At 37.2% G+C, this 70,721-nt stretch overlaps 8 protein-coding genes and 1 long non-coding RNA gene across 12 annotated transcripts; 6 read left to right on the top strand and 3 right to left on the bottom strand.

Annotated features, from left to right (window-relative positions):
- Window positions 1–6,519: 6,519 nt before the first annotated feature.
- LOC110854969 lies at window positions 6,520–11,025 on the bottom strand. Of its 3 annotated transcripts, XR_002548394.2 has the most exons (8): window positions 10,666–11,025; window positions 10,196–10,273; window positions 9,942–10,041; window positions 9,745–9,817; window positions 9,512–9,593; window positions 7,423–7,522; window positions 7,082–7,259; window positions 6,520–6,834 (listed from the first exon to the last, which is right to left on the bottom strand). It is a non-coding gene; the product is annotated as an uncharacterized LOC110854969 (long non-coding RNA). The 3 variants fall into 3 exon arrangements; XR_002548393.2 differs by having other exon boundaries at window positions 6,522–7,259; XR_004835779.1 differs by lacking the exon at window positions 10,196–10,273 and having other exon boundaries at window positions 6,522–7,259.
- Window positions 11,026–11,828: 803 nt separating this feature from the next.
- On the bottom strand, window positions 11,829–14,300 carry LOC118437001. The gene is made up of 5 exons (XM_035855739.1): window positions 13,963–14,300; window positions 13,193–13,389; window positions 13,000–13,100; window positions 12,790–12,925; window positions 11,829–12,420 (listed from the first exon to the last, which is right to left on the bottom strand). Exons 1-5 carry the CDS (start codon window positions 14,084–14,086, stop codon window positions 12,070–12,072), a joined length of 909 nt encoding a protein of 302 aa, XP_035711632.1. The 5' UTR covers window positions 14,087–14,300; the 3' UTR covers window positions 11,829–12,069.
- Window positions 14,301–26,503: 12,203 nt separating this feature from the next.
- LOC110855111 (CD2-associated protein) lies at window positions 26,504–29,852 on the top strand. Of its 2 annotated transcripts, none has more exons than XM_035855869.1 (6): window positions 26,504–26,580; window positions 27,474–27,625; window positions 28,279–28,467; window positions 28,599–28,787; window positions 28,845–29,105; window positions 29,175–29,852. In XM_035855869.1, the coding sequence occupies exons 2-6, from the start codon at window positions 27,621–27,623 to the stop codon at window positions 29,212–29,214; spliced, it is 684 nt and encodes a 227-aa protein (XP_035711762.1). In that variant the 5' UTR covers window positions 26,504–26,580; window positions 27,474–27,620; the 3' UTR covers window positions 29,215–29,852. The 2 variants fall into 2 exon arrangements, with proteins under 2 accessions (XP_035711762.1, XP_035711761.1); XM_035855868.1 differs by having other exon boundaries at window positions 29,165–29,852.
- A 6,700-nt stretch (window positions 29,853–36,552) lies between these two features.
- On the top strand, window positions 36,553–39,565 carry LOC118437029. The gene is made up of 2 exons (XM_035855792.1): window positions 36,553–39,026; window positions 39,148–39,565. Exons 1-2 carry the CDS (start codon window positions 36,645–36,647, stop codon window positions 39,505–39,507), a joined length of 2,742 nt encoding a protein of 913 aa, XP_035711685.1. The 5' UTR covers window positions 36,553–36,644; the 3' UTR covers window positions 39,508–39,565.
- Window positions 39,566–39,698: 133 nt separating this feature from the next.
- Window positions 39,699–41,598, top strand: LOC110855110 (eukaryotic translation initiation factor 2-alpha kinase 1). Its single transcript, XM_022103530.2, has 2 exons — window positions 39,699–40,275; window positions 40,414–41,598. The coding sequence occupies exons 1-2, from the start codon at window positions 40,209–40,211 to the stop codon at window positions 41,424–41,426; spliced, it is 1,080 nt and encodes a 359-aa protein (XP_021959222.1). The 5' UTR covers window positions 39,699–40,208; the 3' UTR covers window positions 41,427–41,598.
- Window positions 41,599–46,864: 5,266 nt separating this feature from the next.
- Window positions 46,865–48,108, top strand: LOC110854979. Its single transcript, XM_022103406.2, has 2 exons — window positions 46,865–47,229; window positions 47,674–48,108. The coding sequence occupies exons 1-2, from the start codon at window positions 46,930–46,932 to the stop codon at window positions 48,040–48,042; spliced, it is 669 nt and encodes a 222-aa protein (XP_021959098.1). The 5' UTR covers window positions 46,865–46,929; the 3' UTR covers window positions 48,043–48,108.
- Window positions 48,109–52,318: 4,210 nt separating this feature from the next.
- On the top strand, window positions 52,319–53,611 carry LOC118437036 (malonyl-[acyl-carrier protein] O-methyltransferase 2-like). Its single transcript, XM_035855804.1, has 3 exons — window positions 52,319–52,419; window positions 52,473–52,612; window positions 52,738–53,611. The coding sequence occupies exons 1-3, from the start codon at window positions 52,319–52,321 to the stop codon at window positions 53,349–53,351; spliced, it is 855 nt and encodes a 284-aa protein (XP_035711697.1). The 3' UTR covers window positions 53,352–53,611.
- An 890-nt stretch (window positions 53,612–54,501) lies between these two features.
- On the top strand, window positions 54,502–56,134 carry LOC110855109 (astacin-like metalloprotease toxin 5). The gene is made up of 4 exons (XM_022103529.2): window positions 54,502–54,648; window positions 54,730–54,879; window positions 55,032–55,328; window positions 55,785–56,134. Exons 1-4 carry the CDS (start codon window positions 54,534–54,536, stop codon window positions 56,003–56,005), a joined length of 783 nt encoding a protein of 260 aa, XP_021959221.1. The 5' UTR covers window positions 54,502–54,533; the 3' UTR covers window positions 56,006–56,134.
- A 2,879-nt stretch (window positions 56,135–59,013) lies between these two features.
- Window positions 59,014–69,023, bottom strand: LOC118437035 (heparan sulfate 2-O-sulfotransferase pipe-like). The gene is made up of 4 exons (XM_035855803.1): window positions 68,556–69,023; window positions 60,351–60,929; window positions 60,130–60,239; window positions 59,014–59,485 (listed from the first exon to the last, which is right to left on the bottom strand). The coding sequence occupies exons 1-4, from the start codon at window positions 69,021–69,023 to the stop codon at window positions 59,161–59,163; spliced, it is 1,482 nt and encodes a 493-aa protein (XP_035711696.1). The 3' UTR covers window positions 59,014–59,160.
- Window positions 69,024–70,721: the final 1,698 nt, after the last annotated feature.

Here is a 70,721-nt window from a genome sequence, read left to right as displayed (position 1 = left end):
GTAGTTGAGTCTGTATTGTGTAGAAAAGCCGAATTAATGGGTTTTGCAAATTTGTAACTATGTACATACACTGTTCAGGAACATGCCCCTTTTCCAACATTGATCGACATTGATTGATCCAACTTAGGATGCATACACGAAATTCTCCTCATTGCAGAAATAGTGTCGGCATGGAGCCAACTCTACTGCGTAAAAAGAAGTAAATCGACACCAGAACAGAGGGTATACGGAGGCCAGCCACCCACCATAAGCCACCCACCAAAAGCCACTCAACAAAAGCGACACTAGGAAATAAGCCACCCCGGGAAAAAGCCACGCACCAAAAGCCACCTTCCATGAGCCACCGTAGGAAATAAGCCACTTCTAGAAAAAGCTACTCGATAATCATCATCTTTATTAATAAACCGGGGGTTGGACTACGTTTAGTCCTTGTGTTTTTAATTTCTCGGTATTAAAATTACTACCTCTTGGTTGGTATTAAAATTATCCCCGTCCGTAAAAATTTGATACCAATATATTAAAACTTTAATACCGACCTATTATTACTGCACGGTATTATCTACTTACCAATACCATTTTTAGTTGAGTTATATATGAACACCGCTTGGTATAATTTGCATACTAGATTTCTAAGAGTGGTGAAGGGTATACATATGTAAGTTGAAGATATTCAATGAGAATGGCCTCAGCAGAATTCAATATCAATTTAAAATTTAAAAAAACACCTTAAAATTTTTAAGGGATCGGAACGCTTATAACCCATTGCCCTAACCATTTTCACGTTCCTAAAATTTGTAATGTTAAATAGCTGATTAACAATCTTAATACAGTCTCTCGATTGTTTTTTTAAATCCTTTCGTTTTCTGTGACTGTTTGTACCAAAAATATATCACGAAATTATATACGGGTGTAACTTTCAGTGAATAATGGGATCTTAATAGGCCCCGCAAAGTTGTTCGAACTAGGTTTTATTTATCAATGAAGATGATAAGAGTAGCTTTTTCTAGAAGTGGCTTATTTCCTACGGTGGCTCATGGAAGGTGGCTTTTGGTGCGTGGCTTTTTCCCGGGGTGGCTTATTTCCTAGTGTCGCTTATGGGGAGTGGCTTTTGTTGAGTGGCTTATGGCGGGTGGCTTACGACCGCAAATCGAACAGAGATATTAACTTTATATATTAACCCGAATTATTAATCTGAACCGTCCCCTAATGCTAATTACTTTTAGGAATGTTGCCTATGAAATAGTCAATTAAGTAAATCTTCGTCCTTGGTCGTCATTTCAAAAATGACCAGGATCGACGATGAGAGATGATTCTCACTCCTGCGACGGGAGCCAGCTCATTGGGGCGCGTGAGCCCTGATGAGATGGTGAAGGGACCCATGGGGTCAGCCCTTCCCGAGGACTCTCACGCGAGTGTAAAGGCTGGACGGACACCATGGAGGGGCAGTGACCCACCTTGGTACTTTATTATTTCTAGAAACGTTGCTATAGTATAACCCCGACATTTTGTCTGTATTTCAATATTTGAAAAAAAACTCCGTCATATACCCAGCTGAAATGTTATAGCTCAAATGGTTGCAAAAGGCCTTGTTGGACGGGCATCGTGGAGGGGCAGTGACCCATCTCGGTAATTTATTATTTCTGGACACGTCCGTTATATGTAATTCCCGACATTCTGTCTGTGTTCAAACATTCGAAAAATTACAATTCCGCCATTTACCCAGCTGAAGTTCTCACTAACAACCTGGGTATATTTGTGAATGGATTTAGTGGGTAGAATTAATTCCGCAAAATTTACAAATTTGCAAAATTTTTAAATATTTCTTGCTAATGGACACAAATTATGATAAATCTATTATCTATCGCCCATAAGTTACTTCTCGAAATTTTGAACCATACTTCTCCAGCTTCAATTAAATGTGGACTCCGTTCCTCCGAAGATGCATAAATACCAAAGCCGGCTAACAACCAAAATTTATTTACCAAAATGAAAATGGGTTATACCATCGTACACAATAAAATGTTTCGAGAAGTGGATAGTTTTATTTTTTGAAAATTTCCTAATTTTCTTGGTGCCAAATTGGAGCAGTGTTTCCAGCGGGGTTGAGGGGGTGGAAAAATCCTTATACCACCCCTACGACCAGCTTTTAATTCGGTCAAATCAAATTGCAACAATTAAATCAAAATAAAATTGCTCTCTTTCAACTTCAAAATTCTTACATGCAACTTAAACGGTGTTAACTACACAATATTACCAACAATTGAAAACAATTTTGCCTTGCTATAAATCTGAACCTGATACGTAATTTAGGGCTCATTAGTTTTATCCAGATGAGAATGACTCGAAACTAAATCTTACGCAAATTGTGCAAAAAATTTTTCCCCATCTACAGCAGTATACACACAAACTGACAATGGAACCTTTTTTCAAGCTACACCAGGATTGACTAACGAGTTATGTCAAAAAATCAAGCCAAAAATCAGCACTCATATGGCGCCGATCGTTCAGTTGAATGACTCCTTTGAAGAAAAATATTGGGGGTCAAAGTACCCACGAGCGCCGTGGGTTTCGCCTCGTGGTGAAAAAGGAGAAAACTTAAAAAATTGAACTTTGCCGCCAATATTTTTCTTTACAGGGCCATTCAACGGAATGATAAGCGCCATATGATTCCTAATTTTTGGCTTGATTTTTTGATATAACTCGTTAAATAATCCTGGTGTAGCTTGAAAAAAGGTTCCATTGTGAGTGCACCTATCGTGCTGAGAATCAGAAATATTTTGTTCAACTTGATAGTGTTCTATATTACAATTAGAACTTCTTCTTTTCGTGCCTTGGAGAATGCACTTTTGCAAAATTTCAACACAAGGGGGCGGATTAACTAGCCCGGTCCAAATTAATTGTATTTCGAATAAAATTCCACAGTGGTAACGATTCTGGCACACATCAATTCAAAATACCAGATCATCAAGTAAGAACAAAGTTTTTCCAGTCTATAACCCCAAGGCAGTAGGGATGGTGCACATATCGAGTTTTGAAGGGAACATATAAAACTTATAGTTATAGAGGTCTATGATTTTAAAGTCCAACTATTTCCGTATTTTGTTCAGTCGACCACTAGACTTCAGTTTAGCTAGAAATCTGACAGAGAGCAACACTCCAGGAAAAAGTTCAAATCCGATCGTCCCGTTAATCTTCCTGAATTACGAACTCAAACCAAAGCCAAGCATTTAGTTCATTCAGTGTACCAACCTGTTCTGATCAACTCAGACATGGTAGTCTACTAATTTACGTGTTTCGTACCCTTAAGGGTTTTTCCAACCCAAGCCGGGTGCTCTAAGTAAGCCAAATTCCAGTTTACAATCAGGTCAGTCAAACGAATTACCAGTTTTATTAAATACTACCCCTTATTCTACATTTGATCCTTTTCTTGTGTCATTTTCTGCTCAGTGTTTCCCCTCTTTACACCAGCAGTGATACTCATCCTCACGAACGAGATCCTCATCATCTAGTCTGTTATTGTCTTCAAAGTCCGAAAAAACGGAATGCGTACATGCCCACAAAACAGATTTATGTACAAGGTAATATAAGAGCAAGAAAGAGTGAAAAAAAATATCGATTTATTGTCGTGGATAGAGATTTCTCTCTCCCCAAAATAACTCTCTTGGCTTGGAAGCCAAGGATCATCCAAATAAAACCCGACGACGACGAAAAAGTAGGGGCTCTCTCACCATCCGGGAACCAAGGAAGAAAGAAGATAAGTTAAGTTAGGTTAGGATTAGTTTGTAACCTAGTATGTAAATTAGGATAAGTTTTAGTGAGAGAGAACAAGAGGAAGCAAGTAGAGCGTCGGAGTAACCAGTCGGATAGTTAAGGCTTAGTTTGTAACCTACACTCTAAGAAATTTTGTCACCAGCGCGGTGGTCATATGTGACTCTACCGACAGGTGGCAGAAGACCACCGGAGGGTGGATGCCCATCACCAGCTTAGTGATGATCAATCACCGTGCGGTGGTGCAGTTGTCACCTTTCGGTGGTTGCAGCTGTCACCTTTCCGGTAGAGTCACATATGACCACCGCGCGGTGATAGTTATCACCAGGTTTCTTAGAGTGTAGCTTTTAGATAAGTTAGATAAAAAGTAGCCCATTCCGTGAACAAAGTGAATAAATATAAGTTATTCAAGCAAAATTGGACAATCCATTGTTACAAAGTGAACATTATTAACCACTCTCCCTCTAAAAGGGAGATTTACTGTAACATTATCAAGCAAATTTTATCTCGCTCCAATGCATCACCGCACACTGAAATTTCAACAGTATACTTACCATTACAATTGTAAGCGTACAATTTTACTTTATACTAGCTAAAATTTTCTAATTCTCGAAATACAGTAGCCAATCTTAAGATTTAGCCAACGACCACGGAAACGATTGTATGCATTGACGTTATAAAAATAGCATTTAGTTCTGTTTTGCCGCAATCTACCAGTTGCTCAAATTTGTTGTCACTGGTAGTGATAAGTCCTGCACCAGTCAGAATGTTGCAAAATTTCTTCTATTTTCGCATTTGGATCACCCTCAGTTAGTTGATGGGATAATCATACGACTCACAAAGCTAAACTAATTTCCGAACCATGTACGCAGTTACATATTGTCCCAATTTTTTTTTAGTTCCTACAGCAGTACCGGCGTTAGGAGTATCGAAAATATTTTGGCACGTTACACCCTAGCCCATACGTAAAACATGCTCATTAAAAGAATGAATGGGAATAAACGTGCATTAGTATAACTAATAACTTCCTGTATTCGTGAATGGGGCTGGCCCAGCCGAAACACCGGTATGAGGAAGTATTATTTGGTTATTAGGGATACTCATGTTGTCAAATTATTTGTTTCATTAAGTGATGCGTTTGAAATTTGTACCATAAATTTACAAACGATATTCCTCTTCAACTTTTTTTCCGAGTGTTTTCGATAGAAAGTTCGCAGATGCGGAATGGCTTTGCCAAACCTGAACTTAGAAATGTACACTCTAAGAAGCCTGGTGATAACTATCACCGCGAGGTGGTCATATGTAACTCTACCGGAATGGTGATAGCTGCACCAACGCACGGTGACAACTGCACCACCGCACGGTGATTGATTATCACTAAGCTGGTGATTGGCATCCACCCTCCGGTGGTCTTCTGCGACCTGCCGGTAGAGTCAAATATGACCACCGCGCTGGTGGTAAAATTTCTTAGAGTGTACAACACGGTAAAAACAAATCAAGAGTCTGACGGAAATAAGAATGGGAGAGGGAACAAACTGAGATATGTAAATGTGAAGAGTGAGAATGTGCCAGGTTTTAGGCCACAAATTAGGCTAAGGTAGAATAAGAAATGTGTCAATGTTGTAGTTAATAAAGATAAAATAAAGAGTTGCAATCCAGAAGAGTATTTCAGATCAAGTTTACTACGAAACCCATAATTCGAGAGGTTATCGGAAACTTTGGAAGTAACGCTAGAAAATGGAATTTTCCCTTCCGAAAACATAGCCAGATCATAATTTTCGATTCGCGGCTAGATTCGTGGATAAAGATTTAATTGTGCCAAGTTTGGCAAGGTTGCAAAATTTAGTTTTACTTTTTACTTAAAACAAGTCATGATATACATACTTATAGATCTGCTCTTATTATCTATACAAGTACATATGTTGATGAGATGAACGGTTAAACGAGAACCAGACCTTGGTAACCCAGCTCGTCAGTACTTTACCATTTCAGTGGTAAGCAAAGATTCGGAGCTTCGGAGCATTTAAACCAGTTTTTAGGACTGTATGAGAATCTCACGGTGCTTTAGCCCCTGTCAGGTGTCAATATTTTACAGGCCCTGCCATTCATATAACAGGATACAGGTTAGAAAGGGGAGGAGAAATCACACCTAATCCTGAAAAGACTGAATGCACAAACCTAGATCACCAGATTGAAAGATTTGCATTGAAAGATTTGATTAAATTCCTTAGTTGCGTCGGAATGTTAGCTAATTTTATCGGCGTTTTCTCAAAAATGTAAGTCGAAAAATTTAATGAACAATTAATTTAACCCGTAACGTAGTTTAGATACCTTGATGCCAACAGGGTTTTGAGGAATTAAAATTGGTTCTCATATCGCTGCCTATTTGGTCAGGATTTCGTCATTTAAGACTGTATCGAAACAAGCGATCATGCAATCTCGGGAGTATTACATCAAAAAATTGAGACACCTAAAATTCGATATATTAGTGGAATTTTGAATAAATCGTGAACCAAATTATTCATTTTGAGTGAAAGAATCTCTAGCACTCAGCTATGTATGTTTTTGGAAATTAGGGCCATATTTACATAACAAAGATTTCACCGTAGCGACTGATAATTCAGTGGTTTGTCCACTCATGCAAAAAAGTTCTAAATCCTTAAATGGAAACTGTTTTCCCTCATATTTACTATTAGGTTACCATAATACATAACGGTGGGAAGGCACATTTCCTTCAGTATTGTACGAGCATATTGGTTAACTGCAGCTCAAAAGTTCATCTGCATTTATTACTTAGAATTCAACGATTCTAAATTGACATTTGACTCGAATATTGTAACATTTCCCATTGAATAAAGAAGTATTTCTCTTAGCGTAAAAGCAAGATATCTTCTTTAAACTAAGCATCACTGATTTATCTATATACAGAATTATAACTTTAATGGCTTAGGCTCGTCCGGGATGTTACGGGATGTTACACGGGATGTTTCGTACACGGGATGTTAGGAAATTCTCCATATCCTCCCATGTCGAGAATGATGACGTAAATAATACATGGACAGTCCCCTAGCCAAATTGTACTTTAATGAATACAAGCCATTTAGCACATAATGCAACGTCAACGACTATGTAAGTATATGCATACAAATAGTTTCAACCTATGTATCCATAAGTGTGATATGTATATAAATTGTGTGTACATAGTTTCACATCCTGATATACATATCCACATATCTTAAAGTTTAAAAGGATAGCGACTCTCAGGAAGTGACATTATTTCTAGGTAAGCCAATGATAATAGAGCAGGAGTTACTTGGTGCGGCGGGAGGATTTGTATAATTTGGCGGTGGTGGCGTGAGTCCCGTCGTGATGAAATCTTGTTGTGCAGTTCGGATGGGAGACAAATTAGGAGTTGAATATACAGGTGGGGGGAGACGTTTTATTCCATGGTTGTAAGTAAGTTCCTGATGAGGACGAGCAGTTCAATCCACCTGTATCAAAAAAGGGAAGTAATGATTCGTTTCCAATTTTCTAAAAGTGTATGCTATCTAAATTAAGGTTGCAGGGGGTAAAAATTGTGTAAGAAATTTCTTCTAAGTATGAACATGTTGTTAAATTTTAAAAAAAACTGTGCAAGAACTATTTCATATTTACCAAAAAAATGATATGTAGTCCCGAGGATGGTGATAGAATTCGGTAATTTCCCATTGCGTGAACCAGTTCCTGATGTGACTGAGGTTATCATTACATAAATCTGTATTTAAAAACGATAAATTTTGAGACTAGCAATGGACGCCTCCCAACGTATATATGTTCACAGAGGTTGACTAAACTAGCGTCAATCTATCACAAACAGGGTTCGGAAAACCCCGGGGTTTTTCTAGAAAATCCCAACCCCGCGGGTTTTTCCGGGGTTTTTGGGGTTTTTGTGGGTTTTTGGGTTTTTGTGGGTTTTTGTAGATTTTGGGGCAGGTTGAACCAAAATTCTTTAAATTATATATTAGATAAAAAGTAATTTAATATACGATTTTGACATGCAATTTTAAGCGTTATCATTGAGTTGGACTGTTAAATCGAAAATTCATATTTCGCATGCAAACTTGGAAATATGCAATAAAACTTGGAAATTCAAGTCGCACATGAAAATTCTCCAAATTTCATGATGAATCCGTCAATTTAATTAGCATTGATTTAAGTTGTAGTTTAAGGGATTTTGTTTCAATCTGTCCCAAAATCTTACAAAAACCCCGGAAAAACCCACAAAAACCCGCAAAAACCCCATTAAGCATTAGGGTTTTTCCGGAGATTTGATACCCCAAAAACCCACAAAAACCCCAAAAACCCAAACCCACAAAAACCCGGAGTAGCGAACCCTGATCACAAATTTAATTAGTATGAACTTTGTACATGGAAGTATCTGTCAATGCGCAGGTTTGGCGGAGATATTTGCATCCAAAGAGGGAAAAATGGGCAAATTTGAAAAATGAAAATTTGCAAGCCTTGAGGGTGCGTTTTCTCCTCTTTTTATGCAAATATCTCCGCGAAACGTGAAAATTGGCAGATAGTACCATTTGCAAATTTCATACTAATTAAATTTGTGATAGATTGACGCTAGTTTGGTCAAAATCTGTGAGCATATGTTGAGAGACATACATTATAATTACACTAAAAAAATTCATGAAAAATGTACCTAACAAATGGTGTAAAATTGTATAATAATACAGACTATGTAAATAAGCCTAATAATGAGGGTATTCACGCATCCTTGGTAACTACGTAAACAGCGTAAAATCCGTAAACTTACAAACGTTTACAAACAGCTTCCCGTGAATTCACTTTCGCAATTATTTTCGTAAAAATTTATTTGATAATTGAAACAAAATGCCGATGATTTCCAGAAAAAGGAAATTAATGGAAGAAATTTGTGGAGCTGCATTTATTGATGTAATAAAGCTCCTATAAAAATTTCGAAATTCAACCCTCCAAAATTCTAATCCTAAGTTATTTTTCGACTCCACACCAAATCTTAGCTGAATATATAAATTCTTCAAAATCGGTATGGGTACCCCTTCCTTATTATTGCCCATCTGGTTATTTTTTGTTCATCTTTGACTTCATATTCTTTCATGAGAATCTATTAAGTATCACTGTTCTGAATTTCAGCTTTTTGAGACAAGTTATGAAAATCGGTATGGGTCACCCCAGCGGGTCCCGGATGTGAAAATTTTACCAATTTCACTTCATATTCTTCCATCCGGGGCCTTTAGCAGCCTCTATACGAAATTTCAGCTCGATTGGATGATTTTGAAAAATCGGCATGGGTCACCCCCTCGGGTACCTCCGGTTGAAAAATTTTGCCAATTTCACTTCATATTCTTTCATTAGCAGCCACTAGCAACCTCTATGCCAAATTTCTGCATCGAACAATTTTTTTCTTCCCCAAATTGAGTTTACAAAATACTTTACAAAATTAAAAGACGTCTGTGAGCTGCGTAAGTTTACAAAAGTTTGTAAACTGATTTTCCTTGGCAATTTTTGTAAAAGTTTGTAAACGTTTGTAAGTTTACGGATTTTACGCTGTTTACGTAATTACGAAGGAGTGCGTGAATTGCCTCAATAATAAATATGTATGTATAAACACATTTACAAAATCTACTTAACTCAAGATAAAAAATAGTTTACAAACGTTGCAACGAACTGTTAGGTAATTACTTAGAAAGAATTAGTCAAATTAATTACTTACCCCCAATTAATTTAATTGTTCCAGCACATACTTTACGGGGTATTTCGTATTGTTCGGATTAATTCCTTACAACCAGAATTTTCTGTAATATGTACATAATAAGTATTAATTTCAAAGTTTAGAGTCAGATTATGACCCCAGGTCAGATTTATCGGTGGGAACATTGAAAATAGAATACTGCAAGTACTCTCCTTTTAATGTTTACACAATAATAAGTAAATTTCGTAAATTACTTCAAACTTATATTTCTGTACATTTTGGACGAGAAACACGGTGTATGTATTTTGCAATTTCGCATCGAACATTCTGTAATACAGAGCTCGAATTTATTCAAATCTATTTAAGTTAAATTTTTAATCGAAATTATGGACAAATATTTAATTTGATCTTGTTGCAGATCTCATTTCAAAAAAAAGATAAAAATAATTACCACAAATGAATTGACTGATTCCAGTACATTTCGGATGGGTAATTTGCATATGTAGATTTTCAGATCGGTCGCTTATTTAATTCCGTGAGGGTACAATTTTCTATAATGCAGAGCCAGAATTAATTTCAGATTTATGTATGTACATACGTCAAATTTTTAAATAAAATTGTATTCATAAGTTTAAAATTTCATATTAAGTATTTTATTAGTCATTGCGCCTAATAAATACATAAATAAAATATTAAAAAGCTTACCCTAAAAATATTAAATTATTTCTGCACATATTTATTAGGCGAGGACGGTCTTTGTTTTGTAAATTCGAATTTTACTTTCTGTAATTTATAGCCAGAATTTATTGCAAATTTATTTATGTCAAATTTTAAAATAAAATTATATTATCTCATCTCATATTTAGCAATCTTAAATTTCATTGTACGAGTCTTTGCATTGAAAGATTTATACATGCAAATGAATACTTTTTACGCACGAAATCTTTAGTGAAAACTGAAAGACTTTCAGAGATGAAAATCGAGCTGGATAAATTTACCTATTTTTGTTTACAAAATTCAGGGAGGAAATATTAATTTAAGGATGGATAACAACTTCATTAAAGTGAAAAAGTAAAATTCCATCTGTTAAATTGCTGATTGACGGCTCGGTTTTTAATCTTTTAAATGTCCATGAATTTCAGAAATATTTATGAATAGAGTTATTAATAACTTACGTGTATTTACATATCTTCCTGACGAAACGGTATAATTTTCCGACTGGAGAAGGAGATAATCAAGAAGGAATTTTTAAGTATTCTAATACATTTTTTCGGAATTATACTTATTATAGGAATTATTTTTCGAAATATCGGAATTATTAGATGGTTCGAAACAGTGGAAATAATTATTTTATAAGAAATGACGGAAAATATGAGTCAGTCAATTTCATTTCCTAATTGTAATGCCCCCAACAAGGCAAGGAAACCTTTTATTTACTACATCTTCCTTGGTTGCTATGGTTACCAGTGTAAATGTAAGAAAGTTAACCCTCCTCGGAGTGAAAAGATCAACTTTCATTCCTTCCGAAAATACATCAATGACTGAAAGTATAGTTAGTTAAACCGTGGACTACATACGAACCGAAATACAGGAGAGTACAGAACAGTTATAAATAACTCTGCAGCATCTGCGTTTTTAGAGCGAGTGATGAGATTTTCTGGAAGATGCGGTATCCTCACTGCGTCCGGTGTCTCGTTTCAAGTGTGAGAGAGAAAGATGGACAAAAAAGAGCACAGTTTCTCAGAAAATGAGTCAAAACTCGGGCTGCACTTACATATGCAGTAGGCTTAACCATGAATGTTGGTATACATAAACTATACATAAACTGGGCATCAGTATGTAATCATTTATATATTTTCCTATTAGTATGTATGAATGTATGCATTACAGAAGAAATGTTAACTTTACCAAGTGCTACATATGCAAATACATACATATATATGTTTAGAAAACGAATTTTTATAAAATTCCAATAATTAAATGCCAATTGCAGACTAATGGTAGGCAATTGCTAATTGTAAGAAATTTTGTAAACTGTAATCATGACGTGTCTAATAAAGATTTATGTTTAATGTGTGAATTTAATTTAAATTATCAAGCTTTAAGTTTACATTTGTAGATTTATATTCATTTTGTCTCTTTCACCTTCTCCTTCTCGAGAGATGCATGCATACCGGTTCACATTCATTTATTCAGTATAGAATAATTACATCATATATATTTTATTCCATGAATTCGTGAGTAATGAGTGGATAATTTTTTTCCAAAATTTTTTAATGAATGGATATTGAATAAATTCATTTCATATTCATGAGGACTATGTAAATGGATAATTTTATTAAGCATAAATGTTTTGCGCTATGCCTAAATATGTACATACATGGGGTACATTAAGAACTCCATTAAGTAATTAGGTGATTTTGGAATAAAAATGAATACAAAATGATTAATGAAAACTTGTTATTTTAAACTTTTGCTTAATTGAATAATGAATGAATGACTTCTCTTGGAATTTTTGAACTGAATGAATTTTGAGTAAATCATTTTTCTTGAGCAGGTATAATGAATTTGGTGGGAAATTACGGGAAGGTAATGATACAATCAATAATGTAGTCGAACGTCTTCTGAAAATAGGTCACCGTCGTGTTCACCGTGACGAAGTAGAAGCGGCCCACGTTAATTCGCAGCGTGGCGCAGGAGGTCATAATTCTGCGCAGATTTTTATGCTTCGTCTGCGACCACGAGTTGAGGAAGGAGGTCGCCATGTCAAACATTTCCGCGGAGATTTGTAACATGCCGTAACTGCAGCAGACGCAGATCACCACGCCAAAAGGGTACGTCAAAATGGCGGGAAACTCTTCGATAAACTTGTTATTCATGGAACGAATTAGGACGTAGCCACAGGAAATCAGGGCTGTCCAGTTGACGACCTAAAAAAATTGAAAATTTTAGTTAAAAAATTATGTGGTGAATGTACAAAATTATGGTTCGTATTTCGAAAAGAAGGTTAAATAATTTCTGAGAGGTTTGGTGGCGTATCCAAGCAAATTTCTATGCCGGCAGATTTTAGCCTCGTATAAGATTTCTCGAAAAATTTGTTAGCTCTTATTTAAGAATTAGATTAAGTTATGTATGAATGAAACTATGTTTTACATTTTCAAAGGCGACTAAATAATTTCTGAGAGGTTTGGTGGGAAATGCTAGCTAATTTCTATGCCGCAAGGTTTAAGCTGTTAAATAGGGCTCACTTGAAAATACAAATTACAGGGATACATGTTTTGTTTAAAATTTAGCGGTACCTTCATAATTGGGAATGCTGTGGGAGCAATGCACTCATTCAGGAGGCCGGTCAATACTTGAAGAGATCTGTACATTTCGATGACACTGTGAGCCTGGCGAAGGTGGCCAGTCGTGTAGCCCGTGTCGTTGTTTTGACTGCCAAATAAAAATTCTGGGTGAAAATTTGGCTTTGAGTTAATTAGTTCTGCTATGAACGGTATTTGACCTACTGCGCCTCCATTAACCAGAACTCGACGCTATTTCCATGCGCGACAGACATCCAGGCGAGGAGACAAAATACTGCAATCGTTTGACCAGCCATGATCCATTCCTGGATTGATTGAGCGTTAGGGTTTGTATTAAAATTTAACGGATTGGCGGATAGAACAGTTTGAAATAGTATTTATGTACATATTTACATACTTGTAACGCACCCAGAAGTAGCCACCACTGCGGATTGCCTGGCTCGTATACGTAACTCGTTAAATACCAGGGTTGAAACGGCATGAATAAATAGAGAGTGCAGGACAGCAAGAGTTGAATAAAGTTGGCGGGAATGCAAACTTTTAAAACAGCATTGCCATGATCTTCCAAATCGTCGAGGTGTATCACGTAGCGATCTAGTACACAATTTAAAACCATGTGAATAAATCACTTCTGTCAAGGAACCCTTGGCCAGGGTATGCTACCCCGGGTTTTTGGGGTATTGGGGGTTTTGGTGAGTTTTGGGGTGGCAAATTTGAGCAATACCCACGGTAGTCGGGGTTTTCAAATTTTGCAAAATATGATAACATGGCATTGCTAGCAATTCTACAAATTAATTACTTATTAAATTATAATTAATAAGCAGTTTTGTTGCGAAATTACTAAAAAACTGAATTTTTTAGTAATTTCTGAACTTAATACATGAGACACTGACTCAACCCCCAAAACCCCGACTACCCGCAAAACCCAGGTAAAACCCCGGGGTATGGGTTTTCAATAGCAAAACCCCAGGGTTTTCCTTACCCTGCCCTTGGCATTGTCTTAATGTACCCTGTTCTTATTCATCTCAATTCACTCTATGTTTTCTCAAAATACACCTCTAATATTATGTCAAAATACACCTCTAGCATTATCTCAATGTACCCCTGGTTTTCTTAAAACGCACCGCTAGTTTTATCTCAATGTACCCCGTCACATATTCAACTTACCCACACACTCCTCATTAAAGGCCAGCAAAGTGTTTATATAATTCCGAAACTTTTCTCGATACGTGAACATCAACGTGTTCAACGAGATGGAGTAGAGGTACCAAAAGACGCAGAAGGAGTTCATAAAAACCGGGCGGTAACTCCCGTTGTCTAATTGGACCCGGGCAAAGAAGGAGTAAAACTGATAGATGAGAAGGACCGAGTTTTGAATGGCGAAAATAAACCAGACGGCGGACCATATTTTGTGTACGGCGGGACTATGACGGAGGACGCGTCTGGTATTTGTGTCATAGCGCCAGGGTAGCGCCCACACGAGGGCGCCAACTATGCAGATTTGGCGGAGGCGTGCCACCTGTGGGGAATAATAAATATTTACATGTTAGTGTCCATATAGCTCAGTGGTCCAAACAACAGTAATGAAAATGGGAGGTTGTGGGTTCGAATCCCACTGCGAAACCACTTTTTGACTTATTAACACTCCCATATTTAAGTAAAAAACTTATTGCTCAAAACTAAAAAAGTGAGTTTCAGAATTACTGGTTTTGGGGAGTAATTATTTTGAAGGATTTAAATATACGTACCGCTCGAAGACTAAGAAGATTTGGTCGCAAGGATTTTGAAGAACCAGGTTCCCCCGTGGGTGGCCGGGATGGGGTCGAATTACCCCAATCTGCGCCTCCCTCTCCTCTTTCGAGGTCAATATTAGTTGGCGGAAATGCAAACCGTGTAGGACGTGTCCTTCCTGATGAAAAGGATGATGATCCCACGCTAAAATGAGAATAAATATGCAAGATTTCGAATTTTAGAGTATTTTCTATAACGAGCAAAAACGTTGTGAAAGAAGTTGATACGCCGCATATTATTTAAAAGGGTTAACATTGGCTGAAGTCTAACCACTAGCATCATCGTACTTATGTCCATTTTTCCTCATAATGGGTGTTACATACTCCACACTTACACTCTAAGAAATTGGGTGATAGGCGCTATCACCGCGCGAGTGGAAATAGCAAGCGTCACCGTAATGGTGATAAACCTATCACCGATATTTGTCACCATTAGTGGTGATAGCCACTACCACCGCACCATGGTGGTAGCTTCGCAATACACGTGACCTACAGAGTGGCGAGTTTGCCCTACTCCATGCACCAGAAACAACCAGCCGACAAGCAGCGGAGTTGTAATGTATAATTACTTCGTGTTTCAAACTTGAAGATGAAAAAAATTAATACCGTGCGCAAATACTTAGTTACGACGGATTTATTGACACAGGTAAAAATTGAAAAGCTAAAATTTAGTTAATTTTGGCCAAGTTAATTTGGTTTAATTTCTATTTGAAGAAAAATTTGGACGTGGATGCCGAGATTCGCCTGGATGACAAAGAAGGAGCAGAGATCAACTAGGTAATGTTTTAATTAAATTTGGTTGGTTATTTTTTGCAGCTGCTCATAAGTAATTAATATATTTTTTTTCTAATTGGTCCGCCAACTGTAATCGATCCGAGTCAATAACTGATGAATATGGTCACCGTTGTACTTCAAAAAATTGTTAATTCGTACAACGTCATCTATGCAAATAAAAAAATTGTGGCAAAGGTTTCCAACTGGAAGGTAAGGTACTTAATAAACTATAATTTGGTAACCTAACCTAACCTAACCTGTTTAATAAGTCATGTATTGTGGTCATTTTGGTATAGGTGTCGACCCTTAACTCGTTGGACACCTCGGTATGTTCCCTTGTTAGATATTTTTATCTAGAACGTATAAATTTTTTAAATACCTCGTAGCTCTGCTGCTGCCGTGATCATTCGCCAATCCAAGGGCGATTTCATCCTCGTCCAGGAATGTAGTACCATCACTTCCGGAAAATAGTTTGCTCGCATCGAAATAATCGCTACGTTCTTCGTACCCATGGATCCCAAGTCCCGACACTTTGGCAAGATTTCGCCTCCTCCGTTTCCTCAGAGACCCGGCAGCTTGCATGGTGACGGTAGAAATAGGAATAGCTTAAAGAAACTAGGCACACTTCAGTTTCTAGAATCTACCACGAATATTAATTAATGCGGTCGGATTATTGGCTTCAATAAGAAATGGTCCTGGAGTGAAGTCATAAATATTTGACGACCTGCAGACACATACATATACCTGAAATAAATATACACATATATAAGAAAATGCGGGTATGTTTAAATCTTTTATAAAGTTCATCAAGGATGAAGATCATCACTGACCATGAGTGAGTCACGACTTGTGTTACAAATGGCGTAACCAGGATTTTTGTTATTTCTGAGAAATGTGTATACGAAAAAGAGAAGTTTATTGTAAGATTTTTATGAAACTTGTGTATATTTTTTTGTAATCCTGTTTTATTTTTGCTTAATCAGTAATGAGGTTTCAGGCACCTAATTATTTACAACTTTCTACAGTTACGGCACTGGTCTTGAAGCTACTGAAGTATACTTAGCTCGTTTGTACTTTAGACTTGTTCATTTCGTGACATAACTTGTTGTAAAGGTTATGTTTATTTTGGTGTAACATTTACGGGTGGCGAAATTACAACTGGAAATTACGTTAGATGGATAAATGGTCGTGCGTATTCTTATAAAGGGTGTTAATAAAGTCCGATCCCATGAATTTTTTGGAGCGCGGTTGTTACAAATTCAGCTGGAACTTTTGAACCAGTGAAGTTATTTATTTCAAATTTTTACCATGGGAGGAACAACTAAACGTGTAAGTCATGAGCATCTTAGAGTTAAGATACAAACATTGCATCAGCAGGGGTTTAAACCTGCAGAAATTGTGCAAAAATTGGGCTGCAGCCGCAGAACTGTTTGGAAATGGAAGAACAAAAATTTTGTCCACGACAAAAAGCGACCCGGGCGACCCAGAAAGGTGTCACCTACCACAAAGAGAATGATTAAAAACAGACTTTACAAGAAAACCGGTAGTTCATTACGTAATTGTGCAAGGGAGTTAAATGACTCAAAACGCTATAAAGAGAAGAAGAAGCAAATTAACTATGTGACCGTGCAAAAATTTGTGAAATCTACGAGGTGGGGTCACACAGCTTACAAACTAACCAAAAAACCTCTCATGTCACAAAAAAATATCGATGACCGTCTGAAATTTGGAGAACTCCTTCAGAAAAGTGGCCATTTGAGTGAAAAAAGACTTGGTGAAGAATTGCGCAGTCACATCCTTTGGACTGACGAATCTATTATTGAGCTATATCCAAAATTGAACCAACAAAATGTTCGTTACAGGACAGAAAACAAATCGGATGTACCATCAAGAGTAGTCCCAAAATTCGGGCTTAAAGTTATGGTAGCGGGTGGATTTTGTGCACGTGGCGTGACTCCTCTACATATCATACCAAAAGGCCAAACAGTCAATGCAAAGTATTATATGGAAAAAATATTACCTATCTATTTCGATAGCATGGGGAACAAGGAAATATTTCCGAATGAAAGAAAAATAGTTTTCATGCAGGATGGTGCTACAGCCCATACAGCAAAAGCGAGTTTGAGTCTCATCAAGACGCAAGTTTCAACGGTCTGGAGCAAGGGGGTGTGGCCCGGAAACAGCCCAGATTTGAATCCCCTGGAGAACCTGTGGTCCATACTTAAGGAAAATGTATACAAAGAACCACAACCCCGGACGAGGGAAGAGCTAGTAAAAAAAGTTCAAGATGTATGGAATTCGATTCCCACAGACACATTGGAAAAATTAGCACAGAGCCTTAAACAAAGAGTTGAGGGCATGGTTAAAGTAAATGGTAACAAGACCAAATACTAAGGTAAATATGTCGAACATTTTTTGTAAGTATCACGGGTAGTTTTTTTTATACTAGCCTTCACTTTTTTATAGGAAAAATGGGATCGGACTTTATTAACACCCTTTAGGCTTTCGTATTTAATTATTTCTCACTTTGTGGGTTCATGCGAGTCACCCTTGCTCTTCTCGCCAATTTTTAATGTTAATTACGAATTACGAATAAATGTGTTCCGAAACTGGGGTACCTTTTCGTTTATTGATGATATTAGTTTACTTGGGGGAAAGCATACCGTGACTAAAATAGCTTTTTTTGACGAGACCAATGTATTTTTACAGTAAGCTGGCGGCGAAAGTATGTACCTAATGCTGTCTGCATTTGTGAAAAAGTCGGCACACGCCGTATAAATTATCTAGATGTATTGTTATGCAAGGTATAATGCTCAAAATGCTGTAGTTTTGGATAGGAAGGACTCTGAACTCTCTACTTTTCAGCCTTCTACCGACATGTCGACTTCTTGCTATAATTTGGTGGCAAGTTGCAATGGTGGCTGAAGATTGTCCCATCGGAAATTCAGTAATTTTCCACCCCCTCCTGCCTCATTATGCTAATGCTCATTTACTTTCCCCACTAGCAAGTTGTCTTATCTCAATCAGAGGACGGACTCTGCTGAAGCTATTACTTTATTGCATACATAATAGCAAATTATGATCAAATAATTGCATATGAAGCATTTCTGAAAAAATTATGGTTTAGTTTTTAAGTATGAGACTCCACGCCATAACCAAAGCACGTAAAAAGTCCCATATTTAGTATTTAGCGATCAAACCATAACATAGGTATTAAAGTTTGAAGTAGCATCTCTTCTCTGTTCAATGCATTCCAATTAACCGTTTAGTCTTTGTGACCTAAAGTTTAAACAATTGACCAGTGGCATATGTGTATCTTTAATACATGTAACTTTCTACTTGATTTCACATTTCGCCAGACTGCCGATTTTACCTCAACTCCCTCTAGTCGGGTTATGTACTAAACTCCGGAGTTCCAAACTTATAAACAAATAATACACTACTGGATATTGTGTGATGCTTATTTCCATAATTTGATTGTCGCGTGCAAAGAGTGGAGCATCTGTGCATATTTTATTTACGATGATTAAGAGCTTCTACTGGTTTATAGGGTTACAAACCAGTAAAAATTATAAAGCATGGTATGCAAACGGTGAGGTGATTGGAGTCTGATCTCGGACATAGCAATACCTTCGTAATGGAGGGAAAAGTTGGGTAAAAAAACGTAGTCACGCAGTGTATGAAGTTTCCTTACTAAACAATCGGGGTGACGATTTTGAAAGAGTTATGTGACGCCGGCAGGACAAACCATATGCAGATTTAAGTAGCTCGAAGAGAGTAATGACGTGTTATAAATTTTTCGAATGGGTCAACGAAGACGAATCAATTTTGTCAAATTTATAAAATATTTGGGGTAATGAGGTTTGTGCACCTGTATTTTTTTCTTGAGAATGATAATACCCTTCAACGGTGTGTGGTGTATGGAAGTAAACTGCACGAAACTACTATTAAATCATTTCACTAGTATGAAACAATCATTATTTATTAATTCAAATTTGACACAATACAATCTGTCATCATATTTAGTAATAATCATTTCTGCATTTTTCCCTAAAACTAAAACTCCAAACCAATAATAACCATATCTAATCTAACAAGGGAACCTCAACTACTGTCCCATCTCGATTTCCTTCGGAATAGCCTTAATCGACAGATAATTTAATGAAACTAAAACTTTATCATAGAACATGCGGTGCAAAATCACGTTTTCGCGAAATATTTTGCGAGAGCTGCACCAAAACCTGCCATTTTCCCAATGCTTTTAACATAGCCACCAGCATTTCGAATGATGAAATGAACTTTAAAGAATATTTAAAAATTATTTATGGACCCGTCCGCGTAATTTCCGCCCGATCGCGAATATGCAAAAAGTGATGCAGACATTTGCCAATTTTTTGCAGATTGCGAAAATCGGAAAAATTTCGCAAAATTTGAATTCTTCGTTCCTCTAAATTCAACAAAATTATTGCATGAATGCATATTTTGCAAAAAATGTGCAAAAATTTGCAAAAATTGAAGTTCGCAATTTTTCATGAAAATTACATAAAATAACTAATGCTAGTCTAGTTTTACGTATTTTTCGAAATTATTTGCGATATTTATTTTTGCAAGTTGCAAATAATTGCAATGTGTGGCGTGAATTTTTAGTTGTTTAACAAATTAGCTTTTCCTCCATTCGTACATACATACATATGTATGTAAGTGATAATTTTTTATAATGAAATACGATAATGAAAAATTGAAAAATTGCGAACTTCAATTTTTGCAAATTTTTGCACATTTTTTACAAAATATGCATTCATGCAATAATTTTGTTGAATTTAAAGGAACGAAGAATTCAAATTTTGCGAAATTTTTCCGATTTTCGCAATTTGCAAAAAATTGGCAAATGTCTGCATCACTTTTTGCATATTCGCGATCGGGCGGAAATTACGCGGACGGGTCCATAAATAATTTTTAAATATTCTTTAAAGTTCATTTCATCATTCGAAATGCTGGTGGCTATGTTAAAAGCATTGGGAAAATGGCAGGTTTTGGTGCAGCTATTGCTTAATATTTCGCGAAAACGCGATTTTGCACCGCATGTTCTATGACAAAGTTTTTGTTTCATTAAATTATCTTTCGATTAAGGCTATTCCGAAGGAAATCGAGATGGGACAGTAGTTGAGGTTCCCTTGTAAGCGATGAAAAAGTTAAAAATTTCAAAGGTTAATAATTCGTAAAAGTTACACACTTCCAAGTTCAAGATCAATCAGCGCACAACTCGACCATGGATAGTCTCAGTTTTCCAAAATTCCGGTATCCCGCATTTCCAAGAGGGTCTGAAATACGTACATACATCCACAATTTATAAGGGTTCATGTAACTTAAACATTTAAACTTGCCATTTAAACTCACCATAAGGAGACAGTAGAGTCCAATGGCCGAGCAGAAATGCCAAATGTCATGCTTGTCATAAAAGTCCAGGAACTCACAATTAGCATTTAATTGTCTCGAGTAGGCCGGAGTGAGCTCCCATTTGGCTTCAGGATACGAAAAGTAATACATCCCAACCCCCATAAAAACAAGGCCAAGGAGGAGATACCCTAACGGGCGGACAAGACACCATCTGTCAATTCTCGTCTCTTTGTTCACCTGTCGTGAAATATGTAGAGCATAATTCATACATATGTGTTTACATAAATAAGATTTAAATGGAATGATGTAATAAAGCAGTTTGGAAGAGACAATGTGCGTAACGAAAGAATGAAATGTGTTGAGTCAAGGGTTACAAAAGATTTTATGCTATGTTAAAATGCAGACTAATTATTTAACAAGTGACAAGTAGATATTTGACCTTTGATCCCTAGAAATTACTTGAAAACATAATCCTAAAACTTCAATCTCCGATGGGCATTTGTAAATACAAGGAGCTATGTAAATTGAGACAAAATCTAAAATTTTTAAAAATTCGTACCTTCCAGAAGTAGAAAACTATCGGAGAAATCATGAACACGACGACGTTGGATATGAAAATGTACAAAATGTAGGTCGACACCCACAGCGACATTTCCCACGCAACCACTAGAACAGCACTTTGAACGAGAATGCTGATCATCTGCTCGACATACACAAGTCGGAAGTTTGACTCGACGGGAATCGGTTGTTCGACTTGGGTTGGGGGACCTAAAAATAAATGTCAATAATTATCGTACGTGCAATTTTAAATATACGTTTTACATGAAATTTGTCCAAATTTGAGACAGATTTTATAGACACCTATATCATTTCGCATTGTACCAAATTCCATTAGTGGCCGCGTATGTGTGGGGATAAATAGATAATGTACCCCGGTTTTTAATTTCCCTATCATCTGGCCATGATGTGTGCAAACCACTATACTACGTAATACTCTACCGTGCACTCCGTTACCATTATTCATAATTTTACTTATTCTAATTAACGGACTTAATCTGTCTAGAATTTAAGCAAATCATCCGCATCTAAAATTATTAATATATCCTTGTATTATGCCTACATGAAATGCTCCTTTATTGGCCCGAGTGGTTCCAAAATTGGATTAACATAAATAATTCAAAATTCAATTCAATATATGTATCTAAACCCTACAAAATACACCACTGCTTCCGCGGCTACTTTATTCCATAACCATACGAAATTTGACAAGGAAATAATTCCGTTACCGCTTACCTTTACTCCTGCATCGACAAAGAGCAACTGTGAAGCAAATTATGATGTGGATAACGGTCACAACAACTTTCATCGTATGAGGGAAACCAGGGATGAAGACCTGTAGAACTGATATTGCCCCCAGTGCCAAGAAAACGGTAAAACTGAGGAGTAACGAAGAGCCAAACTTCGGTCTAGCAGTCAAGATTCGGTCTAGCAGTAATTTGAAAAGTAATTAAACTCTATTGTTTTTAGAAAATTTGTTAACTACAGGCAATGTTTCAATTTTTTGTAAAAAAAGCTAGGGCTGCATACACATAATCTGCCCATTGATCACGCGAGGAATTGCAATGTGGTTAAAAGAAAATTAAAAGAAGTGAATAGACAAAACCTTCCGATTTACGATGATACACAGCTTGTGTCGTTACATATATGCACTTTTGTGTAAGTAAATACGTACGTACCTTATTGTTCTACCCTTTCCGGTACTTGCTCGGCGAGAAGTTCGGAATCGATACAGTAGAGATAGAACAATTGCGCAAATTGCGTACATAAAGTTAGTGTCTAAATTAAAAATAGAAATACAGATTTTAGTTAAGGATTTCCCGTAGAACTTCTCACCATCGGAAAAATTAATGTGGTCCTCATGATGACAATAAATAGAGAGTTTTATTTATTTACTCTTAACTAATTATTACTTGTATGATTTTGAAAATCAATTTTTCTAACAATTTGGACTTAATGGAGAGATCAAAGATTAAAGTTCTACTTTCAAAATAAACATGTTCTTCATATTAAATACTTCTGACAGAGATGGGAAAGTAATTAATGAGTTTGGGATTAAGAATTTGGAGGGCTATGTAAGACAAGACCTTATAACTGATCACGCTTACGATTGATATTTGTGGCTGAATTGTTTGATGAAATAATAGAAAAACATAATTTTCCCACATAATAGTGGCCTCTTTACTAAATATGTGGTTATTAATTAGAATAAACTTATCATACTCAAAGTTTTCCTCACTGGGACAAATATGATAAGCCGCACTCATGACACCAAAATTAAGGACAATCCTAACGCGGCAAATGTCCCGACAAACTTTGTCTCGGGTACGACATCTGATTAGAGTTAATATCACTACAATTAAAATTTGCCGAATGGTTAATATATAACTGATTTTCGAAGCTCGCACCATCATTTTGGTTCTCTTGTTCACATGGTGGGTTATTTCCTTGTTGATTATTTGCATGAAGAGCTTCTGGCAGCAGATTTTCTGGTTGTAGGTTTTCTGGTTGTACATTTTCTGGTTGTACATTTTCTGGTAGCAGGAGTTGTCGACGGTCGGCTAGCTCTTAAGCTTCGATTTTAGGAAGTATGAAACCCGCCTTGGTTACCCACTCGTTGAAAACGAGTTTCACGAGAAATAGTCCTCCCAACAAGATGTACAGCAGTTTTGACCAGATATGGTTGAAATCCATGAAATACACTCCAAGGAAGAAATCTGGATGAGCACACTTGGAATTGAAGTAGCACAGATCGTGTTCCCCCATCGCGATGAGAATCTTTGATTGAATAAAATAAGAATTATATTTCGTATATCATCACCGATCAATGATAATCCGGTGATTAGATTGGTTAAACTGGACGATCACAAGAGCCTTTTCCCATATTTGCCCGACTTGCTTACCCGTATCCAGTTTATGACCAGTTTTATCGCCGGGACGGCATGAAATATTCCCACGATTAGTGTTAACCTCCAAAAGTTACGGGAAAATCCAGCCTTACTTGTCCGCATTGCCGCGGTCCATGAAATTTTCAAGAATTCACACAAATTTAACCTTTCCTGACAAACAATTTTCCTCCCTGTGATCACCATATAGGCGAAGATTAACCCTTCTATAGTGATTATGATGGCGAGAGGAATCACCACCGGTTCCCACATTGGTCTCCCATAGTTGCCTTGAGGAATGATGGGTCTAATCGAGACATTGAAAGGGTTTTCCCGGGGGCAAAACGGCCCATCTGTTTGAATAACATTGGGGTTGACAATGTCGCCCGGGGAGAATCCCTTGTTGCATGCGTCGTCTGTTGGATGGACGACAAAAATGAGGAAGAATCCGTCCGAGAAAAGTTGTCTCTGTGAGTTTTGAATTTTGCGTTAAAATCTAAAGTTATTTGTTAGGATTTTGATTTACCGGAATAATCATGGATCCACTGGATGTAATTGTCTGCTCGTATCCGTCCCCACTGTCTACATGTCGTTTGGTAACCTCCACAGGACACTGCGTACAAAGTGGCATTGATCATGTCGATTTTACTTAAATGTTGCGAATTATACTAATGATCAGGTGTCAAGGAAGTAAATTGGTGTTAAGTTGACCGAAAACCTGGTTATTAATAAGATTCTTGATCACTTAGCTTGACGGTGATTACAAGTATACTTTTCGGAGATTCCAAGTTGAGCTTCGGACAGTAACTTTTTTCGTAAAGCTAGCGTTTCTTTATGTTAGCGTGAGGTTTGCAAAATATATATACCGACTAATGCTCACGTAAAATCTCCTCGAAATTTGAATTATATCTCACTTTACACCAAAAACAAAAAGATTTAGTGTTCACGTAGGTCTTATGCTCCGCAAAAATATGCTTACTAACTTAGAAAATAAGGAACTTTCTAACAGAGTTAATATTAGTTCAAACTCGGTGGGAGTCAAAATTTAGTATTACGTAACGTATTAATTTTAGTGTGCTTTCATAAAATCGCAATCTCTAGCTTCGCAAAATACTGTGCCCAACTTACGTTCAATTTCTGCACTGAAAAAGTCGTGCAATAGGACTGGTTCCGTGTTGAGGACACCTCGATAAGAACAAGTTCATCACTAGAAAGGATCTCTGGGAAATAAAACTTGAAGAATTTTGAGAACGTGGAGCAGACTGAGATTTCATTGATCTCATTGATTTTGACGACTTGATCCGGCGCGTAATCCAGTCTGAGGTTGAATGGGAATGGATCCACGCTGCACGTGGTGACCGTGATCCAAACGTCCCTTACCAAGGTTTGATCTCTAGGGAGGCTTTTATCTTCTTGCAGACAGAATCGTCTTCCCGCGATTTGGCTCCAGGTTTGGGGGAAACTGGGGAAGAATAATTTTGTATGTCGAAATTTTCGTAATGGGAATGCAATTAAATAGATTTATAAATAATGTATAATCACGATGTACGTAAATTAACTAAAGGGTGTTGATTTAATTCGCCCCATTACATTGTTTGGAACCCGTCAAAAATTTACGGCACAAAGTCAAGAAAACAGCTAATGGAATGATGTAATTTGCGTATTTACGACTTATTACTGCTTATGGACAAGAGTTGAGGCATTATCGGAGGAAGCATACATATACATACATATTTACAAGCAGTTTATAAAAGTTGTCGATGTTCGGACATAATCAGTTTTGGAGATAATAAAGTTGATTTTTTACGTTTAATCCAATGCTTGAGATAAAATAGGAAGTTAATTGAATTTTGTTGACAAGTTGGGTATTTCAATTCAAATTGTATAGACATATGTTATATATGTATGTATGACTCATACAGTATGAGTAGTGAAAATAGCCGATATGCAAGGAAGGCAAAAACCAACTACCTAATGATCTCGGGGGCTCGGAGGGTTCATTCATAGTATAATTAATATACAAATATTTATAAGCAAACTAGAAATAATAATATCCATACACATTTAACCTTAAATAAGTACCTTACATATAACCTTTCTCATGAGCTTCTCATCCAAGTTTACAACATCTTTAATACATTTTAACGATTTTTTATTAGTTATTCTCGTCATTTCACCCTTATATCTCCAATGTATTGCTTTTCATCCAAGGCTCCAATGTATTGCTTCTCCTGCTTTACATATGTACATGCAGGGTGGTTTAAATGTTACGCTACAATGGAAAAGTTTTAAATTGGAAAAGCAACTAAATCTCCATTAGTTAGAAGATTTGGGATTGAAATTTTTATAATTTTCATCAAAACTGATTACGAAATTCTTAAAATGTTGAATTTTAGACACAAAATTTTGGTAACTAATGGTAATTCAAGAATTTTTGCCATCGAAAAATTTTCCATTGTAGCATGACATTTTAACCACCCTGTATATTCACCAAATCATATTCAATCATGTGAACTGATTGCGTAATGTTAGATACATATTTCACCAGCATATCAGTTTTCTAAGTAAGAGTGAAGCATCAAGACTTTGCTTTGAGATGTGAATCAGTGTGCAACTCTTCCACTTGTGCATGTAATTGTAATTTACAATCTGGCCATGGTTTTTGCTTGTAACAATGCTAATGTGCATTTATAGATACGTGCATATTTTTCTCTTATCAGTCTACGGACTTGAGATTAGATTTAATTTCAAAGCCAGGCATTCAACAGTGAGCTCACTGCTATTGTTCGAAGGAAAAGTGGAATGTGGCAGACTAGTGATTAAAACGTTTCGGAACTTGCACTGTTCATGTTTCAATTACATTAATTATATTATCAATTACAGTAAGATACATTAATTTTACTAAATATTTAAAATAAATCGATAGAAAGAGAATTACTGGTATGTTTCAACTAAATTCCGTACGAATTGGGGGTGTTCATTACGAGTTAGAAACAAAACAAAGTTCCCAATTCAGCAAACAAAAATTGGCTTAAAAACTGATGTGCAAATTTGCACATTTCTAAGGGTATGCAAAATATTTTAAAAAGTTAGATATGTTCCCTTTGAGAATGGAGCTTGTCCTCGTGAAGCAAGAATATGTCATGGCTGTCAATTTGACCGTCAATTTCGATGTCACAGAAATTTCTGGAAAATATAATTTTACTCACAATAAACATTAACTTGGCATAATATTTGTCAAAAATTTTGAAATCTTCACAAATTCGACATTTCTGATAATTTGTCAGTGACATGGTAAGGCGGCGCAAGTTGTTATGGAACATAAGAACTCGTAATGAATACCCTCATTGTTTCTGTGAATACTTTAACCCTTTAACATGTATGAGTAACAACAACAAACTGCATTAATTCGGATAAGTATGTTGTGGTCATAGCGCGTGAGGAGGAATTCACGAGTTTTAACAAAACTAAAAAAACAAAAATTTAATATTGCGTTGCATAGGGAAATATCCAAATTTTCGGAAACTTAACATTGTCTTGAACATTGAAGAAATTCCTCAAAATTGCAACGAATTTTAGGCCGCGGAGAAAAACGGTGAAAATGAATGACCTCCTAGAAACGACAATTGTCTAACTTCCGCGCCATGACCACGATTTTTTAGGACGACTTTTGTCTTACTCCCGAATTTCACCATTTTTTACAAAACGATTATTGTCTTCGTTATAGATGTTAAATACACTAACGTGTATAATAATTGATACAAATTCTGTGTAGATCGTGCTGTTTACAACGCCGGCCGAGATGACGAAGCAAATTTAAGATTGGCGGCACAAGTAAATTAGGAACTCCACACCAAATTTACCTGGCTGGAAAAATTTATTTAAATTTATCAAAAAATTAAATAATAAGGTCGTCATTATCATGCGGTGAGTGAGCATAAGTAACTCTACGGCCGAGTGGTAGTCAATTTGTTACCGCTCTTGTAACACTTTAGTGCAACCAGAGGCAATATTATTGCAGTGGTTACAAATTTACCATCCCCCAGTAACAAATTTATTACCATAGTGGTAAGTCACGCGTAGTATCCGCGTGATATTTAGAGAGCGCCGTATAGCTCAGTCGTCGGAGCAGGGTAAGGAAAACCCCGGGGTTTTGCTATTGAACCCATACCGAGGGGTTTTACCTGGGTTTTGCGGGTAGTCGGGGTATTCGGGGGTATTCGGGGTATTCGGGGGTAGTCGGGGTATTCGGGGTTTTAGGGGTAAATTGAATCCATGTCTCATGTAGATATTAGGTTGTGAAACAAAATCTACTCTTCAGTAATTGCGCAACAGAACTGCCTATTAATTCAAATTTGATAACTAATTATTAAGTTAATAATTAGTTAATAATATTAACTAATTGATTTGTAGAATAGTTGTTAATGCCCTGTTATCATACTTATCTAATTAAGTTTGAAAACCCAGACTACATTGACCCGTGGGTATTGCTCATATTTGCTATCCCAAAACCCACCAAAACCCGCAAAAATCTCGGGTACCCTGCTGAGATGTGTTTTACCTTATATTCTCATTGGTAGGAGCTTCCTCGCCGTCTACAAATACGAGCCGGTACACTCGAGTGAGTTGGCGTTAAATATTGGAGATATTATTCAATCTGCGGCAAAAGTAAGGGATGGATGGTGGCATGGAGAGAGTAAAGGAAATGTTGGGAATTTTCCATCGGATTGTGTTAAGGAATTACCACTAGACTGGAGAATAAGTATGAGGTAATATTAATCACCGCAAGCTATTAATGCAGCATATTGTGAAATGAAAAGCACCTACCTGTACCCGCAATAGTTTGCGGGTACTCTTTGAATTGTTCTTGTGACAAGCTTTTTTATTTTTCTATTTTTAGGCACCTGCTGGCCTTATACACATACGAGTCATCAGAGTCAAATAAATTGGCGTTCCAGATGGGGGATATTATTCAATTTATCACAGACATAGATGGTGGATGGTCGTTTGGAAGGTTAAGTCAACAATTGGGGATATTTCCGTCAAATTTCGTTAAAGAATTGCCGCTTGATTGGGATAAGAGTACTAGGTAATAAACAGCGCTTATCCTTATTATGCATTATACTATAAAATATTAATTTTGCAGAAGGTTCAAGATCCATCAGACATTCAACTCACAAAGTACGGATAAGCGTTGTCTCGGTTCTGGCGAAATGATCCAATTCGTAATGGAACATAACGCTAATTGGTTTTGGGGAAGGATTAATAGGAAACTTGAAAAAATTCCTACACGTCATGCCTCCGAAGTTTTCGAAGAGTTAAATTCCACAATCAGTAAAACGTCAAGTCAATTGGGGGCAACCGCAGCTATTGAAACACGTCCCTGCTCCTTGAATAAGTTGCCCAAGTATGATACAGAATATTACAGCATTTCGGTTGCTCATTAACTAAAACGATTTATTTAAGATATCTGCAGGCGATATTTCCGTTTGAAGCTGGATCAGAAACTGAACTGAATTTAGTTGTTGGAGACCTGATTGAATTCATTGAAGAAGTTGAGGAAGGTTGGTATCGTGGACGCTTGCTGAAGAATGAAAAGATTGGACTTTTTCCCTCAAACTTCGTAACCGAAGTGTTAAATTTTGAGGAAAAAATTATTCAAAATAATGGGCAAGAGGCAAAGTCGAATAGCAAATCACCTTGATCGGTTTCATAAGTTATTATTTTACATTTACTGTCCACCCAATTCGTTTGCATCCAAGGACATTACGAGATTTTATAACCATTTGTAATCTTATTCTCAAGTTCAGTCTTTTCCTGATTCTTTGACCTGATGTACATGTCGCCGTCTCAATTATACAAATATTTTATCTTACTTAATGTGTACTTCTCAATTTTACCTTTTCTAATTGTATGAAAGGACAAAATACCGATATGATAACATAATGTGTCTCCTTACTTCTTATCAAATTATCCTAATTCAATTAACCTTCAAAATGTAATTTAACCAATGCTCAACCAATATTCTTTGCCACTCTTCTCAAGCTTACCTTACGAGCCACATCAGCCCAATTCATTTTAAGTTCTAACCATTTTTATGTATGACAAGGCTTGTTTTTTTTAAACTGAAGTAAAACACATTGAGCAAAATTAACTTAACAAGCTGTCCGAGAACTCTTAATTTCCTAAAAAGTCTGTCCTTCTCAAAACCACGCCATCATCATCACAAAATCTTCCATCCTCAAATCACACCCACATCATTTTTGGTCTCTATCGAACCGGATTACAGTGAATTCAAACTCTAAAAAGTGCGTGAAAAGTGATTTGAGTACGTTTCGAAATAGACATGGCTCCATACAAAGAAATTGAGAAGGCACGAAAAGAACGAGAAAGAGCTCAACACACCATTGAATGGCTCGAGAAGAAGCTGGCCGATCATCCTACTAATCCAATAACCGTTGGTAAAGTTGACAATTATTTGCAAACCGTCGCCCGGAATCAAGCAACAGTTGAAGAAACATTCGAGAGAATTGTCATCAATTGCGACCCTATCGGCCTTACGCCCCACAAGGATGAGTACGAACAGCTAATGGACAGAGTGATGGAGTTGAGCAGCCAATTCCAAATCATCAAGGTTTCATTGGCTCCAACCACGCCCACACCTACGGCAAGCACAGGAGCAGCTCCGCGAGTGGACATCCGGTTGCCAAAACTAACACTTCCCACTTTCGACGGGAAGATAGAAGAATGGACATCGTTCCGCGACATGTTCAGTACAGCAATTCACACCAACGCACACCTATCAAATACTCAGAAACTTGCATATCTGAAGACCCAACTGAAAGGAGAAGCAGCGAGACTCATCCAATCATTGGTCATCAGCGACGCCAATTATGATATCGCCTGGAAACAGCTAGGAGACCGGTATCAGAACGATCGTCAGTTACTCTTTGCTATTTTAAAGCGACTCATCAATCAGGCCCCAATCGTAAGCCCCACATCGACTACTCTTCGTTCCCTTGTTGACGTTAGCGGCGAGTGCATCAGGTCACTGGAGATCCTGGGACAACCCGTACAACAATGGGATTCAATCCTGCTATTCACTCTCTACCAGAAATTGGACGCACACTCCAAGGAACTGTACGAGCAGAGTCTGAAAGATAGCAGCGTCCCTCCCCTGCAGGGATTATTCGAGTTCCAGGGCGCTAGAAGCGGCTGGCCCCAAAGAAGTTACTCAAATTATCAAGCCATTTGATAAGCAACAGCAAGCTCCCAAGAAAAATCATGTGCATCATGCCCAAAATCCATCACCATCGTCAGAACCATGCAAGATTTGTGCACAAGAATCTCACGCCCCTTTCAAATGCAGCAAGTTTTTGGCCATGGAAGTTCCAGATCGCATCGAGGTAGTCCAGAAACTGAATCTTTGCTACAATTGTCTCCGAGGTAGCCACGCCGTACATAAGTGCACCACGACTTCATCCTGTAAGCAGTGTGGGCGCAGACATCATTCCCTCATCCACAGAGCCAAACCGACTGGTCAAAACGCCCCCACAACCGGCAACAATCCGTCACTCACACATCATGCTCAAACATTCAACACAATTGGCCAGACTCTCCTTGCAACTGCAATTGTTCACGTTCGAGATGTTGAAGGAGTTCAGCAACAAGTACGTGTCCTTCTGGATGGCGGCTCTGATACGCATATCATTAGCCGAAAATGCATCAGACGCCTGGGGATACGCTACAACAAAAAGCAAGCATTGGTTACCGGGCCGATCTGAGGTACCGGTAGGCACAACCCAAGGCATCGTGGACTTGGAATTCAGCCCTCACTTCAACTCATCGCTCATCATTGGAGCAAAGGATACGTGTGTCATGCACACGGTCACAACTCATCTTCCTCTTCATCCATGCAACGCAAATCTAAGTCATCTCAACTCGCTCGAATTAGCAGATGAGACCTGGCACAACCCTGGAGAGATCGACATGCTGCTAGGAGCATCTCTCTTCTATGGCCTGATCCGTGGTGACAAAATCACTGGAGCAACAGGAGAACCCTTCGCCCTCAATTCCGACCTAGGATGGCTGGTGGTGGGTGAGGTAGAGAGCACAAAAAACAATAATCATGCATTTCATGTTCAACTAAGTAAAAATGATGAAGCACCAACAAGAGTAGAGGTATCAAATGCTGATTTGGACCATCGTCTTACCACTTTTTGGGAACTTGAGACGTTACCAGAAGCCGTACCACTTACAGAAGAAGAGCATACTTGTGTGGAGCACTTCCGCTCAACTCATTCGCAGAGAGATGATGGGAAATTCGTTGTTCATCTTCCTTTTAAGTCCTATCCACCCAACCTCGGCGAATCACGCGACATGGCAATCCAACGACTGAAACAATTAGAGCGACGCCTTGCCCGACAACCAGAAGTCAGTCAAGAGTACCACGCTTTTATGAAGGAGTACCAGGAACTTGGTCACATGGAAGAAGTTCCTCAAAATGAAGTAATGTCCAGCAACAATTACTACATCCCTCACCATTACGTATTGAAGGAGGAAAGTACAACTACCAAACTTCGGGTTGTATTCGACGCCTCTGCTCGCACCACGAACGGCAAGTCTCTCAACGATTGCTTATTGGTTGGTCCCACTATCCAAGAACCGCTGTTCAACATTCTGCTACGATTTCGCACACATCCTGTCGCCTTCACTGCAGACATTGCAAAGATGTATCGCCAGATTTTAATAAAAAAATTGGACACCGACTACCAGCGCATCGTGTGGAGAGAAAGCCCTGAACATCCCATCAAGGACTATCGCCTACTTACCGTTACTTACGGCACCGGTCCTGCCCCCTACTTAGCCACTGCTGTCGTCGACCAACACGCCCAGAACCATGCTGACGAATTTCCTCTTGCAGCCGTAGTAGCCCGACGTGACTTATACATGGACGATTGTATGAGCGGAGCCGAAACGGTAAAAGAAGCATTACTTCTTCAACAACAACTCCTCGACCTCATGAAATGTGGAGGATTCGAACTACGTAAATGGTCATCCACCCACCCCGAAGTCACTGACGCTTTACCAGAATCGCTACGTGAAACAAAATCAGTATTGTCCGTGGAACTTGGTCACACCATCAAAGCACTGGGGATATACTGGCACCCGTCGACTGATCAATTCTTCTTCAAGATTGATAACCTCACGAGCACAGTGAAGAAAGTTCTTACAAAACGCTGCATACTCTCAGACATCGCCAAGATTTTCGACCCTATCGGCTGGTTGGCTCCCGTTGTCGTCACAGCTAAAATCATGATGCAACAGTTATGGAAATTGGAGCTAGGATGGGATCATCTATTACCAGAAGAGATTGAACGGAGTTGGATCCACTACAAGTCGCAACTAAAACAAATTGAATCAATTCGAATTCCACGCTGTATCAAACCTTCACCAACTTCCGACTGCCAGCTCGCCCTTCTAGGATTTTCAGACGCATCCGAAAAGGCCTACTCTGCGGTGGTGTATTTGGCTAGCTACTCATCGTTCTCTCCTCCAAGCATCGCCATCGTCACGTCGAAAACACGCGTCGCCCCCGTCAAAACCGTGTCACTACCACGTTTAGAGCTCTGCGCTGCGGAACTTCTTGCCAAACTCATGGAGAAAGTTCCGCAGGCTCTCCATCTTCGATACCAACACATTAGTGGCTGGACTGATTCCACCACGACCTACGACTGGATCCAAGGGTCACCATCAAGGTGGCACCGATTTGTGGCTAACAGAGTCACCAAAATCCAAACCAGAATACTTCCTTCGCAATGGGGACACGTTTCTGGCATCGACAATCCAGCAGACTGCGCATCGAGAGGAATCGACCCTTCTACGCTTTCCGCCTTCATGTTGTGGTGGAAGGGCCCCAGTTGGCTCAACAATGGTATTCCTTCTCTGGTCGTGCCGATCCATCGCGATTCAACCATCGACATGGAGGAGAGAAAGGAACTCGTCGTCAACAAAGTCCAAGTACACCCCTTCTCTATAATCCTACAAAATTCATCCAACTTTTCCAAACTACTGCGAATGACTGCTTGGATGTACCGTTTCTCAAGAAATATCCAATCACGCATTTCAACTCGAAAATTGTGCAGCCAAGTCAGTGGACCCCTACATCCCGAAGAGATCAACAATGCCATGGAATATTGGGTGCGTCTCACACAACATCAATATTTCCCCTCTGACATTCAAACCCTCAGTAATTCTGATAACCCTCATGTGGGAGTAAAAAGCCAAATCCTCGCATTGAATCCCTTTCTCGATTCGTCTGGTCTCGTTCGAGTGGGAGGAAGAATTAGCAAATCATTCCTTGCTTTTGACCAACGCCACCCCATACTGCTGCCGAGGAAGAGTCATCTTACTACCCTACTCATCCGGTATGAACACGAGAGAAACTTTCATGCAGGACCACAACTCTTGCTGTCAATTATCCAAGCAAAATACTGGATAATTCGTGGACGAGATGCTATTCGCCACCAAATTCGCCAATGTGTACCATGCACAAAACAGAGAGCTACAACAATGCAACAACTCATGGCTGACCTACCAAAGTTTCGAGTGACCCCAGCCAGAGTATTCACCAAATGTGGAGTGGATTACGCCGGCCCGTTTTTGCTAAAGCCAATGTTACCACGTAGCAAGACAACCGTCAAGTGCTACATGTGCCTATTCGTCTGCTGTGTGACTCGAGCTGTTCACTTGGAACTCGTCAGCAGCTTGTCGACAGAGGCCTTCATCGCATCATTACGACGATTCATCGCACGAAGGGGACGGCCTTCTGACATCTACTCAGACTGCGGAACAAATTTTGTTGGTGCCAATCGCGAACTCCGAGAATTGACAGCTCGCTTTGCCAATTCATCTCACAACCAAGAAGTATCAAACCAGCTAGCAAATGAAGGGATTCAGTGGCACTACAACGCCCCTGGAAGTCCACATCACGGAGGAATCTGGGAAGCTGGAGTCAAGTCGGTAAAGTACCATCTCATCCGAACTTTTGGCACAACCCGACTCAACTTTGAAGGGATGAGTACCACATTTATCCAAATAGAAGCTCTACTGAATTCCCGACCCATAACTCAAGAATCGAGTGACCCAAGTGACCTGTCTGCTCTAACTCCAGGCCACTTCCTGATTGGAGCCCCACTCACCGCTGCGCCCGATTCCGACCTCAGCCATCTTAACGCCGGTCGACTCAACCGCTGGCAACTCATCCAACAATTGTACCAGTCATACCCCACTTATGGGGTTATGTGAGACTTGATCTCCCGACAACTTCCCCCACCCCCTGAACATAGGTCAAACAGGTCGATTTCGACCTTTTTTGCAATCAACAATTGTTCGACTACTAAATATGTAGAAGATGTCAAAAATTGGGGTAGGTGGGACTGATACTAATGGAAAGAATTAGCATTATTGGTATTTCGGTGGAACATGTATGAAAATCGATCTCCCTACAAAGTACCCTGAATAGTTTCGCTATCAGGTTAGGGTAAACGGTATTCGAAGCAGAATATAGGGTTTCTGTAGAGATATGAAGCTAGAAGGATACCATTCCATAAACTAGGAAAATATGTCGAAAAAACGAAAAAAATTGTCAAAATTGTCAGGTAATTGGCATTATAAATTTCAACCTAGGGGGCCAATTCTCTCAGGCACTGTGGGCGATCCCAAGTAAGGAAAGCTTGCCATGTTTGGCAGAAATCAGCATACTAGAAGCGTCACAATGATTTTTTCCAGTATTTGGGGTGATATAAAAAAATTGGGGCACATTGAGAAAAAACGCGCGAACATGTATACCTTAATTTTTGATTATATTGGACACGTGTAAGAGCGTTTTGGGTTTTGCGACAACTCGTCCAACACCATGTACCGGTTTTTCTGAAGCTAGTCAGATGGGTCATCCAGGAATATGCTAGCTGAAAGGATGGTAGCTAAAGAAAGGGAAAAACAAACCAAAGATTCAATTTAATAGCACTAAAAATATTTGATTTGTTCATATTAATTAAAATTTTGTTTAAAAAATCTTTATTTGGGAGAAAACTACATAAAGCTGACTTGCATATCGGCACATTTAGTCAAACTGATTTCCCTGTAGGTTTCTATACTTGGTAAATTACATGCCTTGACCTTGTGAAGTATGAAATTAAATTTAAAAATAATATTGTCATCTTTAAAACACGTGAAATTTTTGGAGAATATTAGCAATATGATTTTGTTTCATGGTTAGGTACTCATGGTTGAGTAAAATTTGCTATGACACAACTGGTGTAGTAAAATTTATCATATGAAAGTTAAAATTCATAAAGCGTTGCTCAACTTTGGATAAATTTGACCTGCGTCGAGTAAATTTTACGAAACAAATTGTGTTATTGTAAACTATACTCAACTTTATTCAGCGTGTATGTATGTACATAGGTATGCATATGTATATGTAGATACAAATTTACACTCAAATGGTATTGTCCGCCTTGTCAACCAAACCGTTTATCTCTCAGGTATTAATTAAATCTAACTCAATTTTTTGCCTCAAAACTTATATAAATTGATACATAACTCATTTAACATACCTAATTGGACATGCTGGCCCAGATAAGAGCCGAGACACACAATTGAACAGTTGGACATAAATTTAAGTACATTGTATGTACATACCTGCATTTTATTTATGCATGTGGCCGACGCATTAGCGGCAGATACGCTAATCCCTATATCTCATCTGGTAATTTGAACGAGGCTAAGGTGAATCACATTGTACTGAAAAGTGATACTCACAATTGTAAAATATTCATGCATAACAATTTTACTTTATTTCTCTCGTCGGTTTCAAAGCTACAAACACTTACAAAAATCACTCCAGCTAAGTTAACATTTCTCTCGAAATAATTCTGATCAAATGGAACCAGAAACAAATACCGTGGTATTCTACAACGAGAAAGAAATATATTTGAAATCGAAAGGACAATTTAATTCCAATCTCGATTCTCTAACATTTCCCATTTTGGATACACAGACCAAGATAAGATTCGACATGATTATAATCCCTCAAAAAACAACTCGAGAAGATTTATCCTCGTTAGTGCCGCAAATAGTCGCAAACTTTGAGAATTTGTCACACTATGAACATCCCAACATTTTAAACTTTATTGAAACCTATCCCAGAACATTTGCAAAAATGGACATGGAGCATTGGGAGAAGATGGAAAATGGGAAAATTTTCTTAGATAAAATTCATCCTTCAGGAAAGGTGTCATTATCACTGGAAGCAACCTGTATCAAAACACAACACCCATCCGGACCATCATTGACCCTCTGGATTGATTTATTTCGAAGTCGAAAACATGACCCGATGTTCCAAAACATTCAAGTCACCATAATCCAAAATGTTATTGACAGGCTAAAATTTCTTCATGAGAAGTCTGTCTTCCACGGGAATCTATCCCCCAGTTGTGTTCACCTGTCTGGCGACACTCCACCAGTGAAAATTTGTCTTGTTGCATGTGACACTGCGACGCAATGCCTAGAAAGAAAATATTTACGCGATCTCGGTAAAATAATTCAAACCGTCATAGAAATGTCAAACTCTACAACTTCCCTTGACTCGGAGGACTTTCACGCTATTGTGACACACCCGTTTATTGCAAATGCTGCCGACCTAGTTCGCCATCTGGTATCAACCGGTCAAGAAAAACATGGTGATAAAAATTCATTCGAATCCATTGAAAAAGTCAACCTTGAAAGCAAAGATAATCAGACAGCTCGTATTTTATCCATTCTTAAAAACCCAAACGGACACGAATGGTTTGAACATGGAGCGTTTGGCATGGTCCTCTCCGCATACGACAAAAATTTGAAAATCATGACCGCAGTCAAACTAATTGTGTCGAAGAAGAAGAACGAAACTGATAAAGAAAGACAAAAAAGAGAATTTCAAAATTTAAAAGATTTAAGGCACAATAATTTAGTGCATGTTCTCCAATTGAGAGAAAAACAGCTGGACTCTGAACAAATCAAAGAATTACCAGAAGATTATGAGGATGACTTTTACTCCGGGTTGAAATTGATGCTGGAAGAAAATGCGAAAGGATTTGGTATAGTGGATGTTATCTGCATTGAAATGGAACTTTGTGGCTCAACGCTACGTTGTTGGTTGGATAGCCGTGCAGACGATACAAATAATTCCAAACTATTACTATTCAATACTCAATTGCGCATTATTTCGGATGTATTGTCCGGCGTGAGATATCTACATTATAAAAATATTATTCACCGGGACTTGAAACCTGGAAATGTTTTCTATGCATCACATCAGAAAATGTTTCCCTTGAAGATTGGAGATTTTGGATTATCTCGAACCTTAGAATCACCCGAGTTTCTTGAGACACAGGATGAAAAAAATGATGACCATTCCAATAATGATTTATTGGCTGAAATGACAAGCTCTGTGGGCACCCCGGCTTACCAAGCGCCGGAAGTTCGTACCGGGAGGTATGGAAAACCAGCCGACATTTACAGTCTTGGACTAATTATTTGGGAAGTTTTACAATTGCATACCAAAATGTCCACTGCCCAGAGAAGAAGTACCTTCATGGAACTGGTTTATGGCGGTGATACTTCGTTAATAAAAGATTGCCCAGAAGTACCGAATCTAAAGGAGACAATCAAAATGACTAAAACAAAAGTTGCGGAGCGAATCCAGACCATATACGAGGTGCAACTAATTGCTACAGAAATCTGGGCCAAGTCATCCGAAGAGTTAGAAGCGTACTTAAAAACATTCCAATCTGGGATCACCATTCATCTGGTTGAAGCCGTTTACACGGGATACTTCATCTTTTATCACTCTGGGGTCAAGTTGATTGGAGAAGGAGAAAATACCATAGTGACCAATGGGGACGCCACACCACTCGTGCTTCCCAATGATGTTACTGGCTGCACTATAAAAAACCTGAAACTCAAAGCGTGTGGAATATCCTGGGCAGAATCGACATTGAGGGTGGATGGGAATAATAATCTTGTGGAAAATATTCATATTGACAACAAAAGTGGAAAAGGTGACTGTTTAAGGATTGAGGGGAGTGGAAACCATGTATTCAGATTGAGGGCAAGGAATTCAGAAGTAGGAATTCTGATCGAAGGAGAAAGAGCGAATGCAAACGTGCTGGACGATATTGAAATCTCTAATTGCAACAATGGAATAAAAGTCTTTGGATTCTACCCGGGCACAGTTGACAACAATAGAATGAAGAATTGTACATTACGCAATGTAATTAAAGGGGTAAGTGTCAAGCAAGTGTAAAATTTACCTTTATTCCATTTAGGGGTGGCAATCCGATCAAACAAACTCCGAATTGCATTTACTCTGCACCAAATAAATGAACTTAATTAATTAATTTCAGGTGGAGCTCTGGTCTGCAGGTGAAAGTAGTCTGGAAAATATTGTAGTAAAGCATGACGCCGAGTTTGACCTTTTGGACAAGGTTGTTGTTGGAGTTGACATGTTTTGGAATACTAATACCATCATTAATAATTTAATATGTAAAGGTCATGCGTTTAATGTTAAGGCATATGATCAAAATTTTGGGTTGAAAATTAATTGTTCACAGAAATGCAAAATTTCCAATAGCAATTGCGGACAGATTAAAGTTGGGGAATGGTGCTGCGAGAATATTGCTTTCACTGGGGTCAATGGTGGCGACATGATTCAAATCATGGGAAGGGGCATTCCTTTGTGGACTGCAGGGCAGAAATATTTTTAGATAAGACTGAACCTGATTCGAAATTGACCTTGGTTGACAATAAATTCGGCTTCCTAAACTTGCAGGGTCATTTTTATGTGCATGTTTAAGTACCTAGCTAGCCAAGTACATACAAGCGCATTAAATTGAGTATTAAAATGAACATTAAAAGCGAACATACATATGTAATTATGTAAATCAAATATACATTTTACTGGGTTTAATACTTTTTACGGGTTTGTTCTTAAAGTTAGGGTTTTTTAATGTACGACTCCTTTGCAGTCAGCTTTTTCTAAACGCGTGTAATGTGTTTGATATGATAACGTTTGTGCAATTATAGTGTGAAATTAAAAAGTTTTGTTCATTTTACTATCTCACTTGATCCGCATTAAATTTATCTTATCTGCTCGGTTAACCAGTCACAGTTATTATTCGTTGTCATCATTTGCATTACTTTATTCATTCATTTACGTTTTGCACGTATTCAAGTTACTTCATACTGTGAAATTTTCTTATTTTTCATCATTTCTCGAGGAGAATTTTAGAAAAAGTTGATTAATTCACCCCTCTTCTCAATAAATATGTGTAAAACACAGATCTAATTTTGAATTTGTTGGAACTATATATTTGCTAGTGTGCATGACTGTCGCTCATCAGAAGTAAAACAAATTGAAAAGACAAGTTGCAAATAATTCTTGTCGTAGAATTGAGTCAGGCCCAAAATGGAACGGATTTTAACTTCATGTGATCTTAATAAATCGGAAATACTTGAAAGTGGTGGTGCAGCAGGTAATAAGCTTACATATTTACTTTTATATATTTGTCCAGCTCTATCTGTCTGACTGCCAGGAACGCATCCCTTTAATCCCCAAGTATCGATTGTATTATAAAGTATCATGAATTTTCATCTCTCTAAAATTTACACAGGCAAATTGGATCAAGAAATTACGACCAAGGATTTGGATACTAATCCCATGAAAGATCTCACTATTCATCGGGTTCTAGGCGTGGGTTGTTTTGGTTTCGTGTTTGCCGTATCAAAATATCCATCCAGTGGTCAAGAAGCGCATAAGCTGTTTCAAGCATCTTCACCTTCTGGATGTCCTTTACAAGAATTCGAAAGGGAAGGACAACTGACAGATGCACAACATCCAAATGTGGTTCGAACTCACACAATCGAAGTTATCCCTCAAGGCCAAAATATCCTCGAGTTGTATATAAAATCGCTAGAAACACCGTATAAATTTGGTAGCAACGTGTCTGATATGATATACTACAGGTTTAAAGCCAGAACAAAAACAGAGCGCTATCCCAGCATCAGAGTAACAATGGAGCTCTGTGGACCCACCCTGAAGAATTGGCTGCAATTTGTAGAAGCAAATTGTTCCTTGCCGGAAAAATGTGATAAGAATTTTGAATTCAGAAGAGAAATTGGACAAGGAATTATAGAAGGCTTGAAATATCTGCACAACGGGAAAAATATTATCCACAGAGACCTAAAACCAGACAATATTTTCTTTTCACTAACAACTAATGATGACTGCTATCAACTCCCTGTAAAAATTGGAGATTTCGGTTTGTGTAGACCAGTCGAAGATGATATTTCTAGTTCAAAAACTGCTGAAGTCGGATCACTTCTCTATAGGGCTCCAGATGTCGGAATGGATAACGAGGAGAAAGCGAAATATAGTTATAGAGCGGATTTATACTCTTTAGGGTTGATACTTTCTGAATTATTTCAATTTATTCCACAAGCATTACGAGCTACTCATTTTGACGAGTTGGTTTTAGCCAGGGACGAGAGTCTGGTTTTAGAGAATTCAAGATTTCCTAAATTAAAGGAGACCATCATTAGTCTCACAAAGAAAAGATCGAGGGATCGGATAAAATCCATTAATCTAGTTGATCCATTTAACATGAATTTTGATACTAATGAGTGAGTAGTTAATGTATTAGAAATATTTCTTCGTTATAGCGAATTGTAAATATATAGTTCCTAGCCCCAATTCTGATGTATATTTATGTATATGTATCTGTACGTCCTGTTTTACGATAACTCTTGTTAAACTTATCATATCGTATTTAAATTTACAGCAAATAAAATAAATTAGGAATTTTTTTCAGACAGAATAATGCTTAATTTTTATTGTGCTGGAAATTCTGCCTTCTCAGGGAAAGATTTCGACAACCTTACATATTTTAAAACCAAAGTACTGGATTGGATGTGTACGTACCCAAATTTGTGCACAAAAGGCCATGTAGTCATAAATAATATTTATAGCTAAATACGTACATATGTACATTTGTATGTACCTATGTTTGGCCAACTTGTGGTTAATCTTGTCCCCATTCTCTGCAACATTGATACGCATATGTAAGTATGTACGTACACATGTACAGCAGTTACAATGCGTGGAAGGTGTTTCAATTAATTTGAACCCGATTAAATGGGCAATGCTCTCCTTCCGATATGAATAAATGTTAGGTGTCCTGGTTTTACTGGTCGGAGTGTACTGATTGGTTTAAATTTTTTGTACGAAAATGGATGCGGACTTCGTGTTTTTTGCTTTAGTTAAGTTGGGCGGGACCATCTACACAAATTTAGGTCATTAAACTCAAAATAATATGGGGACATCAAAAGTTAGGAATAGGTATTAGTAATAATAAACAAAAACAAGCTTAGCAAATTCATCGCCTTGTTGATTTTTCACTGTGTTATTTAGGAATTAATTTTTTGCTAAATTTCCTGGCCGTCACCTAGTCAACCTGGACCCATTGTTCCTGAAAACGCGAAATTTAACTTCATCTAGGTACCGTTCCTTAAACCAACACTTAGTTATTTAGGTATAGTTTTAATTTGTCCATCTCAAATTATTGATATTTGCTTTCCTGGTACCTAACTTATTTTGTGGCAGTCGTCTAAACTTCAAACTTGCATCAGGCAACCTTCGACCAATTAGCTTCGAGGTTAACTACTGCTTTTCTCAGTACTTACGTTTTTACTCCGATTCAGGGCAGTGATTTCATAACCAACTGTAGAAATATTCACAATATTCGTATTCTAGCGTGGTTTTGTTACGTTCATATGTCCAGACTATGGTTTATTAGTGACCAAACCTGTTTCTGGTCCTGTTATTGTCACATATACAGTATCTTATTTTCAGATGGTTTTCAGAAGTTTTTTGTAAAAATCCTTGAGCACTTTCAACCTCTGTGTAGACACCTCGTTTCTGTTCACACTTCACAATATCCAATTCCAGCAGTTTCATAATTTTTTGTCCGCAAATGATTTAAATCTAACAGCAAAGAAGTATTGAATCAAAAAATTAGTTTACATGTCGGATTTGTAAGTTCATCAAGTTACAACAGTGAAAATTGAAATGACCAATACTTATGACTCACTCCATCACACGTTTTCTAATGGTTTGTAATTAATTGTGTCAAAAATACTTGAATGTTAAAATGTTGAAATACCCTGTTTGAAGGTAATGAAGTTATGTGCCATCGAGAAAAAATTTGACCAATGTCAGTAACATATGAAGGTTTTATATGCATATGAAGATGTGACATAAAAAACAACCAATACTTTTGTCTACCGGGTGTATATCATTAAATCTCACTAAATCTCACTCACTAGGGATACCCTTTCTATGATAGTTGAAAAATGAGTTCTAATTTAACTTTTTGCATGTACCATGATATGTTTTGATTCAAAGTGCAAACATTTTTCTGCAAAACCAATTTGCCAATTTTTTAATAGCCTTCAAAGTTGGCGAAAGTGGGGGTGGAATAGGCGGAGTGGGAGCGTGTGGAGATGGGGGCGGTCGTGCCCCCTACTATACACTAAGCACCTGTGACGGTCATTATGATCTGTGTGACGTAAGGAAATCCATCAGTAACTTATGTTTGATAAATTTGGTAACTTATGTTTACCTGAAATTTAATTAAATGTAAGAAAATTTAGTTAAATGAATGAAAAAAATTGATGCATGTTGATGACATTGTGCGAAGTGGTAAGATCAGTTTGCCCAGTTTGCGCACCAAATACTTAAATCCTGTTGTTATTTTAGTCATCAGCTTTTTCTCTTTTGTTAAAAATTCTCTGAAAATTGTTCAATTAAGTAATCATATTAGCAATTACCACTCTAAATATGTCGAAAATCATTAAAGTGTGCGAATTATTACTAGAATTAGTAAAACTAAAATATGACACCGCTGGAGTACCTATAATTGACAGTGGTTTAAATCTAAACGACTTAGCAAGTGAAGGACTGATTTTAATCGAAAATTTACTTAATTTTTCAACCAGTACATTTGAAACGCTCGATTCATTGGAAATTGCCAGTGACGATGAAATTGACATTTACGGTGACAGTGCTGCTCAAACCGACACAACTTCCGAAGAATCGTCATCGGAGGAATGGGAGATTGAAAGTATCGAACGCAATAATTATAATCTCGAGGAAATGATAAAGATAATGGGGGCACGTACGCCCGGTGCAGGGATTGAACCTACAGATGGGCGCGGATTCAAGCCGTACATTAATACCGCTCCACCAAAGTGGTGAAATCGACTTAACTTTCCTTGATTAAGGGATCTATAATAATAGCAGCGACACAGGCACAGATTATAAATTATTCTACTATAGTAACAAAACTTGAACTTGAATTTATAAAAAGACGACAATAAAGATAACACATGATAATCAATATTATTTTATGTGTATAAAGCATTAGACTGAATTTATTATTAAAGACATTAGAAATCTGGTATGAGCTCGTGACACGACGGATAATCGTGATCATTACAAAGACCAAATGATATCGTTCATATCCAGCCAGAGACACAAGAGAGTTTCTGTGTGGTGGTAGTGCACACTTAGAATTTTGTTATTATTTAAGAATTAGCGAATGTCACAAAGTGATCGATAGTGCTACAAATAACTTTTGCAAAGTTTGGTGGCCATATCTATGCCGTTTGACGTCAAATTTATAAATCGTACACTTCAATCCATTTTTAAAACTTTAAAAATGTATATAAATATATAGTATTAAACATGAACAATACAATGCACGCTGGTCCGGAATACTCAATTTGTTGGCCAAAACCTATTCTCACCAATCCGAAAACAAAGTACCGTGTTCAGTACCTTTGACATAGATGTTCAATTTTGGAAAGTTTCATTTGAATTGTTCTACTGGTTATGGCGTTGCGTATGCCTAAACTTGCCTTGTAACATTTGGCTAAATGGGAAAAACTTCAAGTTGAAAATCCTGTCTAGTCCTGTGGTATTTCGAGGAACCATCAATGTATTATTAAACCTTTACATCTCATCTATGAAAACTGCTGCCCCTTTTTGCCCCTTTTGCAAATTGACAGAGAGATTTGGATTTATGTAATAGCAAATTGCCGTAAGCAAAATATCTGAAGTGCTCCAATCATTGTCACGTATGAAATTTTCCAGTGTTCCAAATAACACAATCGCTTCAAAATATATTGCCTATTCCTTGGGGAAGGAAATATGGTAAAACAAACCCCTCGAAAAAATGTATTACGAGCGGGGGAATTTTATAAAGTGGTGGCCCCCTGAGGAGGCATAACTAAATTTATAATTTTGGTCTAATTTTCTTTTTTAATTAAGTTAGAGAGAAGAAATACTTCATAAAACTATAGAATATTGTCATTTCATGAAAATACATCTTCAAAATTATCGAAACAAAACTTTCAAATTTGTGTTTTGACCACACCCCCTGGCAGTTGGTGTGCCGATAATGTTCAAATAATAGTCGGAGTTGTTTAGAGCTTGATCAGACATTTCAAATGACACCCCACTTGATTAGGTAATGCGAGAAAATAAATATGGACCTGTGACCACACCCCCAAGAGGGGGTGGTGGTCAGTTAAAGCTGCATTACTAACTCCCCTTGGAACTTCATATCTCCATTCCCAAGGCAGAATTCGAAAAAATGGAATGGTTCGAGAGCTAGAGGTTTTGGCAAGCAAATAAAGCAATCCGGACCAGTGTGCAATGTAAAAATAAAAATAAAAATCTACTAAATAAATACCAAAGTGTACAGCTTATGAATTGAACGTCAAGTTATATCGACCAGGGTTTCGATTGGTAAAAACAAATTGACCAGGGCAGCGGGGAAAAGTGAGACAATTTTACCACCCACCCAAAATAGGTAGGAAATTGGAAAAATGGAGGAAATGGGAAAAACTTTGGTGTGGGGCAATCCAAAACAACTTCTTTAAACCATGGAATTTTCAAAATTGGACTTTATATTCGTATTCTCCAACAAATTCTGAGAAAATAAGATGGTAATACGGTTCAATTCGAATTTTCTCTAAAATTAACACGTATTCATGTGGAGAAATTGGAAAAACAATCAAAATTGGTCAAAAAGTGCCTGTATTACATATCAAAATTTTCATAAATTCATAAAGATGACGAATATGAAGTTCAATTCAAAAAATGTTTATTATTAAACAAGTTAGCTCTCCCCATAACTAAATACATGAATAGTCATATTTTTTCTTTTTGGACGGTAAACCCCGTTTTTCCCACTTTTTCCCGCCTGTTGTAGTAAGAAATAGTTTTTGACGAAAAAAACGGAACCCTGATGGCCACTCGACTTTAAGTAAAAGTAATTTGTGGCACTAGATCTATCCATCACACTGTGATATTCATTTATTTTTCAATAACAACAAAATTTTAAGTGTGTACTATCACCACACAGCAAACCAATGACATCATGGCATGGACAAGCCTTTCGATGGTTTGAGTTGATTTATTTTACCCTCTTGTATCTCTGGCTGGACATGCCTAAAATAATTTAAAACGGCACATGCTACACAGTGGTGATCGGATGACATTGACTGATGGGCAGATTTATAGTTTGTTTTCAAGCTTATGTTGTTAGGGGTGTTCCATCAATTGTGTACAGAGGGGAGGCAGGCTACAAAGTTTTTGCATATAACTTGCACCACGTGTTACATTTGGGTGTAACCCGTGAGAAGAGGGGTGGGGAAGGGGGGGGGGGTTTAGAAAATCGGGATTTCTGCCTGACATAATGCATGCACATTCCCTAAGCCGAAACGATATTCTGATTACATATTCAATCAATGTCTCAATTAACTCTTATCAAGATTTGCTCACCTCTACGAGTTCGGGTGCAAATAAGCACGTTAAGTACTCGTGACTCGAGAATTACTTATGTTATTTATCAATCACTCACTTGACTTTAAATATTTTACAATGCAAAACGCAACGCAAAACCTCACAGTTTTTGTACATATAACAGAATGTTGTAATTAATTATAAATTCTTTACTGACAGCATAAGATACTTATCCACTCGTGCACTGATAACAGCCCCAATATAAGTGACGATTGCCAATGAACCAAAGCACAGTCAACTTTTGACTAGTTAAATCATCGCAATGTTCTCTCTACGTCAATTTATCTTCCTTGCGACCGTGGTGGCCATGGCGTCAGCCCACATGAGATTCCTCGATCCCCCGGGACGCCCTTCCCTCTGGCGGTTTGAGGAATACAACTATCTCAACCCCGTAATTGTTGGGAACGACGATGAAATGTGGTGCGCCAACATTCGTCAAAATGTGGTCGACAATAGGTGTGGGGTTTGTGGCGACCCTGTCTCTGCCCCGACTCCAAGGCCTTATGAGTACGGTGGGTCCGCTTGGAGGGATGTTGTCGTCAGAAATTACACGGCTGGACAGGTCTGTATTTAGTAAATTAATATTAATTGAAGTCGTACGTGTTCAAAAAATATTTATTCATTTAAGGTGCATTCATTCAAAGCTTTGAAAAAATACTTCTTCATTCATAATTTGGAAAAAAATATTCAATAATTATTCAACATTTATTCATTATTCACCATTCCTTCATTATTCATGTTATTCAAAATTCACATTATTATATGAATTATTCAACTTTCCCTATTTATTAAGCATTGATTTAAAAATGAATGATGACAAAAATATTCATTCATTATTTATTCACGCGAATTGAATAGGTATTCATTTACTAACAAATCAGAATATAATATTCATTCAAAATCTGGAATATTGAATGAATAATTCATTCATTCCTCATTAAATGAATGAATATGAACATGTACCTATGATTGAAGTTTCAGAAAAAAATTACTGGTTTTTACATAGATGATCCCGCTCTACCTGCAATCCTACGCTCCCCACGGGGGAGGTCTTGAAATCCAACTTTGTAATCGCGTCCCAGAGACGGAAGATTGTTTCCAAACCCTAATGCTCAGCAATGGGGACAACATGTGGCAGATGAGCCTTGGTGGGGGAGACTTTGAGCTACATTTCAGTGCCCAACTTCCCGCCGGGGTCACCTGTGACCGGTGCGTCCTACGTTTCCACTGGAGGGGCGCGCAAAATTGGGGAACTTGTGAAAATCCTCCATCTCGGATTTGTGAGTGCGATTACAACTCTGGAAACCCACCTGGCGGGCACGGATGCGGGGAGCAACAAACCTTCCGCGCATGCGCGGATATCTCCATTCATTAATTGATAAATGTCTAATTCCATACACATAGTATGATTAATAAACAAATTTGCATACCTTAAAATTCATTTCGTTTATGGAGGCTATTTTGCTAAAGACATTTTTTTAGAATCGTGAAAATTAGATTACAAAGGAGAAACCGGTAAATATTAATTTGTTGCTATCATATTTAGTGACCGGTCTGTATAAAACCAATTATTTATCTACATCATTGCATGCTTAATTTTAGGAGAGGCAATCCGATCCGAAGTAAACCGATCCGATCCGAAATCCGCGGATTAGTATCGTATTGCATTTTTTCCTGACCCGATCCTAATTCAGTCGGATCGGATTGACTGCTTAATCCGATCGGATCAATCCGACATTAGTCATCGGTTCTGGAATCCGGATGTCGGATTGGTGAATTTGATTTCACATTCCCTAAAAATGTACTGCCTCACTTCACTGGTTCATAACTTGGCTCATTTTTCAAGAAAAAGTTCGTCGGTGGCAATTAATTACAATGGAGGCATCTCTTGTCTGTCGTAATTTTTAAATAATCATGCAGATTTTTTAAACGCTAACTTTTGAATTGTTAACTCTGAAATTAAAAATGTTTGCTTAAAATTGCTTTCCTGAAATAATTTTTAAAAGGTCTGGCCTACAATTTATTATTTATTACAATAAGGGACTGAAGGTATTTCTTAAGTTTGGACAATGCAAAAAAATTTAAATTCATTAGGATTAAAAGTTTTTGATAATTTGATGCCCGAACTTGGACTTTTATATACCTTATTGTCATGTCCGTCCGTCTGTCTCACCGTCTGTTCGTCCGTCTTTCGACAACTATCGAACTAGTTGACCGGTTGACTTGCAATTTTTACCATAAGCATATTAAACAAAGTTAGGAAACGAGTTCGAAGATGGGCGAAATCAGTCCACTGGTTGACCGGTGGGAGTTATCGGAGTGGGTTGGGTGCGGTATTTTGAACCATAATTTCAAAATTGTCGTAGAAATTATGTACACAGTGTGTAAATGCGTCCAAATGGAGGAGTTTAAATTGAAATTTTGTCTGTAGAGACCCTGGGGGACGGACCCATACCACCGATTTTTGAAAATCGTCATATCGAGTGGAAATGTGGCACAGTGGATGTAAATATGAAATACGTCCTAAATGAAGACTATGAATGAATTGAAATTAGGAAACCTTTCATCCGTTCATAATTATTAGCTCACCCTGTGTAGCATAAGAGCTATTGAATTCCTCTGGTCCGTCCATCCGTCCGTCTGTCTGTTATTCTGCACTTTTGGTGCGTTTTCCATCAATGCTCCCGTTTGCTTAGCACCATTTTGGACAACCGTTTGTTAAATACTAATGGTGCTACTTATTTCTTTGTAGTCCTTTCGCAATCGAATTTCCGAATATCTAGGTTCGGACATTAGCGTCATGGATTGTAACTGACAGACAGACAGACGGACGAACAGACAAGAAGAATTCAATAGCTCTCATGCTACGCAGGGTGAACTAATAAAGCGATTTTTAAATTTTTTAACAAAAAGATCACTAAGGAGGGGAGCTTGGGAGGTTGATAATAACAGATCTTGATGCCCTTTGGATATGTGATAGGGTCCTATGAGTGTACTAAAACCCTGAAGTGGTTTGACTCCATGGCCACATTTGCGCCCGCCACACCCACTCAAAGGCGCCCAAAAAACGCTTTCACTCCACTTTTCACTCACTCAAATCCACGCCAAAAATCCAATTTTACTCGGATTTTGAAATTTCTTTCACCAATATACTCCCCGATAGTTGCTTTCTTCAATCCAATATCAAACTCAATTTTTTAGAAATTTTTACTATTTTTAAAATTTAAAATTCTGAATGAGCATTGTTATAGTAATCAACAAGGCAAATTATGCTTGCGAAATAATAATCAGCAAAATTGAGTTTGATATTGTATTGAAGAAAGCAACTATCTGGGAGTATAATGGTGAAAGAAATTTCAAAATCCGAGTAAAATTAGATTTTTGGCGTGGATTTGAGTGAGTGAAAAGTGGAGTGAAAGCGTTTTTTGGGCGCCTTTGAGTGGGTGTGGCGGGCGCAAATGTGGCCATGGAGTCAAACCACTTCAGGGTTTTAGTACACTCATAGGACCCTACCACAGATACAAAGGGCATCGAGATCTGTTATTATCAACCTCGCAAGCTCCCCTCCTAAGGAAATCCTAAATCAAGCACACAGTGCATTCACTTTTTTACCTAAAATTGAGTTCTCCCTCAACTTCTTGCGAGATTTTGAAAGAACAAGAGACTTTCATAAAAAATGGTTGCCATTTTTGAAAACCTGATTAAACTTACCATAAAATCGGACAACTACCATTTCCATAATATTTTTGCGATTCAATTTATAAATGATGACGCACCAAGCCTCCCAACCATGTATTCACTTTTTTTTGCTCACTGTATTATGTATTTCCAGTAGTAAAGTAATGCATTCGCAGAGATTCAGTAGTGTAAGATGCATAATCGCAAAAAATAAGTACATACATACATATGTATTTGACTTGAAAAAAAATGAAATTTTTTTTAGACTAAACGTTTGGTGTAAAAAAAATTTGGTAACTGGTTTGCAAACCAGTAACACAAGAAGTTGTTGTGATAATCACAATAACTACACGTGTGTCTATCTTTTTTGTCTTTTTTGTGTCTGATGAACAAGTTTTTACTACGTATTTATGAAAACCAATGTCGTTGAGTTGACAACAATTAGTAACGTCGGTCATACAAAAAAATGTGACAAACAAATACGTAGTTAAATTTGATCTATCTTCCCCAGCATTCATATTTTAACATTATCCCATGTGGGAAAAATACTAGTGGCGTTCTTCTAATATTTTGCCATAATTGCTCTTTTCACAAGTAAACTTCTTTTGTCACACATATTTACACTCTTAAAAATTTTCACTTCGAATGAAGTAAAATGTCACTCTAATACGTAGTCAAAGTGCTTCGACGCTGCCCGGAGTAATGCGTGTAGCAACTAGTCTGGAGTAAGCGTACTTACTCCGCTCAGAGTTGTAGCATGCTCCAAATTATGCAAAGGGCTTGAACGACACATAGTAAGATGTTACCCTATATGATGCAATTTTGCCCGATTCTAAGTAAACGTGAACACGGTTTGGAGTATATGACTTACTCTGTCCGGGGCTCGCCTTACTAATTTAAAAGTTCAGTTAAAAATGGCAAATATATATTTATGTAATTGATTATTTATTATTTCACAACTATTAAGTTTTACAATCCAATTACTGTCATATGTATGTAGGTTAAAAATAATATTACAGCATGGCAAAAAATGAGATATTAACACTAAACAACCTGAGAAACAGAGTTAAATATTCTGCATAATTTGTCCAATCAATTTGTCCTTGGCAATGGGTGGAAGATTAGGTTGAAAAGGTGGGACGACGTGGATGAGGTCATCTTTTTGAAGGTGTTGTAAAGAATCCGGTTAGATTATTATCTATGTTAAAAAATGTGCAAAAGTTTGGGTTTATTTTGTAAAAATAGAGAATGGAATGAATCTTACCTTTAAACAATTAACAGTATTTTCCAAGATTAAGTGGAATTAATAATCTTTGGATTTCCGTATCACACATTTTTGAAACTTTTGAAATGGGAATTTAAATTTCGGAATTCACGAGGGAAATGTGTATGTAAGTCTGGAATAGACTAACAAACTCCAAGGTAGAAATCAAGAAGGGTGGGCGAATTGCGGCAGGCTTACTCGGAATAAAGTTCGATTAACTTTAATTGGAGTAGTCGTGGACTCATTTTTAAGTTATTCTCAAGTATGGTTCTTTAAGAGTTAAAAGGATCGCTTACTAATATTAGAGCAACTGGATTTACTTTTAAAATACCTTCGTATGCTCAGTTCAGGGTTACAATCTTTTTTACTTTTCGAGAAGTATGGTACATTTTTGAGAGTGTAGTACTTAATTGAACCTGATTCAAGAAAATATTCCCTTAAATATCTACATATATCGATGCCTTCTCAAACTTCATATACCAATCACGCATCATACATACGTTATTCATCCCAGCGCGATCTTCAAGGTTGACAACAATTTAGGAGGCGATCAAATTGCAAGAAAAAAATTCATATAAAAGCCTGGCCTAATCTGCATACATAATCTTGCTCTCAAACATTTAACATCTTTCCCTTCAGTATAATTCATCCCCTGGTAGCCATTCAGAAATACTTAAATATTTTCCACCCGAAATTTCCGCACACAAAGATGGCCAATCTAAATCCAGAACATTACAACACAGCCAACAGCATACAAGTTGACCAGGGTAGTGTGATGATTAATCAAATCTTGCTGGATCATCCGACACGGTAATAAAATTTAAATAAATTTCCGGAAATTCTAACTTTCTCCAATTTCCTAGAATTTTTTCTCTCATAATGGACATCGGCTGTGGAACTGGTAACGTGACGAATGCCCTACGAGAGAAAATTCCGCACGAGAAATTCCATGCTTTTGACAAGGATCCAGATATGATTGCTTTCGCTGTTGGAAATAACCAGAGTTGGGTGATTAAATGGTTTTATGCCCTAGATTAGGGATTAAGGATTAGTTTCTTGGATTAAGATTAGGATTAGAATTGGTCTATATTAATTTCAATTAAAGTGTTATTTTGAATAACACTTTAGGTCCCGACACGATTACCTACGTCATCGATGACATCGCCACCCCATGGGAAAACCTTTGCCAGGAAACTAAATCCTGCGAGGGGCAGGTCGACCTCGCCTTTTCTAATTATGTCCTCCACTGGATAACCGACATTCAACAGGTCATGGAAAACTTGACCCGCTTATTGAAACCGGGTGGCGTCTTCTACTTAAATGTGATCGGGATGCGACCAATTTGCACTTTATTGCCAGAATCCTTAAAATATTTGAAGTTAGGAACAATTCAGTCGCAACTCGAGGAAATGGTGGTTGCATTAAAAAATGCGGGATTAAGGGTCAATCGTCACCATATTATTGAAGATAAGTGGCATTGTCGGAGTGACAAAGAGTACGCGACTTTTTTAAAAATTGTTCCAAACTGTTACTTGGTTCGTATTGAGGCTCAAGTTTGGAAAAGTATCGATACACAGGAAAGAGAACGGATGACCGGGGAGATAGCAAAGGCTGCGCATAAAGTTTATGAGATGGATGCCGTCAAAGTTTTTGAGGAGGGGCAGGATTCGTATGGAATTAGTTATAATGGCTTTAGGGTTGAAGGGATGAAGGAGGCGATAATAGATTCACAATCAAAGTAACGGAGTGTAAAAAATATACGATGCAAGGAAGCCGGTCTTGTTTCGTGTAGCTGGATTTTATTAAAAGAATAACAAATTTAGATAATGTTAATGTAGACATGTGGGAGCATTTATGGGTGAAGAGATTTATGTAAATAACACATATTATTCATATATATTTATTAAATATAATTGCACTTTTGCACAGAGTTGTGCTAAATAATGAATGAATTATTTAAATAACAAATAATTTTTGTTCTCAGAATTATGTAATTTATAAATAGTAAACAACCGCCAAATTTTAAATTTCATTTAAACAATAAATAATAAATAAAATATTAGATTATTTAGATTTGTGTAAATAATTAATTAAAATCGTTACTAATTATTTGGACGGCACGAAGTTAACCGGAATACAAAGAAACAGCAGACAATTAGTGACACTAATTTAGTGTTACCTTTCAGCAGCACCAAGGCTTCAAATAATTATCAGCAAATATTCATCCGAATCGACGCCGACTTTTTCGCTTAAAAAAATATCCAAACCGAACCGAATGATTCGGATTCGGTTTGGATACATTATCCAAAAGTATGATAACCAACTCGACTCCGCCGTGCATATGTAAATGTGTGATACAAATTCAAATGTAATATCTGGACAACTGATCGACCAAAATTCCACTAGAGGCGGGGGGGGGCATGAATTTTATTAAGGTTCGGCGGCTCGTAGGTAGTGGAGGGAAGTGGAGAGTATGTCATTTCGTCTAGGGGATGGCAGCAGGAGTGGAACTCGAACGAATTGCGACTTTAGTGAACTGCATTGAGAGGTAGTTAACCTTCATAATGCAAATAATCCGCTTTTATTAATTACCCCCATTGTCATTTTGGGTACATATTTATCTACATACAGCTGTAGTTTACCACTTTAGTGTATAACCTGCCTCACTTTTGCTGAAAATAATAATACGTTTATGATACATTATGAAACTTTCATAACAAAAGGAAGTATGTATGTCACGGTTCTCTGGAACAGACTTGATTTGATTTGTCTGGCATTGGTTCAATGCCTTAATTACAATAAATTTATGTAGGTACAATAGCTAATGTACGAAAGTACCTTTACTTTAGTTTGTTTGTTCTGTAATTGTGCAGGTGAGCAATTACAGGACAGAGAGCTAGGGGGATTATGCCGAAAATGGGAACATGTTTTTAATCGCAGTAGTAATTTCGGTCTTATTACGTCAGAAGCTTGTAACATGTACTGGTTTGGATTCTTCGTTTGATAAAATTGGGAACACTAGTGGACACAGGAAAGCAGGTAATTCTGAAAGAAACTTAATTCTTAAAACTTAAGTTTGCGTAAATGAATTTGGACTGAAGTGGAATTGTCAATTTGAAGGAGGCCTCGAGGAAGGAATTATTCAAGTCGGAGATATGTTATTTTACGACAACGATTTTTTCAATAATGGGACACTTAAGGGAGCCATAACGACGGCAGAGCGACTGTGGGATGGGGGCGTTATTCCGTACGAAATTGACGAATATTTTGGTAATTGTAGTAAATTTTGAAGTTAAAATAGAAACTAATGTATGCATTTTTTAATTAATCAATTTTTTGGTAATCTAAAATTTTGCAGTTTAAAATAGAAATTTTACATACATAAATCCCAAAATCGCATAAACTTTGATCAATTATCTTAGAAAGGAATTGGCCCCTTATCCTGGAGGCTATGCAACAGTACGAGGATTTCACCTGCGTCAAATTTGTAGCTCGGACGACGGAGGTGAATTACCTCTACATCGAGCAGGGGACCGCTGGGTGTTCAACTTTTGTCGGGAATTTAAGGCGGGGAAAGCAAATATTGCGGTTGGGGCGGGGCTGTCTGTTCATCGGGACTGTGGTGCATGAGCTGGGTCACACGGTCGGTTTCCACCACGAACACAATAGGATCGACAGGGATGAATATATCGACGTTTTGTGGGAGAATATTCAACAAGGTATTGCATATTTTTATGATGGGAACATCCACATACAACGTCATCAACTGGCGAATAGTTTCTGGCACCCTCTCCCATTAACTTAGCACTTGACAAGAAGTGGGTTGGCAAATGTAAAAAAAACTGTTTTGTTTGATGACGTAATATATGGACCTTCCTAAATGAATCTAGCCTAAACGATTTTGGAATATGGACAAGGTTTCGGCGTGAAGTATAAATCCCAGCGTTATTCTGGACTGATTTAATTTGTTGAAAAATAAAAATGAGCCAACGAACAACGAACTTCAAAAAAAAACATTCTGAATTTAGCACTTTTTCAAATTCAGAAACTGACAAAACCCAATTAGAAAAATAAATTAGGTTATTTCGGAATCAAATTCAAATTGCACTTTCAAAAATCTAAGATGTTCACCACACGCGTTTTCATGGTAAACAAATATTTTATCGCATTTTTAGGATCTGAGCGACTATTTGTTAAAACGCCTGCGTCAAAAGAGTGGCTGATTAACGGGTATGATATCGACAGCATCATGCACTACGGGGAGACGGCCTTTTCCAAGGACGGGGTCAGCCCGACGATGAAGAGTAAGGACGGCCGGCCAATTTACGACCCCTGGGGGAAACCTGGTCTCGACTGGAGTGATATTTATAGGATTAATAAGCTTTATAATTGTTAGTGTATCGGTAAAAATTTGACAAGCGAAAATGAGACTGGTTGAGCAACTTGTTTCAATCATCATGTCTGAAAACAATTTGTATTTTATGGTACACTTGATGGGATCGAGTGAGTTTTCTGGAGACCGATCGGGGCTGAAGCATGAAAATGTTGATGAAAAATTGAAAGTATTTTATAAAATCACTTAAGGGGAGAGAAAAAACGTCCAGTTGGAGAAAAAAATTTTAAACAACTTTTTCCCCCCTAAAACACAAAAAAACTGAAAAAATTCATTTTTTGGGGGTACACAAATAATTGTACGCGGTGAAATACATTGGACCATATTCGCATTAATTATTTACATTTTTTATTTGAAAATCAAAATAATGAACAAAATTGTGAAAATTAGTGGTTGACCCTCCCCATAAGTCGGATTGAGTAAATTTTGTACCGTGCGGTTGAGGCTGACGTAGTGAGAAACTCACTTTCTTGCTGGAGTCAAGGGTTTCTTACTAATCCGCACCCTAAATAATTTACTCAATCCGACTTATGGGTAGGGTCAACCACTAATTTTCACAATTTTGTTCAAAATTTTGATTTTCAGGTCAAAAATGTAAATAATTATGGGGAATGCGGTCCAATGTGGTTCACCGCGTAAAATTATTTGTTTACCCCCAAAAAGGGCATTTTTTGCAGTTTTTTTGTGTTTTGGGGGCGAAAAAGTTGTTTAAATTTTTTTTCTCCAACTGGAACTTTTTTCTCTCCCCTTAAGTGATTTTATAAAATACTTTCAATTTTTCACCAACATTTTCATGCTTCAGCCTCGATCGGTCCCCAGCAAACTCACTCGATCCCATCAAGTGTACTGCTCAATGCCTTGCAGCTTCCACGGGTGCTTATATACGATACGTGAATGATGATGCTCACTATTGTAAAGAAATTATTTCTCTGGGATGGAAAATCTCCCGCTCTCGTATACTTCGTGATGTAAATGAGGCCAAACTGAGTCTTTTTCCCTCCCACAGAAATATTTGCTCTGCAATATATCCAGGGCAGGGGCACAGTGTGCGAAACACCAAAAAAGCGGACAAATTACTTTCAGGTTCGAACCCCAGTCGGGGCATTATTTTTATTTGTATTTTTGTTGAGTTTCTAAGGGTGGAGTGTTCAGAAACCACCATCCCTTTGAACTACGATGACCTGGTGACCGTGTGGATGGGATGAAAAGTGCGAAAATTTGATACTTTTCACTTTTCATTCCGTCCACACGGTCACCAGGTCATCGTATTTAGTTCAAAGGGATGGTAGTTTCTGAACGCTCCACCCTTAAAAAGTCAACAAAAATGCAAATAAAAATAATGCCCCGACTGGGGCTCGGACCTGAAAATAATGTGTCCGCTTTTTTAATGTTCCGCACACTGTGCACCTGCCCTGGATATAGTGAGCATCATCGTTCACGTATCGTATATAAGCACCCGTGGAAGCTGCAAGGCATTGAGCCGTATGAACATTTATATTTTTGAGATTTTGCGTCATTTTTTATCATTGTTTCCCATTAAATAGCGAACGTTATGCATTTGTAAATTAATTTTTGAAACGGCGAGATTATTTTTCAGAAATTTTCATTGAATATGAGTAGTGTGAGACGAAAATCCTTTTGGCTTGTGAAAACCGTATTTAGGAAAACTATGTATGTAGACTCAACAGAGTGCAAATTTATTTATTTGAATATGCAAAATGGTAAAATTATAAAGGGTGTTAATAAAGTCCGATCCCATTTTTCCTATAAAAAAGTGAAGGCTAGTATAAAAAAAACTACCCGTGATACTTACAAAAAATGTTCGACATATTTACCTTAGTATTTGGTCTTGTTACCATTTACTTTAACCATGCCCTCAACTCTTTGTTTAAGGCTCTGTGCTAATTTTTCCAATGTGTCTGTGGGAATCGAATTCCATACATCTTGAACTTTTTTTACTAGCTCTTCCCTCGTCCGGGGTTGTGGTTATTTGTATACATTTTCCTTAAGTATGGACCACAGGTTCTCCAGGGGATTCAAATCTGGGCTGTTTCCGGGCCACACCCCCTTGCTCCAGACCGTTGAAACTTGCGTCTTGATGAGACTCAAACTCGCTTTTGCTGTATGGGCTGTAGCACCATCCTGCATGAAAACTATTTTTCTTTCATTCGGAAATATTTCCTTGTTCCCCATGCTATCGAAATAGATAGGTAATATTTTTTCCATATAATACTTTGCATTGACTGTTTGGCCTTTTGGTATGATATGTAGAGGAGTCACGCCACGTGCACAAAATCCACCCGCTACCATAACTTTAAGCCCGAATTTTGGGACTGCTCTTGATGGTACATCCGATTTGTTTTCTGTCCTGTAACGAACATTTTGTTGGTTCAATTTTGGATATAGCTCAATAATAGATTCGTCAGTCCAAAGGATGTGACTGCGCAATTCTTCACCAAGTCTTTTTTCACTCAAATGGCCACTTTTCTGAAGGAGTTCTCCAAATTTCAGACGGTCATCGATATTTTTTTGTGACATGAGAGGTTTTTTGGTTAGTTTGTAAGCTGTGTGACCCCACCTCGTAGATTTCACAAATTTTTGCACGGTCACATAGTTAATTTGCTTCTTCTTCTCTTTATAGCGTTTTGAGTCATTTAACTCCCTTGCACAATTACGTAATGAACTACCGGTTTTCTTGTAAAGTCTGTTTTTAATCATTCTCTTTGTGGTAGGTGACACCTTTCTGGGTCGCCCGGGTCGCTTTTTGTCGTGGACAAAATTTTTGTTCTTCCATTTCCAAACAGTTCTGCGGCTGCAGCCCAATTTTTGCACAATTTCTGCAGGTTTAAACCCCTGCTGATGCAATGTTTGTATCTTAACTCTAAGATGCTCATGACTTACACGTTTAGTTGTTCCTCCCATGGTAAAAATTTGAAATAAATAACTTCACTGGTTCAAAAGTTCCAGCTGAATTTGTAACAACCGCGCTCCAAAAAATTCATGGGATCGGACTTTATTAACACCCTTTATATTTCATCTGCTACATACTTTTGGGGTATACCCTACTCTGGAATATAATGTTTTGCATAATTTTGATATCCTAATTTTTACATATTTTCTATATACTCAGATCCGTTATTTAGCAAACCTTGCTTATTTTATGTTACCACTAATTTTGCAAATTTTGCCTGTCGATGCAACCTTTGTTTGCAAAATTCGTAGAACCTGACCTCATTTCCCATTTCGTCACGGACTAGCTGCTTAACTTCTTCGGGAATGTTGGGTTTCTCCTGATTTTTATTAATAGAGACCATCGTTTCCTTGTTTTTGAGATAAGTTTCCCTTGCACCGGCAAAAACACGGGGGATGTAGGCCTCAAAGACTTCCAGACTGAGGTCGAGTTCCTCCAAGACGCCCACCACGGAATAATATTTGTCCACGTTTTCCATCGCTCTGCTCAACGCCCACGCACCGTTCTTCTCGCTATATGAAATTTAGTCACGTAGAAAAAGTACAAATTTTATTATGGAAATTTCATTTCGTTATTTGGAATTATACAAATAAATGGCAAAAGTAAAGTTTCAAATTCGTATTCATACACTCTTCAAATAATGTTATAATTTTCAATTTTTTCAACACAAAATGCAATACGAATTCTAAATTATGTAAGTAAATATGTAAACTCGAAATCGAGACCAAAGTTATCTTGACAAGGAGTATCGTTTACGCTGTATTTAGTATACACAGTTCACGTAATTGAGACTTATGCATATATATCGTTCAAATGGGTAATTCTAACAGCGCCGTAGCGACATTGGAGAGAGGTGGAGAGACACTCTCCAGGCCGTACGGCCCAAGGGGCCGTATCGTCAGGGTCAACAATAAAATACACTAGATAAGATCAGAAATTAAATGGAATACACTAGATAAGATCAGGGTCAGCAGCAAAATACACTAGGTAAATCAGGGATTCAATAATGTTTGGGGACATAGTGAGGCCGTACCACGGCCAAACTCTCCAGGCCGGACAAAACGGGTCTGAATTCTTAATAGTGGGGACTAACATTGAAAACTTAAACTGTCCAAATGAGAAAACGACAGTTTATTGCTGCTTAAAAATTCCTTACTTGCACCGCTCATCCATCCCACAAAAGAACATCATTTGACTCCACACATTTTCATGTGCCCCCTCAAATCGACACTCGTCATCATTTTGGAGCACACAGGAGGAAAAATCCTAGGAAATTTTACAACAGGTAATTTATTTGAAATTTGTAATCATACATATTTGAATACATTACCCTCTGCAACCACTTTTCGTCCTCCGGCTTGTTGTTCTTCCTCATTTTAGCGACAAAGTTTCTAACCCCTCCCAACCGCATGTAGTAATCCATGAAATCATCCGCTCGACGGGATCCCGCACCATGTTAATGTACACGACGTGGTCGCAACCACCCCCTCCACGCGCAAAGTTGACCATGGCGACATGCTTAGTGTACACGCTAGGAGATTGTTTGGGCAGCTGGCAGAGGAGGTGAGCAAGGTCGGCTTCCTGGGCACAATTCAGCCTGGCCTGCATCCCGGGGTGGGCGGCGTCTTGAAAGAAGGCGACCCCATTTCGGAAGGACAGTCTTCTGATCAGATTTATCATCATGGTGCTCCCTACTTTGGGGACTCGGTTAAAAAATATGAGGTCCGGATTGGCCGAGGTGACGTTAGCGTTTTGAATCGTTTCGGCGAAAAGGGAGCCATTATTTGTGTTGGGATTGATGGAATTGTGCGAGTTTACGCTGGTGCTTTGGAACGCTTCCCCGATAAAGGAACCGTTCGTGGTTGAATTGGGGGATCTGATGTTAACGTTTTGGAACGTCTCAGTGAAAATGGAAACATTTGTGGAAGTATTAGGCGGCGGTGTAATGTTTTCAAGCTTTTCGGCAAAAATTGCACAATTTACTTAGCAAATTAGGAGAACAAGTGCCAGAAAATAAAGGGTGGACATGTTGGACTAGATAGGGACTGAGAAATGGTGACATTTATTGCTAAGAGAGGGTAATAAATATATGCCATAAACTGTTATTTTAGTTACATACATTTATTGTCGTTCTGGAGAGTGATAATCCAGGTTAATTTGTTTCTGTTGGTTGGACTTTACTACCCGGAAGCATAAATAAATAAATAAATTTGCAGTCCGAACTCCACCAGCGATGAGTAAAATGTACCACACACTCCCGTTAATAAATATGTCAATTTCATGGTAATATTCCATAAAAGTAGGGTAAAATGTACATTAATCACATTAATTATTGTATTGTCTCCAGTTCTACGCATGTTGGTCTTATCGCGTATAAATAAATCGTCACCTACATATGCACTGCTTAAACTGGGAACAGTTCGACTAAATCCTTCCTGACAATTCGAACGACCTCGATCATTAAGATTCTTCGATATGAACTTTCCCCACCACTTTGCGTTATTGACATTTTTCGGTGCAACCTGTCAATTCACACAAATGCAGAATATAAAGGTAACAAATAAATGTAGTCTTACAGTGGAGATAATAACGTTGGATATTAGATTTTTGCCAAATTAGCCTCAATCGATCACATATTTAACCTCACTCAAAAGAAAACGGTGTCAATATATGACTTAACCGCCTTGGTTACAATTGTGATTCCGAGTTGTAATGAATTTTTTCCGTCCGGTCATAACATTATAACCGGTATCAAAATCATCATAGCTCGGATTCAACATTGTAACTGTCGCACTCTGTTTTGTGGGATGATCATGCGTGTCAATCTATTGTAAGAGTTGGGACAAAGTTCTTCTTTCTCCCATCTCGCAAGTATAAAACGAGTGACGAGAGACATTTCTGGGTGTCAGTCCGTGGTCGCTTTCTCCTAATAAGCATCTCTATTCCTACCGGTCACAAACATCTTGTCTCAGCTCCCCCAATTATTTACTCCACCTTCTCCTCAAGATAGGAGCTCAACACAGCATCTCTCATAATTCTTCACCACACTTTCACCTTGCCCTCGCCTTAGCCACTCACAAAAGCCGCCCGTGACATTTGGTGTCAGCGGCGAGATAAGTTCTTGCGACGTGAAATTTTAGTCAAATTCTGCAGTAATAGAGTTAAATTCCCGAGAAAAACGGACTTAAAGTGACAAATTTTCACCACATAATGACGGATGCCTGCATTGTTTTATTCAATTTTATTTCGCCCCAATTTTTGACCCCTACTTTCGGTCTTATCCTTTGCCAACTTACAAGATTTTACAATGCACTTGTGCATTGCTTCAAAATAAAATGTCCCTGGGCATTTCCAGATAAATTGAGGCACTTGTGCCTTATCGCGAAAACTAAGGCCTCCGGGCTTTACTTCGAAAAATTTTCAGAATATTCCTTTCTTCAAAATCCCATTTTCGTCCCACATTCCCGAGGAGAATTTCATTACTTCGCCCCATCTCCAATTGACGAAAATTTTGCACCTGTGCAAAAACTACACTACTGACCCGAAGAAACTAGGAAGAATTAACTGGCTCCTGCTTTCATCGCCCTCCAACTATTTTACTTTTGCCAACAAATAATTCCCCTCCCTTTCATACAAGTTGGCGAGAAGAATCTATCATTGCCCGGATAACATTTTTGTACCTGTACAAAACTTCGCGACGTCTACGACGAACTTACCGCTACTAGGAAGAATTTTACAAATCGTAATTTCATCTTTCCACGACCATTTTACCTCTACAAGTCACCCACTTTCTTCACAAAAATTTGAGATAGGAGAATCTATCGTCGCCCCGACTTATAAATCTGTACATGTACAGATCTACGGTCCTCTCTACAACTTTTGATACGTAATTCTACACATCGCTTCGATAAAATTGCAAAAATTCCATCTCCTCCTAAATCTACAAAAAAATGCGAAATTCTTCACTTCTCAAATTTTGCACGTTTGCAAAATTCCGCCTCAAAATTTTGCAATGACGTCTAACATAACCCCAGTCTCAATTCAACCCGAGTCAAGATTTTACACGACTATGAAGAATTCCAGTTTATGTCTCATCTGACCCCCACTTAGCAACACACATGCAACAACTATGCTGACGTTGAAGGAGAAAGTTATAAACTAGCATAAACTACTATTCCTCCACAGTGAAGAGGACAACGACAACTTTCTCTCCGGCCGATTTGAAAGTTTAGTCGCGCAAGGAACCACTGATTGACCCCCACCATAATAAGTTTATGGTTGGTTTCTGTTTAAATACTTTTTACATTTTATTTACATTCACACACTGCAGTAACTTCGCGAGCAGCACAAATTCAAAGAATAAACAGAAAAAATAATAGTATAACAAAATACGGAATAATTGAAAGAATAAACATTAAAAGTATAAACAAAACAGAAGGAAATAATAAAAGTATGAGAAATTAACTAATTGAATATTGAAATTCCTCACTGAGTATAAAATGTTTAACTCTAAAGTGAGATGATACAAATGATTTCGCCCTGGCCAGGCTGTATTTGAATTCCACTCAAGAGCGTAAAATAACGTTTGGCTCGATGACAAGTGATGACTTATTCCGCAACGAAGCGATGATTTATTCCGCAAAAATAGCGATGATTTATTCCGCATAAAGCGATGATTAATTCCGCAAAAAGCGATGATTGAAATAATTCTGCAAAAAGCGATGATTGAAATAATTCCGCAAAAAGCGATGATTGAAATAATTCCGCAAAAAGCGATGATTAAAATATTCCGCAGGGATTGCGATGAAATTAATTGAATATTTATAAAAAAAAAAATTTGCGTAAACAAAGCGCAGATTTGAAAAATGACGTACTGATATTTCAATTTAAATGGCCACTACATAGTACTACAATTATATACTAACTGAAAAATAATTATAAAAAAACGATACATAATTCCCATGAGATAGAAATAGAATCAAATTAAAACATAGCTAAAATACTCAAACTACAATACATAGCATAAGAGAAACATGTTACCAAGAGTGGCGGATTTTGCAAAAAAAGACGGCATGGCGAATATTTGTCAGCAGCACTTTCCTCCAATTCGATTTTTGCATTTGACTCACTGACTTACAAACCATAAGAGAAAAGCAATCTATTTTATTCGTCATTCTGTCGCAACACAAAAGTACTTTACCCGGAACCTAATCCCCTTCAACAACAAAGATTCACATCTCACAACCACGAGGAACCTACTTACTTACGCACTTTCACTTTCTCCCTATTTTCTCCCCTAGACACAGTCGTCAAAATTGACCCAACTCAACTTTTATCTCTGCTACTTTGATTTCATCTCCTTTTTATGGTGCAATAATTCCAAAGATTTGAGAAAAACAAGCTATTCTATTCGCCATTCTCTGTCGGAACAAATTTAGCCAAATGGAGAGAATCCCATTCCTCAACATCAATTGATCCACATTTCCCAGCCACGAACAATAAATTTAATTTTACTTTACTTGGACAACTTACACTCTTATTTTATCTTATACATGTCCTCTTCGTCAATTTTTATGATACCGAATTGTCCTGCTTTAACTTCCTCAATTTCGCTTTGGAAATTTATTATTTAATCTCATTGTCAAGTATTTGGTCCAAACAGAACAACAGAAACATAAAAATTCATCATCGTTTACTACATCTTACTTTCTCCATCACATTCATAAGTTCCTTCTCTTAGAAAAACAAAACTATAAAATTTGACTACTATTTCTATTCGTTTATTTAGTAACGTAACTTAGCAAAATTAAGTTACGCAGCACATCAGAATTCTCTTCATTATTCAAGTCTTTAGATGTTACAATAAAATTAAATAACAAGCACACATCGTTTTACTTGAGCTCCTACTTAAGCTACACACAAAAAATAACCCATAACCCATTTAAAGTTGAAAAAGGAAGTTAATTTAGCAGAGATGATTCACTTATTTATCAGACCAACTTAACACTTATTCCTTCCGCTGTACTTCTATTTTACGACGTTCAATGATTAGATGTCTGTTTCTCCCAAGAATTTATTCACAAATATCAGAATAAGTCAACATCTCCAAAGTCACGACCAATTACATCCCTGGTACAACAACAATCGTATTAAAAACAAGAATAACTACAAATTCTCTTCATCAATGTCTTGTTGGTAGGGATTTAGTAAGGAAATAAAAAATTCGCAAACTAAGAAAAAAATGAATAAATCTACCTCCTCGCTCAATTAAATTCTATGCAAAATAAGCTATAACTTTCCACCTTACTTATAATACTTTGCATTTCCACCTTATCTAACTATGAAATAGATATGTAAATCGACTCATCTCTTAATTATAACGCTATTTGATAAGTCATTTTCCAATCCAATAAATTCAGACCAAATTATGTAATACATGACGGAGAATGTTACTTTCACTTTATTACGTATAAGTGAACAGAACTAAAGAAAAAGTATAAATATAAATAACTTGAGGAATGTATCAATACGTAAATGATAAACTGAATCGACGAAAACTATATCGATCAATGAACAAAGCGGTGAATAAATCAATGAAGAAAGATTCATTGAAAATAATAAATAAATCAATCAAATCAATGAAAAACAATTAAGATGTCAATTTAGAAAACATAAATAGACAAAGAAACTACTAAATTGAAAAATAATAAATACTAAGTAAAATAAAGTCTACAAATATGTAACCTAGATAAATACAGAAATAAATACAATTATGTAAATCGTTGAACTAAATATACAAATAACTCAATAAGCAATAAACCAATACGTAAATAAGTACGATTAGAGAATTAAAATAAGTATAAAGTTAATAAGTAACGATTAGTCAACATGTCAATATCCAGAAAATAACAAAAATAAGTAGGAATTAAGAAACAATTTAATTAAAATAAAGAATTATACCACTGATAAAAAATTCATAATAAGGAACTGAAAATCTATATAAATACATAACCATTAAATCACATCGTAAACATTTAAATAATAGTTAATTAATCACTAATTATCGAGAAATTAGCACTTCAAGATAAATAATTAAGTAATTAATATCGTTAAATGATTAATTATTAAAATATTGCTGTTAACTTGCTGTAACTTTAATACCAACTGTACTAAGTAAACATCAAACATGATAATGGATTTAAAGTGTGACGACGACGAGGACGCTCTTCTCACCACACTTTGACCTCGAGAGGACGCTCAAAGGGTCACATGCTGGGAACTATTTGGATTTTGGGGACGCTCAATCTTCACATCGAACCTAGCATCCATTAGTTCTGATGTTCGTTTGCAACGGTTTATTATCATTTAATTTTCAAATACCGATTCGCGCAGCGAAGGGGCCCGAAGAATTGGAGCATAACCGAAGAAGAATTTGGGCGAAGAAATGACTTTAACATATAAATAAAATATAAATAAAATCACAAAATTCGGCACCTGTGCTGAACCCAAATTATAACTAATTCCCCTCTGATTTGTTCACTTCCATCTTAACTCTCACTAAGGATCAGGATAACCGACCGATTACATGGACATTAAATGGAGCAATACCGAAAGGCGCAGATAAGAATGTGCGCGAAGACTTGGATCAATACCGAAAGGCCCTAAGAAGAATATGGGCGAAGATGACAAAAAATACCGATCAAAATAGATAAACAATAATAAACAAAATTCAGCACTTGTGCTGAACACAAAACCAAAAAAAAATACACATCCGATTTCCCTGCTTTCCCCAACGCAAACGTCTAGGACTAATCGACAGATTATTATCAACCTCCAGGGATGACTCCTCCCAACGACTTCCAACCTAATTTAAGCTGGATTTCCGCTGACCTCTATTGGACGAGTTCCACTACAATTTTCATCTATTCCATTTCTCATCTAGACAGCCTATCAACTTTCTCCCCACCGAACCTGCACCATGAGGATGACATTTGATCTATGAGTGTAACTTGAATTCATAACTTCACCCAAGAAAATTAAAACAAAAAAATTATTGCGTTTTGGTATGAAAAATAATAGTTCAAGTATGTAATTTACACATGAATGGATTGTTAATAGTATTTGAGATACTGATATTTTGTGATGAAATGATTCAATTTTCCGTAATACCAATAGTGTCGTAACACTTCTTGCGTTTAAATTTCATTAAATGGGTCACTTATTCATCAAAATATCACGACTTATAAATTAGAACTTGAATTTATAGCAGAATATGTGCCAACATGTCATGTCAAATTTATATTAAATGTCATTTAAATGAGTTAATTATTGTGTTTTAACTACAAAATATACTATATACAAAATTTACAATTTATTCACAATACTCAGTTGAGCGATATTTACATCCCACAATAACATGTACATTAAATGTCCTATAATTCTCATACGTATGTTGGTCACTGAAATCTTTACACAATATAACAATGAGTATGTATTTCAACACAAATTCCACCAAAAATGTAGTAAGTCTTTATACAATATGTAAATGAGCATTAAAACACAATAACAAAAAATATAAGTTCCAGAATTTAGAAATTTTACATAATGATTATTAAGAGTGTATGCAGATTTAAATTTATGGAATATCATTTAGTGTGGGAGTACATATTACGTATGCATTAATATTATATGTACGTGTAAATTTTTAATATGTATATATATTTTACATGAGTAAATTATTATTAAGAGTATAGATTATTATTATGAGTATTACAAATTAATCTGAGTTGCTACGAATATTAGATACGTATACAGTATTATGCAAGCTTTATCTGAGTTTGACATGTAAATATGAACTACTTAATGTGACAGATAAATTAATACCAAGTTGTATTGAATATGTATTCAGGTTGGATGTGAATACCCAGAGTTAAATAGCATTCGGTATAAATATAAATTCCTATTATGAGTATTTAGGCTGGACATAAGAAACAACAATTATTAAGTATTTACATATATGTATACATACAGAAAGTCAAAAAAATTATTCAGGTTAGACATTTTTTGTGTTTTTGCACGAATTTCGAGCTATACGTATATATTGGCAATATATATTATGAAAAGTGTATATACATTCGAATAGGGGGACAAGCTCCAATAATCTTTTAGTGTGCTTACACATTTATGCACTTCTTATCCTATTAATACGTATACATGAGTACAGGGCATACATATGCATCATCATTAAAAATTGTATATACATTGGATATATGTATCTAATATTGCAAGTTTGTATATAGTTCGGACAAATATACAAATCAATTTGAAGCATGTTTGCATATTAAATATCACTAGCTTTGATAAGAGAGTATACATTTATATTTACAGTATTTTCTCAGTATGCATGAATATCGGAAACACATACGTGTGCAATTTTATTACGAATATACGTCCATAAACCAGTACTAGCTATTCTTTAGTGTGCATGTGCATTTCTTATAATCTCTCCCAGCTTTATTTCTGTCTGTACTTTTGCTCTAACATTTTTCGCCCGTTTGCACGTAATTTATCTCGCTCACTAACGTTCAATACTCGCTTCTTTAAATTTGCTAGAGCAACCTTAGAAAACTCGTACAATTCAAATCTCGCGAAAAAAATGCAGAAAACCCCACAATCATTATTATTAGATGCTTGTTGGACTTTCTTGTTCGCACTAGCTTTACATTTGGATGGTCCTTCAATAGCTTCAAACGTGAAATCCAAGTCCAAATACTCTTTAAATGCTTTTACTAGGGCCACTCCTAGTTCATAAAAACACTTAAGATGAGGCAATTCTGTTCTGCTATTGTGATGCGAATTATTCGCATCATATAATCTCATGCTTAAGCGTGGCTTATCCACTACCAACAGACAGGCGTGAGCAGGTCTGAACGGCACGTTCTCTTCTTCATTGTAGCCTAATTTTGAGAAAGGAGGAAAATCTGCAGGCACATCTAACAATATGAGAATTTTCTCCCAACTTGTGATTTCTCTATCTTTCAATGCTTGCATCCAGTAGTGTGAGATGACAACTGATTCTATGTAAGTGGACGGTAGCAAAATTGAATCGGGTGTCCACAACTAAAATTAACAACCAGAGTCATGCATTAATTCTGCATACGTACACTTTCCCGTATATAGATACACACAAGAGTTGCATAATAGCCTGAGTACATCATTCATTACTCATTTATGTACGTATTAATTAAAGCTGTTGGGAACCCTAGCTTCCACTCGAGTAATTAATAAATTCCTCAATTTAAAGTATTCATTTTGGCAGTCATGTAGATAAGTGCACATTTAAATTTTGATATGAAATTTTAATTGCAAATTTAATTGCTAATTTTAATAAAATTGGCACTAATTATTTAAATCAATCCTTATTACTCGTTAAACTTTCTCTTACTTGAGGAATTAATTACTACAAAGCTACATATATAATTATTTTACTGGAAATTATATTCGCTTACCAACACCTTGGTCTGCATGCTCTCTTAAATTTCATCCTCCAATATCATTCTGAGAATACCGTAAGAAATTGCTTCGCGCTCTGCACTTTTCTTATTTATGGCATATTCTTGAAGTAATATCAAGCTTTGATGGCTCCGATTTTCTATAATCTGCCAGGGAAGCCAACATACTTTCCACTACATCAAACGTTTTCAATATATCTGACTTAGATTTCTGATGTATCATTGATAACTTTTTCTGCACTAAATCCGTAGCCACATTCTCGAACTTTGTAGGAATTATAGTTTTGAAATCAAATATATAGTAATCCTGATGTAGTATGCACACCAAGACATTGTACCACATTTCTATCTCTCCTTTCCATTTATTTACTTGTCTTTCTAGTTTCTTCTGGCTTACACCACTTAAACGGAACAGGCTCGTACGCTTATAGAAATCCCAGGCTCTTATCTTATCTTTCGCCACGCGACCTATTAAAGTATACACCTTATTTAACACTCTATCAACTGGAACTTGATGAGTTGGTGGTGACATTTTGATGACCAATTTGGAATAGCTTTATTTGGTACAGAACGGAGGAAAGAATACGACTAAAATAGGGAAATGAAAGTCACAATATTGCATAATAGGAATAGAAAGCAATAAAATCAACAATGCATCAAAGAGACGCCAACAGCAACGCGTCTCCCCTGAATAAAAGGGAAACAAAGTAATAAAACCGAATAAAAGGGAAAACGGACGCCCAGTAGTCAACCGTTTACCGCATTAAACGATGCATCTGCTCTGCATTTTTTGCTCTTCCATTAATCCCAGTAGTATGCATGTATGCACGTCAGATTTGAAAATATTTATGCTTTTTAATGCTACCTTAAAATTATTATACATTATAATTGCCATGTCCGACCAGTAAAATTTGATAGTTTTATTCATCTTATCTCACTTGCAAATTTGCATATATCTAACTAACCAGATGCCCACATGTCCTTAATTAGCACCAGATTAACATTGCGAAGCATAGGGAATCAGTTTAAAACTAAAAATTAAATATGGCGTACTCTATTTACTAAGTTGAAACAATTTCAGAACTATGTATGTAAATCATAGATAATACGGTGAAAATATTTAGATGACCAATCGTCTAATTGTTGAAATATGAATACAAATGTATCCGTAATCTGTATATTGTATAATGTATAATACATACCACTAAGTAAGCATCGAATACTGCAGAATGTTCAA

Source organism: Folsomia candida, unplaced genomic scaffold (assembly GCF_002217175.1).
Source record: "Folsomia candida strain VU population unplaced genomic scaffold, ASM221717v1 Fcan01_Sc011, whole genome shotgun sequence".
Classification (NCBI taxonomy): domain Eukaryota; kingdom Metazoa; phylum Arthropoda; class Collembola; order Entomobryomorpha; family Isotomidae; genus Folsomia; species Folsomia candida.
Note: the sequence above shows the minus strand (reverse complement) of the source record. Positions and strands in the feature narration are given on the sequence as shown.

What these genes read in the sequence shown, in the direction of transcription:
- LOC118437036 (XM_035855804.1), top strand. Translation starts at nt 52,319, where the DNA reads ATGGCCAATCTAAATCCAGAACATTACAACACAGCCAACAGCATACAA. An exon ending in TTGCTGGATCATCCGACACG is followed by an intron (nt 52,420 to 52,472) that starts GTAATAAAATTT and finishes CCAATTTCCTAG; the next exon opens with AATTTTTTCTCTCATAATGG. An exon ending in CGCTGTTGGAAATAACCAGA is followed by an intron (nt 52,613 to 52,737) that starts GTTGGGTGATTA and finishes ATAACACTTTAG; the next exon opens with GTCCCGACACGATTACCTAC.
- LOC118437029 (XM_035855792.1), top strand. Translation starts at nt 36,645, where the DNA reads ATGGAACCAGAAACAAATACCGTGGTATTCTACAACGAGAAAGAAATA. An exon ending in TACGCAATGTAATTAAAGGG is followed by an intron (nt 39,027 to 39,147) that starts GTAAGTGTCAAG and finishes AATTAATTTCAG; the next exon opens with GTGGAGCTCTGGTCTGCAGG.
- LOC110854979 (XM_022103406.2), top strand. Translation starts at nt 46,930, where the DNA reads ATGTTCTCTCTACGTCAATTTATCTTCCTTGCGACCGTGGTGGCCATG. An exon ending in GAAATTACACGGCTGGACAG is followed by an intron (nt 47,230 to 47,673) that starts GTCTGTATTTAG and finishes GTTTTTACATAG; the next exon opens with ATGATCCCGCTCTACCTGCA.
- LOC110855110 (XM_022103530.2), top strand. Translation starts at nt 40,209, where the DNA reads ATGGAACGGATTTTAACTTCATGTGATCTTAATAAATCGGAAATACTT. An exon ending in TGAAAGTGGTGGTGCAGCAG is followed by an intron (nt 40,276 to 40,413) that starts GTAATAAGCTTA and finishes AAATTTACACAG; the next exon opens with GCAAATTGGATCAAGAAATT.
- LOC110855109 (XM_022103529.2), top strand. Translation starts at nt 54,534, where the DNA reads ATGTTTTTAATCGCAGTAGTAATTTCGGTCTTATTACGTCAGAAGCTT. An exon ending in TAGTGGACACAGGAAAGCAG is followed by an intron (nt 54,649 to 54,729) that starts GTAATTCTGAAA and finishes GTCAATTTGAAG; the next exon opens with GAGGCCTCGAGGAAGGAATT. An exon ending in CGAAATTGACGAATATTTTG is followed by an intron (nt 54,880 to 55,031) that starts GTAATTGTAGTA and finishes CAATTATCTTAG; the next exon opens with AAAGGAATTGGCCCCTTATC.
- LOC118437001 (XM_035855739.1), bottom strand. Translation starts at nt 14,086, where the DNA reads ATGAACTCCTTCTGCGTCTTTTGGTACCTCTACTCCATCTCGTTGAAC. An exon ending in TTCTGGTTAATGGAGGCGCA is followed by an intron (nt 12,926 to 12,999) that starts GTAGGTCAAATA and finishes TTTATTTGGCAG; the next exon opens with TCAAAACAACGACACGGGCT. An exon ending in CAGCATTCCCAATTATGAAG is followed by an intron (nt 12,421 to 12,789) that starts GTACCGCTAAAT and finishes CAATTTTTTTAG; the next exon opens with GTCGTCAACTGGACAGCCCT.
- LOC110855111 (XM_035855868.1), top strand. An exon ending in GACTGGAGAATAAGTATGAG is followed by an intron (nt 28,468 to 28,598) that starts GTAATATTAATC and finishes TTCTATTTTTAG; the next exon opens with GCACCTGCTGGCCTTATACA. An exon ending in TCCTTGAATAAGTTGCCCAA is followed by an intron (nt 29,106 to 29,164) that starts GTATGATACAGA and finishes GATTTATTTAAG; the next exon opens with ATATCTGCAGGCGATATTTC.
- LOC118437035 (XM_035855803.1), bottom strand. Translation starts at nt 69,023, where the DNA reads ATGCAAGCATTGAAAGATAGAGAAATCACAAGTTGGGAGAAAATTCTC. An exon ending in GGTTAGAAACTTTGTCGCTA is followed by an intron (nt 60,240 to 60,350) that starts AAATGAGGAAGA and finishes AAAATTTCCTAG; the next exon opens with GATTTTTCCTCCTGTGTGCT. An exon ending in GGGATGGATGAGCGGTGCAA is followed by an intron (nt 59,486 to 60,129) that starts GTAAGGAATTTT and finishes AATTTCATATAG; the next exon opens with CGAGAAGAACGGTGCGTGGG.